Source organism: Pecten maximus, chromosome 6 (genome assembly GCF_902652985.1).
Source record: "Pecten maximus chromosome 6, xPecMax1.1, whole genome shotgun sequence".
NCBI lineage: Eukaryota > Metazoa > Mollusca > Bivalvia > Pectinida > Pectinidae > Pecten > Pecten maximus.
In genome coordinates, this window is record NC_047020.1 from 13,714,266 (window position 1) to 13,771,610 (window position 57,345).

Here is a 57,345-nt window from a genome sequence, read left to right on the forward strand (position 1 = left end):
CGTCCTGTTCCTTCAAATAGGTAACTAAAGCCCTCAAACTTTACATCCTGTCCCTTCAAATAGGTAACTTAAGTCCTCAAACTCTACGTCCTGTCCCTTCAATAGGTAACTAAAGCCCTCAAACTTTACATCCTGTTCCCTCAAATAGGTAACTGAGGTCCTCAAACTATACATCCTGTCCCTTCAAATAGGTAACTGAAGTCCTCAAACTATACATCCTGTCCCTTCAAATAGGTAACTGAAGTCCTCAAACTCTACGTCCTGTCCCTTCAAATAGGTAACTAAAGTCCCCAAACTCTACGTCCTGTCCCTTCAAATAGGTAACTAAAGTCCTCAAACTCTACGTCCTGTCCCTTCTCGACTTAATATTCATAGAACAACTTTGCGGATCGATTGTTAGATTTCATAGCCTTCTCTGTGTCAATCTTCGTCAACTCGGGTCGTCTACCTTCACCATCCTAAGTCGAATTGCCGAGACGCTTTTCAATGTACCTGACTTTATGTCAGACGGGAGATCAATATTTTCATCAGGCGTAAGGGAGACAACCGTTGTAAACGTTTTTAATTAAAACACAGGAAGGTAGTCGTTTGAGGATATTTTGGAAGGGCATCTTAGATCTTAATTTCGAAGCATACAAGAACCGCCATATTGCTCCATAAGATATTTTACTGACCTCATGTAGTCTCATAGGGAGCACAACGTGAAATATCCATATTAATCACATCAAAATTACAGACACACTGGCAAATTTCACATTTGTTTAAAGGACTCGCACAACTTACTTTTATTTTATTGAATCAGTAATTCAGCTGGTGTCTGATGAACAAAGTCCCGGAAGGTTTGTTTCTTAGGTTTGTAGCTGTTTTTCTGAGTTAATGACATATTGAATGGGTACCTTCTATATACGAGAATAAAGGGTAGGTTCTTGAGATTTGGAAAATCAAAAATATACTGTCTTATTAAAAAAGAATGACGTAAGATTTCGGGTGAAAAAAGGCGTGAATTCACCTGGTTGGAGTTCTCAGTGCTTTGTAAATGTCAGGGTTACTGTCTTTTGAGTACACGTTTGCTCTTTTTTGCCATCAAACATATACAATAACATCATTAATCAGGTAACGAAATTTTTCACAAACTTTGGCATAAATTTCACATCATTTGAACTTCAAATGAGCGAATGAGGGGATTGAGTCACTAGTAATAACAGTTATAAAATAGTAAGATATTAAGTTGTGCGAGTCACTAGTAAAAACAGTAGTACAATAGTAAGATATTAAGTTGTGCGAGTCACTGGTAATAACAGAAGTACAATAGTAAGATATTTAGTTGTGCGAGTCACTAGTAATAACAGTAGTAAAACAAAAACAAAAAAGAATGTAGTAATTACAGTAGTAAAATAGTAAAATATTTAGTTGTGTGAGCCCTGAAGTGTCTCAGTGCCTCGTCTGAGCGACATATCAAGTTAACCACAAAGTGTCGAAAAGTTCACCTTAACAACCACACAGAGAACCGAACGATAATCGTGCGAACATTTGCGGTATACCTAGCAAATTAAATTGGAATATTACATAATCATTAAACAGGTAATTCCAAGGGACGTAACCTATACAGAAACTGTATACATCCTTTACGACTAATACAGGACTAATATCACTTTACAGGGCATAGATGTATATATATATCTATATCATAAATGGACAATGTTATACTTACATATCATCAAATCAAACATGCATGCAATAGAACATCGCGCTTGGTACGGGGCGAGCGCAAGTTAAATCTGCTTATCCAATGACGCCTCGGTTTTTCTTTGATCTTTTGTTGGCGATATATTGCATACTATGTGATATTTCAAATATCACATATGTGATATCTGAAATATCACATGGCATTTCTGATTGGTCCATGCCTCAGCCTTGAGGCGGGGCCAATTTCAAATGTAGGCGTGACAAATGAACAAAGACAGGAAATGCATTTCAAACAAAATTTAATGAAATACGAGTGCCGTTTAGAAATTTTCCGTCTTCTTTCTTCACCTTGTATGCACGTACAGCCCTGCTGCGATGTACCGTTTTGTCCATAATGAGTTGTTCATCAAAACCTGACCAAACAGAATATAAAACCCTGTTCATATTTTATTAAGTAAAATCTATTTTAACAGGTCAGTAAAAAAAAGCATACATTACATGATTACATATAAAATTTCAGTCATTTAAAAAAAAATGGTTATACAGATTACGCTAAATGTAACAATATACTTTCGTTGCACAAAAATCCTATCATAAACAAAATAGTGATGAAAATGACAACAAGACGAGTGGATAAAAATACCGATTAACCGATTCATTGATTTCTTTACACAATTTCACGGATTTTGAAAGGATTTTGTGACATTGTGAACGTCGAAATTTACGAAAAATATTTCATTTCACAATTTGTTCAAACGATATGATTTTAGACTTACCTGCTTGGTAAAGGGAAGTAGCGCAGGTCCTCTTTCCGGAATGGTTTATGTAATTTCCCTCGAATCCTGCAGCCTTTCACATGTTTTTCACATTACCATTCAGTGTATTTACACCAATTGGCTGAGTTAACTCCTTGGTATCAACTATTCCAATGTCAGTAGCTACCGTGTCACTATCTTCAAGTTCATACTCATACTTATCTACGGCCTGTGATAATGTTATATCGTCGAGGTCAGTGAACACATCGACATCAGTGATCAGTACCTGATCCTTCATGGTTGACAGTCTCACTAGAAATGAATGGGCTACTGTGACAGAAAACAAAACGTGTCAGAAATTGGCGGGAAACATATCACAGTGACAGGTTCTGCTCAATTTTATAGCTCCACCCCTAGGCACGTGGGTGACAAAACCTCGGCTGTCATTGGATAAAACAGATACAAAATGGGTACTCGTGACGTATCGCATATATCACACTCGTGCTACGCACTCGTGTGATATATCCGATACATCACTCGTACCCATTATGTATCTATTACTTATCCAATGACGCCTCGGTTTTTCTTTGATCTTTTGTTGGCGATATATTGCATACTATGTGATATTTCAAATATCACATATGTGATATCTGAAATATCACATGGCATTTCTGATTGGTCCATGCCTCAGCCTTGAGGCGGGGCCAATTTCAAATGTAGGCGTGACAAATGAACAAAGACAGGAAATGCATTTCAAACAAAATTTAATGAAATACGAGTGCCGTTTAGAAATTTTCCGTCTTCTTTCTTCACCTTGTATGCACGTACAGCCCTGCTGCGATGTACCGTTTTGTCCATAATGAGTTGTTCATCAAAACCTGACCAAACAGAATATAAAACCCTGTTCATATTTTATTAAGTAAAATCTATTTTAACAGGTCAGTAAAAAAAAGCATACATTACATGATTACATATAAAATTTCAGTCATTTAAAAAAAAATGGTTATACAGATTACGCTAAATGTAACAATATACTTTCGTTGCACAAAAATCCTATCATAAACAAAATAGTGATGAAAATGACAACAAGACGAGTGGATAAAAATACCGATTAACCGATTCATTGATTTCTTTACACAATTTCACGGATTTTGAAAGGATTTTGTGACATTGTGAACGTCGAAATTTACGAAAAATATTTCATTTCACAATTTGTTCAAACGATATGATTTTAGACTTACCTGCTTGGTAAAGGGAAGTAGCGCAGGTCCTCTTTCCGGAATGGTTTATGTAATTTCCCTCGAATCCTGCAGCCTTTCACATGTTTTTCACATTACCATTCAGTGTATTTACACCAATTGGCTGAGTTAACTCCTTGGTATCAACTATTCCAATGTCAGTAGCTACCGTGTCACTATCTTCAAGTTCATACTCATACTTATCTACGGCCTGTGATAATGTTATATCGTCGAGGTCAGTGAACACATCGACATCAGTGATCAGTACCTGATCCTTCATGGTTGACAGTCTCACTAGAAATGAATGGGCTACTGTGACAGAAAACAAAACGTGTCAGAAATTGGCGGGAAACATATCACAGTGACAGGTTCTGCTCAATTTTATAGCTCCACCCCTAGGCACGTGGGTGACAAAACCTCGGCTGTCATTGGATAAAACAGATACAAAATGGGTACTCGTGACGTATCGCATATATCACACTCGTGCTACGCACTCGTGTGATATATCCGATACATCACTCGTACCCATTATGTATCTATTACTTATCCAATGACGCCTCGGTTTTTCTTTGATCTTTTGTTGGCGATATATTGCATACTATGTGATATTTCAAATATCACATATGTGATATCTGAAATATCACATGGCATTTCTGATTGGTCCATGCCTCAGCCTTGAGGCGGGGCCAATTTCAAATGTAGGCGTGACAAATGAACAAAGACAGGAAATGCATTTCAAACAAAATTTAATGAAATACGAGTGCCGTTTAGAAATTTTCCGTCTTCTTTCTTCACCTTGTATGCACGTACAGCCCTGCTGCGATGTACCGTTTTGTCCATAATGAGTTGTTCATCAAAACCTGACCAAACAGAATATAAAACCCTGTTCATATTTTATTAAGTAAAATCTATTTTAACAGGTCAGTAAAAAAAAGCATACATTACATGATTACATATAAAATTTCAGTCATTTAAAAAAAAATGGTTATACAGATTACGCTAAATGTAACAATATACTTTCGTTGCACAAAAATCCTATCATAAACAAAATAGTGATGAAAATGACAACAAGACGAGTGGATAAAAATACCGATTAACCGATTCATTGATTTCTTTACACAATTTCACGGATTTTGAAAGGATTTTGTGACATTGTGAACGTCGAAATTTACGAAAAATATTTCATTTCACAATTTGTTCAAACGATATGATTTTAGACTTACCTGCTTGGTAAAGGGAAGTAGCGCAGGTCCTCTTTCCGGAATGGTTTATGTAATTTCCCTCGAATCCTGCAGCCTTTCACATGTTTTTCACATTACCATTCAGTGTATTTACACCAATTGGCTGAGTTAACTCCTTGGTATCAACTATTCCAATGTCAGTAGCTACCGTGTCACTATCTTCAAGTTCATACTCATACTTATCTACGGCCTGTGATAATGTTATATCGTCGAGGTCAGTGAACACATCGACATCAGTGATCAGTACCTGATCCTTCATGGTTGACAGTCTCACTAGAAATGAATGGGCTACTGTGACAGAAAACAAAACGTGTCAGAAATTGGCGGGAAACATATCACAGTGACAGGTTCTGCTCAATTTTATAGCTCCACCCCTAGGCACGTGGGTGACAAAACCTCGGCTGTCATTGGATAAAACAGATACAAAATGGGTACTCGTGACGTATCGCATATATCACACTCGTGCTACGCACTCGTGTGATATATCCGATACATCACTCGTACCCATTATGTATCTATTACATACAATGTACGATGTAGCTGTACTGTGTTGGGGTTACACATACACCCCAAATGGAGATATCTGTGATACACGTAAAACCAGAAATAATATAAAGACACTTAGCTAACGTTCGCTGTTATAAAATAAATCTAACAATAACATACAGTACATGTATATATTAAAAACAAGGTTAGTGACCATGTTATATAATCCAAGCCGGTGTTCACCTAAGCCAACTTTTCTGTCATCCGAGCTACGGTCATACGTAATATGAGCTTATTATCAGTATTGAAATGCAAAAGTGATTAATGCCTTTAATACTTAATTCGAATAGAAAATGAAAGAGATAGTGAAATGAAGTAAAAGGCCTTTATCACAGGGACTTCGGAATGTCTCGACTAGGGGACAGAATACAAGACCTTTGTCTCGACCAGGGGACAGAATGCAAGGCCTTTATTACAGGGACTTTGGTATACATGTCTCGACCAGGGGAGATAATACTCGGCTTTTATCACAGGGACTTTAGTATGTCTCGGTCAGTGGACTGATTCCAAGACCTTCGGCTCGACCAGGGGACAGAATACAAGGCCTTTATCACAGGGACATTGGTATGTATCCACCAGGGGAGATAATACAAGGCCTTTATCACAGGGACTTTGGTATGTCTCGACCAGGGGACAGTATCCAAGGCCTTTTTCACTATGACGTACGCTCAGCAAAGATACCAAATTTAGCTACATCTTACGAATCGTGCAACGGGTGCGGCAGATACAATTCTAACTCTCTATCTGTAGGGTATGACGCGTCCGTACGGTAAACACAAAGCAGATATATACCAAAAACATAACATCTATCATAAAGAAAGCATGCATAATGTCAAATTCACCCCTACCACACGGTTATATCGAAATGTTATTGAACACGAGTATATCGAACTGCTACATTTTGTATTTAACACAAGCATATCGAACTGTTATTGAACACAAGCATACCAAACTTTTTTATCGCATGCATAACGAACTGTTTTGAAAATTAGCATGTCGAACGGATATTGAACACGAGTATATCGAACTGTTATTGAACACAAGCATACTGGACTTTTGTTACCGCAAGCATAACGAACTGTTTTTGAAAATAAGCATGACGAACGGATATTGAACACGAGTATAAAGAAAACTTCAATAAGATGTTTATAATCAGTATATACAAGTACATTCTGTCTATTTCTAGACCTGCAAATATCCAACCAGATGCCAACTGAGAATGCGTCTGATAGCGTACACACAAAACCTAAAGCCTGCATTACTGTTCTAAACTGTTTTTGTAATCCATTGTTTTTTAATTCCTTAGGTCCATACATAGCTATAATTAACTCAAAGCTGGTCAGTAACTTAGTAATCTGTTTATCTCAATGACTAGAGCCGGCCTCGCATTCATTTGACCATATGATATGGATTCACACAATTGTTTTAACGCAATTTTATTGAACTATAAAACTATTTCTATGAAATGAATTGTATTTGTGTAAGCCTAGTGCATTTTCAGAGACTAAAGCTACAGAATGTAGTTTTTTTGCAAAAGCTTGACTCGTTAAGACAAATAAAAGTAAGATGATCGTTAAAAGGTCATTTATTGAATGGCTGATAAAACTCTTGCGAGCCTACGATATATCATTAACCAAAATGAAATAATGTTTGATGTCAGGGAAAACACAGTGTTTATTGATAATGTGTAGCAACAAAGATGGGTTACAAATTACGGCACCGATGATGAACATAAGATACATGATACAACACTTGTAGCACAGTGTTCATCATCTTCCTATCAAAAGGCTCAAAACCTGTAAACATACAATATATATATATATGGGGCACTGTTAGAATTACGTCTCTGCTCCATATTAACATTTCAAGTGAGTCGTATCCTGCAGACAAACCTTTGCAAGGATCCAGTGTTACTGGGATTATTACCGTTAATATTACTTATTTGACCCATATATATACATATATAGTTGTCTTTGCAGACAACCCTAAACCGCCGTTACTTTTCATGGTAATATTGAATGTGGTGTCATTATCATTAATAGGAAAAAAGAATGAAGAAAATTCCACAAAGTCACTGTTTAAAATTTTGAAACGTGTTTATCAACGACAATGAAAGCTGGAGGAAAGTTCTGATTTTAAAGAATATCATTGTCTGGTAAGTTATTACTTACACCGCTGTAATGGCAGATACATTGTTCAAGATGAACAGCTGGCACGTTCACAGATAATGGTCTAGGAAGGTAAAACGTGTAAATAAGGGTCTCATTGTCATTGTCAGCTGTATGAGCACAGATGTGTGAATAATATACGAACTGCAGGTGTAGACAACGGTGCAGGAAATATAAAATAATCTGCCATTCTCGTGAAATATATTTGATATTATATATTTAGAAGTACGATTGGAAAATTGTACATAAAACAATTACAAATCACGGAATGATTGGACCGTGCGTTTGAATAATGCATGAACAACATTCTGAGGTAAATAACTTTTTCTGCGCAAAATAAACGACGATTATTACAAAACATATTACAACTAACAAAACAATAATTACCGCAGACTCTATTGTTTATGTACCTATAAATAGCCATGGCTCCCGCTCGTGCGTGCTCACTTCCCCGTCTAGGGAACATGCAGATACTATAATGACAGGACACATTTAAAACAGACATACACGGAACATATACAGAAATACACGTGATTGTGACAATGACGTCTCGGATATGTCAGAGTGCCTGCTATGGAAGTATATCTGTAGCGCCTTTTCACCTTTAGCAAATTGTGACTTATTTGTTGGTGTAACCTAAAAAGGCACCCATTGCTATAATTTCATGTGCGACATTACATTACACACGAAGACAATTTGAAATCTACCTCCAAAGGATGTTCGTGTGAATACATTGTCACAGATGATGCTATAAATCTTATTTACAAAAGTACATTTCTTGTTTTCTATAGAGGAACTTTGGTACACATTAGTCTTTCTATGGTTCATGTTGTCTGAACAATATGACAGAGGAAATAGATTGAATCACAAATTTAACTTATGTATATATATGAGATGCATTTTATCTATTAATTCTGGCGAAATAATTATGCACTAAAATACAGCTATTTTCGTAACGAAATATAGAAAACATTAATCACGTCAGGCATACTTTGTCGGTACTGGTTGCTTTTGGTGCATTTTAACTTCCAAATACAATCGGATTAAATATAAGGTATAACAATTGGTATTTAAGACATGCAATTTTAACTTGAAATTAAATCAGATCAAAAGAATCCAATTATCATGAAATATTGTTTTCTGTGAGTTGAATATGATATATATATTACCGCCGGTTGAACTGGACGTCCCCGAGGTGTGACGTTACCCTATATACCACACTGCAATTCTTAAGAATGGTGACACCGATTTTGAAGATCAAGCTAAATAATATCCAAAATTACAAGATTTATTCAATTACGAAGTTTATTCACCCTTACTCTACATTTTAACACATGTTTCGGCTCTCTTTGTTTCCTAACTTCACTTCAGGTTTTTCATCATTTTGGCCCTAACATCACTGACAAATAAAATATAGCTTTATGATATAAAATTCACCGTTCGGCATGCACTGTCTAATATATTGTCTCCTATATACTTTCTTGTTTTCTCTCTCAAATATACTGTCTCACACATTGTCCCGTATAATGTCTCTCGTATACTGTCTCCCGTATACTGTCTCTCGTGTTCTGTCTCCCGTATACTGTCTCTCGTGTACTGTCTCCCGTATACTGTCTCTCGTATACTGTCTCTCATCATAAACTGTCTCCTATATACTGTCTCCCGTATACTGTCTCTCATGTACTGTCTTCCGTATACTGTCTCTCGTTACTGTCTCTCGGTTTCTGTCTCTCGTATACTGTCTCTCATCATAAACTCTCTCCTATATACTGTCACCCGTATACTGTCTCCCATGTACTGTATCCCGTATACTGTCTCCCATATACTATCTCTCGTATACTGTCTCCCATATACTGTCTCTCGTATACTGTCTCTCGTATACTGTCTCCCGTATACTGTCTCTCGTATACTGTCTTCCGTATACAGTCTCCCGTATACTATCCCCGTATACTGTCTCTCGTATACTGTCTCTCGTATACTGTCTCCCATATACCGTCTCTCGTATACTGTCTCTCGTATACTGTCTCCCGTATACTTTCTCCCGTATAATGTCTCTCGTATACTGTCTCCAATATACTGTCTTCCGTATACTTTCTCCCGTATAATGTCTCTCGTATACTGTCTCCAATATACTGTCTTCCGTATACTGTCTCTCGTATACTGTCTCCCGTATACTGTCTCTCGTATACTGTCTCCCGTATACTGTCTCTCGTATACTGTCTCCCATATACTGCCTCCCATATACTATCTCCCGTATACTGTCTCTCGTATACTGTCTCCCGTATACTGTCTCTCGTATACTGTCTCTCGTATACTATATCCCGTATACTGTCTCTCGTATACTGTCTCTCGAATACAACCTCCCATATACTGTCTCTTGTATACAACCTCCCATATACTGTCTCTCGTATACTGTCTCCCGTATACTGTTTTCCGTATACAGTCTCCCGTATACTGTCTCCCATATACTGTCTCTCGTATACTGTCTCCTATATACTGTCTCTCGTATACTGTCTCCCGTATACTGTCTCTCGTATACTGTCTCCCGTATACTGTCTCTCGTATACTGTCTCTCGTATACTACCTCTCGTATACTGTCTCTCGTATACTACCTCTCGTATACTGTCTCTCGTATACTGTCTCTCGTATACTGTCTCTCATATACTGTCTCCCATATACTGTCTCTCGTATACTGTCTCCCATATACTGTCTCCCACATACTGTCTCTCGTATACTGTCTCCCATATACTGTATCCCGTATACTGTCTCCCGAATACTGTCTCTCGTATACTATCTCCCGTATACTGTCTCCCGTATACTGTCTCTCATATACTGTCTCTCATATACTGTCTCCCATATACTATCCCTCGTATACTGTCTCCCATATACTGTCTCTCGTATACTGTCTCTCGTATACTGTCTCCCGTATACTGTCTCTCGTATACTGCCTCCCATATACTGCCTCCCATATACTGTCTCCCATATACTGTCTCCCGTATACTGTCTCCCATATTCTGTCTCCCACATACTGTCTCCCTTGTTTAAACTATGGTATATTCGCATGTCACCGAGAGCATAAGCCGTCACTTCTATATTTGGTATTGTTATGTTACCGTAGTTAACAAATACAACACAAGATTTGCACACATATTAACCTTTCGTGTCAAATGCATCACGCTTGTCCCACATGAAAGAATAAAGATTACCAAAGGCATGTTCATGCCTTAAGGTAGGTTTCATGATATGGATTTTGTAAACCGTATTAGTATTTGTTTAAAACCATGCCTCATTATGACACCATTGCATACTTACTATATATCCTTTTCCCTCCCAGAAGCCTGTTCCATTAAAGGAGTTTTTTTCCATAAAAAGATATAATTACTTAATAAGTTACGAGAGCATTTAGCAAGGTTAATGTGCATCATACCATTGCTTTTTGAAAAATTAACGCACATTGTTATAAATTTATTGTACCTACGACCAGACAAAAAAATGTGTTTTACAACGATATCCATTACTGTCACAAGCTATAATGGTTTGGCTTTCATGTTAAATTTCTTATGTCAAAATTAAAAAAAGGCCATATAATGAGGAGAAAATCACTTTATTTGTTTCAATATGATGACTCTACTCTTATCAGTTTTAAGTGACCTGATCAAAGAAAAATATCACTTGACATAGAAAAAAGAAAAAGTTGACACCTCAAAAATAAAAAAAAGTTTTGTTCAGAATAAAAAATTGACCACTGGATGACTTCAGAATGACACCGTATTCATCAAAACCACCGAAGCGTGAAGTCGGCCTAATTCGTTTCCGGAAATACCTCATAACTTAAAGTGTTGACTGGTCTTTAATACCAACATAATACCTTTTTAATCATGACGAATTCATTTAAAAAAAATCCTAAACCGAAGGAAATAATACAGAGATGAAATCGTGAGAATGTTTACATTTCCGAGTAACAACATCTTTGTTGGGTTTGGTGACCGGATCTTCCAAGAAATTATTGTCATAGGCCATGTGATCTAATAAACCGACCGCCACTGTAGGCCGACTAGTTCTTGTTTTCATACGAGGCTGATTGAATTGGAGAGCTTTAAAGTTGACTATGTGTTCCCTTTAGATAAAAAAGTTATTGACCATATCGATTGTGTATACCCTGTTTAAACCAAGGCCACTCCAGACTTGTCAACATGAACCGCTTACCTTGGTATTAAACTTACAACGTAACCAGCAGGAATAACTTACAGCAAAGCTACAAAATAATCGTGATGGCTTCAATTTCCCAATTGCTAATTTTCCATTTCTCGATAGTAACATCAATGCTTCTCCTACCTACGATGTTAACGTATCCAAGTTGATTCGATATACGGAGGGATGTTCCCAGTATCCTGACTTCCACGACAGATGTCGCCTATACTCCCAGCCCTACACCAATGGAGTGACATGAATCAGCAGTATAACACAATTTTATATTAATTATTCGGCATATAAAGAACCTATTTACTAATCCTGACTTGTATATGGCTTTATTACAACCCACTGATATCTTACAGAACTCCTCATCAATGTACCTGCCAGTAAACAGCCGATGTACTATAGCCTCATACTAGAAATCGTTACACATATCGGTCAATTCCGTCATCGCTCGGAATCCGTTTCGAGCCACGAAGAAATTGGAGAATTTTGCGGTTGCCTGGCTAATAAAACATTTGCGTCGTAGACAAGTCGATACTATTACCAGTTCTATGGAATTTTATTGTATTCGATCATAAGAACAAACGTGTTATTGTTATGGATAACTTACACTTTTGTACTTAAAAACGCCCTCAATTTATGCATTCATTAGGAAAGTTTTCGTTTGAGCAATACAGACTTATGTAAATTTATTTCATTCCCATGTTAATTGTGTATGTATTATATAAGTATTAAATACTAATTAATATATCCTACTAATACGTCCATTTGAATAATATTTATGCATCTCACGGACATTAATTAACCCGAAGGAGTTGAATATATCTTCATGTTATGGTGATTTAACTCTTCCTTGATTAACAACTTATTTATTTTGTTACGTAACCTATCATGAATGTAAATCGCACCAATTTCATTATGTTTATCTTTCCTGAAATTTAAATACTAATACAATTACTATCATGCGAATGACTGTAACAGTAACTAACGTCAAAGTCATGAAGATTGAGTTTGAGAGCGGGCGGGTAATATTCACCAATAGGCCAGAGAAAATTACATGCCTTCGTAAATTTATTCGAGACATGTTGTTCGGCATGACTTAAAAAAAAAAAAATATTTTGGACAACAAAACATGCAATTGCTAAACAAACAAATACGTATCAAAAACCACATTCACGTCAATTTTCCATCGGTGTGTTAAGATGTAAAATATACACCGATGTGCAGGCGCGCTTTCAATGTCAAACGTTCAATCAAAATAGACACAACGCAATTTTAAGTGACAGGTAGCACATTTTAATTTCATTTATGTTAATTAAATTTCAAATGGATATCTTCATTTGAATTCAAAATTAGACGAAGCACGCCTAGAAAAAAAGTACTGTCATAAAATGAAGGATGCTCCATTTCTTTTCTGTTTGGATAATTGGATAAATATGGTCGAGAATTGACAGTAATGATACAATTCACTCTCTAGCATTTATACTAATCTGTCTCTACATCATACACACAAAGTTGCTGTCAAACGTTACTAGATTCTAATATGGCTAGACCCGCTAGGACACGTATGGAAAGGAAGCTTCTAGTAATAAGAGTTATTTTATGTTTGAATTGTTGTGAATGGCTTTATCCGTATTCGAAACTTATTGGGCATGGGACAATTCGTTATTGAAGAAATATCGAAAAAAAAAAAAAAAAAAATGTCAGAGTTATTCTCCTGTGTGAAGATTACTAGTAAGTTTTTGCAGAAAGTAAATAAATGGTGTTGCAAAGATCGCTGATGTAAATTATCAGTTATTTATTTCCTGACCATATCGGTACCTTCATAACGTACTTGCAGCAGTAGATTTATCTTACACGATGTCAGATGTATACTTTCATTATATATGTATTATGTTGGACATGGTTAGTCTTATGAGGCAATATCGATGTAAACATTAGAATTAGGACTTTTAAAAAGCCCATTACAAATAGATTAAAACATTGGCCTGACGTGATCCATTGTTGAATGTCATCGTGAAAGCGCTCGGCATTTTCTGTTTTTATTCTCACGTCAAATCTTGTGACATGTTCTCGACATGACGTAAGGTTTCATTTCCTACGTCATTATATAAATTCTAAAAAAAAACATTTGGTTTCGGCATTTACGACGTTTAGACATGCTTCCTTAACTTGCCACCATGCAGCAGGTTACTTATTTGAAGCCAGATCAACGTGAACATGCCTGGATTTTTTTTTACTGAAGATGCTTTAACAAATCTTTCACATAATTTTACATTTACGATTGTACTGTAAATGTTGTTTATCATAAAACTAGAAAAGTGTCTTTAACCTCACCCTATTGCAGTCATACTTATATAGCAGACATATATGCATTGGTTATGTATGCAAGAATTGTCACGCACAGGGTGGTAATGTGTAGTGGGATGGACGGATATCCGGCTATAAAAGGCAACTGTGGACTTTTTCTTTCATTTTTGCTGCTGTTTGTGATTCTCATTATCAGTTAAACCTCAGAATATATTGTCTTACAGAGAATTGAAATCGTTACGTTGAGATATATTTCAATAATGAGTTCGTCTACGCCCTATACGTCCCGGATACGGCTACGGTTACGGATAAGACTCGCCTCAAGAACTCAGGTAAGGATATCATATTATTTTTGAAAAATGGAAAATATTTTTTTTTATAGTTTTGTAAGCTGTCCATATTAACCCACAAGAAAGATCGAAGTAAGCGGCTGGTGTGAGGAATATCTTTTATACATATTTGATATACCGAAAGGTAAAATTAAATCACTTTGTAGGGGTAAACTGTTGGCGAGAGTGATCTCGATTAAAAGTTACTACCCGTAAGTTTTTGGTAAAATAGTCTGAAAGCAAAACCAACCAAGATATTTTCAACCTAGAATCGATATATCAGTAATAATTTTTAATGAATTATACCACAATTAATTAACCAAATAATTTTTCAATTTTATTTTCAGTCGCCTTTCTTGGAAAAGAACCTTATCATAATAAGTGGAGAAGGCGATTAAAAATGGTAGCTTTTGTTTTCTTATTTTCTCTATTCTTTATTAGTTTTACGGTTTTAGGTATGGTTTAAATCTTATATTTTATTTCTAAGCTTCTAATCAAACCCGTACAGGAGCGGAGAATTGATACGAGGGCTGATTGATAAGTTGTGAGCCTAATATTGAAGGAGGTACTCAAGGATGTTCTTTTTAAGTTCTACATTTCTCTGACTATATAGGGCCGTGTACCCAAGGACTGGTCTCATTTGGTAAGTTTATATCGACGAGGTAGCACTCTGAATTACTAGTAAATAAGACAAGCAGCTTTTGCAAAATGGACAAATCGGTTAGGGTTAGGGTGAAATAGTCTGTCATTGCCATAGCTGCAATTCACGATTGTGGCTTTAAATTGATTGAGCATCCGCCTTATTCACCTGATCTCGCTCCATCAGTCTCTCAGCTATTTCCAAAACTTAAAACAGCTATCAGGCGCCCTAACCCTAACCCTAACCCTAACCCTAACACTAACATGCATTGAATGACTTTCTGTTAACAGCCAAGAAAAGGAGTTTTATAAAAGTGGCATTGAGGCCCTTAAACACCGCCGGCAAAAGTGTATAGATACTGAAGAATGATATGTTGAAAAATAATACAATATGTCTGGCGAAATTCAAATCCTTCAATATGAGGCTTAAAACTTATCAACCAGTCCTCGTTTGCCTGCTGTAGATATCTAACTGCATGTCCGAAGGCGACTAATTGTGCACCCTTCCCCTCCACCCGTGCAGGGTCTGGGGTGGCCTCTGTTCATTGCAGAACCCTAGATTTAGGTCCGTTGTATCCCACTGTAAGTTCATCGTAGAAGGCGATTTAAAGGAGTCCCATGCAGAATCAGAGATGTTCTTCTTTGTCCTCAATTTAGGGGCCATTAAAGAGATCATTTGAGTAATGGGGACATTTTCGTATATTTGTTTATTATCATTGACACATGTCCTCATATCACACTGGCTGTTGATAGGACGTTAATCCTCAAAAACCAAAACAACAAACACTTCTGTGAGACTGTAATTTAACTTTTGATTCTTTTATGCGCGATACGATGGCGGACATGAGCAACGGGTCGAGCAAGTCATGAATCGTTGGTTGTGTGTAACAAGCTGTTCTACATCCTTATAATTAACTTGTATTCTAAAAGACTGCGTAACTGAAGTATGGTTGGCTTGTAATATCCATGACGGTAAAAAATAACAATTATTAAGAATATTTTAATAATGCAACTGCGAATTAAATTCCTACAGCATTGTGTATCGCAATTGCGTTCCGCTCGCTTGTTTTTGGACTCATTCCGGAAAATAGTAACATCCGGTTACGTAAGATACCCGTATTGCTGTGGGGTCAATCACTTTTCGTCCGGGTGTCATCAGGGTAAGTGGCGTTGACTTTTAAAAATTATTTAGCAAACCGTCGCCCATCCTTTCCTAAATTTCATATCAGTTTGTCTGCTGGATATTATTTGCAACTATCATACATGTATTTTTATTTCCACATGTATTAATTTGATGTATTTTCGATGTATAGAACTTGGTTTACTTTGAGTCTCGTGTGCCGGTGTCATGTCGGAAGTCAGGTCGTTGCTTGAAGGAATTATTCCGTTTTGAGAGCACTCTCGGGCTGATCCTATACCGGTAAGGCGAGGGGTGGTTGTTAGAAACCTCGTAAGTAGAAAAGACGGATGGTTAGCAAATGTTGTATTCTGACCGGACATGCCACGTGCTTGAGACTCGGGGTAGAACAGATTTATTTCGTATATATTTTCATTTGTTATTAAACGATGGTTGGCATATGATTTAGGCTAGATGTTTATTTCTGTAAAACCCTCACTGTGTCTCTCGGGTATTATTTTGTCACTTTGTTATTTTTACACATGTTAATAAATTGTTGAACTTTATATGACGAGTCTCTTTTCCTTCTCACCAGTTTATAAAATTGCTTAATAACTCATTTGTATTTGGAATCTGCAAGCGAAAGCGGCAGTCGAACCCTGGGCAAAAACTTGGTAGCAGTACGACACACGTGGCACCCCTGCGGTACACGTGCTGCGCGTTACAATTGGAAAACAAGAAATATCTTTGAAAAAGATAAACGGCATACATGTAGTTTGAATGCTGGTGGTTATAATGGTGAAATGAATTAACGAACTAATGCGTTTCAGCAATGATAACGAATCAGTTTGAATAATTTTTGGTGATAATAAAACTGCATTTGAATCAGAAATATAATTTTATTAATGTGTCATTTGAAAAAATACATCCACTTATTCAGCTTACATAGAATCTTAACTTTGTTTCATTTTTAACTGCTTTTCTGCATTTTGCCTTTACCGCTTCATTGACCAATCATACACTCCATCTTGACCACTAACGCCACCTGTCGCGTCATATCCGGGGCCAAACAATATACCAAAGGTGATAGTACCCAAATCAGATTACTAAATAAGTACTTTGTCCACTTCGAAAATTCAGAAGACAGAGTAAATACATTTATGGTTGTATAAGAAAATAAAAAGAATATTGAAGGGTGTTTCAATTTTAAAACTCTCTGACGTCACCAATTAGCTTATACAGTTTTTCCGAATGTCAGTACGTAAAACATATCACGGACTATTTTTTTTCAATATTGTGCACTTCAAATGTCCTTTAGTGCTTGTATGAAGAAAATAATATTTACGGTCTAGATTTTTTGTCTTTCAAGCGAAGTCAAAACCATTTGCCTTGCACACGCAACGTAACAACTTTCAAATCACTTGAATCGACAGGATATAGGCAAAAATTTGTTATTATGCATTTTAAGACTACATAATTATAACTTATGTATGTAAACCCAAGTGTTGATTTACGAGGGATGATTGATATGTTGTGAGCCTCGTATTAAAGGCGGTACTAATAAAACATAAAAAGTCGTTTGTGAACGAATTTTGGTTTTTGTAAGAAAAAGCAATGAATGATAAACACGTTGATTAATTAATGCTTTGAAGGAATGTATTGCAAAGAATGGGCCGACTTCAAAATTATTTACACAAATTTGGTATTTCAGGTGTTGATAAAATACAGGGGCCGTTACGCACCTTGAAAACAATAGCAACAAAGTCATGGTATGTTTTAAAAAATACATATACGTTTTACAAAGGTGGGTTTAAAACAAATAGCATATTGAAGAAAGTACTTTCGTAATAGTTAAGTTCATAATGTTATTTCCTATTTTTAAATTATTGCATTTATTGCATATATGACTAAACTGTCGCATTTAAGATCGCCTCCTCCGAGGGACAGATGAGCTTATGCTATTGCGAGTCGTTCGTCGTACGCGTCCATCACCTTTCCTTAAAATCGCTACTAGTCATGAAGGACTGAGTCGATTTTGATAAAATTTGGTCGGACGTGTCCTTTGTTTAAGAAAAAACAATTTCGTATAAACCTTGTGTCTAGCCCTCGGGAGTTTGAGAGGCGCGGCCAATTAGTGGCAATATACTGCATGAAATGTTCGTGTGTACTTTCTTCGTGGTTTGGACTTTCGAATTATTTGGTGGGTACAAACTTTCTTAGTTAGCCCATGCAACAATACTAAAATAATAATACATACACACTATTAATTGTATTTATTTGCATGCTTCCATAGAGCCATGAAAAACAACGAACGTTTTCATGCAACCAACGGCCCATGCTATACAGTAGCAAATCCTCAATTTGTCGGAGAATGGGTAAGACAATAGCTCAACGCATTAGATTCACTATCGTATCGTTTGTGTCAGATAAAACATAATAATCTGATTCTCGTCTGTAAACACTTTTACATTTTATATTTGCAAAAAAGAAACAAGAAAATTAAGATATCCCTACTACACATGTTCGAGTTTTCTAAAGACGAAATACTGTCAAATCATGTTTCAGTATCAAATCTTTCGAATTCCCTGATATCGAGGAGGATGGGGATCCGTTTTGTTTTGTATGCGACTCCTAAATTTCGTAGGAATCCTTATAAACAACCTTTTAATTGTAATTCTGACTTGATCTGAACTTCGTATCACCTTTCTTAGGACAATTAAGTCAGACCTGCAGTTCGATTGGGTTACTGTTTACTCAGGATTTTTTAAAAACTCCGAAGATCTTTGATTGATATTGATCATCCAATCCATAAGAACGTTTTTTCCATCAATACCCTTTACACAACAATTTCCTCATTCCAAGCGTAAGAAACCAGCTCGTTCTGTTGTAATGAGAGCTTCCATTCCCTAAAAACGGCGATATGAGCTGTGAATTATACGGACGCATATTTCGTAAAATATGCGACGAGAAAATAAACTGAAGATTAAATCGTGATAATGATTCTGATAGAAAAAAAATGGTGACCAAATCTTACAAGACTATTGGCATAAACACTCCTGTCTATATACCGACACCCATGCATGCTTCCCCTACCTATATGTACGGTGTTTACAATGTTCAAGGACTTAGTCCAATTATCACGATTTCAATTACAAACGAAAACATAACAACACCAGATTATGAGAAATGTAGATTGATACAGACTATGGGGACGTCTTATTGACGACATGGTCTCATTCCGAACTATTCTATTCCCACTGTGTTCGATGCTTGTTGAAATATCTAGGGGTTCCATTGATACCAACGTAGCTTCTCATTTTGAGAATGTGATTGAACCCGGATTGGCTCAAATTTGTACTGCGGGTGTCGTTGATAAAGGAAAAGACGATATTCTGTGGGAACGCCTGGTCGCATTCTCCTTGTATTTTTTTCAGTGGACTCCAATCCATGCAAATTCAGATAAATGTTATAGTTTTCCTTCGTTTTCTCGATATTTCGTTAAAATTACGATTTAGTTTTTATGTCTATATTCTCTTTTCTTTCTGCAGGAATGAAATCATCCGTGGGTGAAAGGGAACTGAATTTGTATCAATTTGTAACAGTGCGTCTGGCCTTCAAGAGTCTGATAAATCCTTTGAAGTAATAATACTTCAGAACTGCTTAATATATTTTTATCAAATTTCGTTTAGAGGATTATTTGGTGCAGTAGTCGCGATGTTGAGTAGGCCCCAAAAAGGTGAAAAGTAATTAAAGTGTTTCCTTCTGCTGTACTGATAAATGTATCTGGATCAAATTTCGTCTTAAAGACCTGTTTTTTTCTTTTCTTTATTTTTTATTGTGTAGATGTTTTTTTTGATACAATATGTTTTATATATGAACCGGCAAATACTATACATGTTAAGAAAGATGTAATAAATATGTACATTAACTCTTTTGAACTATGTGAATTATTAAGGACATGTATATGTTACATGTTTATTTGATATATATGCCATATTTCGCCATTAATCACTGGATAGACCAATGTACTACTACACGACCATTCTGTCGGCTGTAAGGATATTACAAAATCGCCTGCATACACTTAAGTTGCAAGACAGGTAACTTTTCAGTAGTAGTTATAGAAAGGGACGACGCCCTGTCCAGCTTTATTATCAAAGTTTTCTAATTAAATGATTTTGTATGTTAGAAAAGAGATTGCTCACCTTGAAAATGTGACAAAAATGGTCAAAAGCTCAATGCTATCAATTTGAGGTGGTAAAACTTGCATAAAAAAGATACTGAAAAGGAACCCACGAAATTTAAATGTCTTTACCGTAATAAAAACAATGTAAAGAGTTGAGGTAAAGTAAAAGCCTATACGAAACAATTTTGATAACACACTTTTTACATAGTTGACAGCAACCTAGACATTTTAAAGAAATGTTGACATGTTCTAAGATTGTCAGTTCTGGTGTTAAACCAAGGGTGTCCAAATGTAAGATACCTAGGTGCGGTATATGGCCCATGTGTATTGGATATAGTACATATGTGTTTAAAATGGCTTATATTTTCACAGTAGAAATAAATAAGAAATGTTAATCAAAGTATGCGATACATGTATATGCTATGCTTTGTTCTAAATGTGGTAAGTTTTATATTAGTCAAACTAGTAATGAACTTAATGAACAGTAATGACATTGTCTTAATAGAAAAGAAAGAGGATAAAGTAATATGAATATTCAAACCCAGTCTCCACATGCCATAGCAAAATGCACTATATTATATAACTGTTATGTGAACGCATGTGCATTGTGATGACAAGTCATTTATGACTTCATTGAGTCGTCATTTAAAATAAATCTTACATGAAGAGTCCGGAAAAGGGTGAAAGCTGCTACTAAGTGGTCGTCCAAATTGGTTATTTTTTTCTATGCGTTTTGCTATATTTCTCTTCCAACGTTTACTTTCGATCCATTTTAAGCGGAATAATAAATGAACCATGTCAATATCAGTTTTGATGAGGACTATACTTCATTAATGAAAATGAAAACAGAGAGATCAGACATTCATTTTTTTCACCCAATCAATAATATTTCTTTTTCTTACTCCATTTAACGTTAAGAAATTGAAATATTTGAAATTGAGACAAATTTATATGTTCTAAAATATAACATAATGAATTCTTCGATATCATTAATGATACAAAGAAATACAGTTTAAATCATCGATCAGTATGTCAAAAATGCAAACCTTTCAGCCACCACATGTGGTAACCTGATAAAAGAAAGAATAGAATTTATGAAAGCTATTTGATTGTTGTCCCATCATATATGAAATATCTATGTGTTTTGAGTATTTAATTAAGATATTGTTTAAACTACAGAAAGAATAGAGCATAAAGAATGATTTGTTACGCTAGACAAGAAAAGAATATCATAATAACTAACGATAGGGAAATATTGAATGTCATTAACGAATACTTCGTGAAAAGCTGCAATAAGTAAAAAGAAAATGCGATATACTTCAAACAAACATATTAAGTAAGAAAACAATGATGTTTTATTATAAGTTGACGCTCCATCATCAAACTAATTATGGAAGACATAATAACTTTGTCATAACTTGTAGAGACCTACTCTATTATAGCGATGTTTGTGACAGCACAACTTATTCATAACTGCAGGTAACGTTAATTCTGAGGCTAATTTGTAAGCCAGTCTACATAAAGATTTATAAATGAACGACACTAGCACGAATTAGCTACGCGATTTAAATAAGTGGTTCACTTTGGTCTCGGGAAGAAATAGTAACTCGTTTGTATTAAGGTGAATGTATTAGCATGGAAATGAGCGTAACACTTTGTGATTGGTCATAGATGTGTTTTAAAGGACAGATTAACTGTCCCTACCTTCTGATATATAGGTAAATAAGTCTTTATTTTATTTGATGTTAAAAGCATTCGTAACTCACAAAAAAAAAAAACATCAGGATATGACTAGTATCTTTCAAAATGCTTATAATGTACAAAATTTGAAACATTTAAAGAATACTAAATTCTTCATTTCGTTCGTGTAAAGGATTGCTGGCACGAAGCGGGAATTCTTACGAAACAGCTACGCTGGTTACCGTAATTTGTAATTTACTTAAGCACGTGTATTTATTATGGCTGTGAGTTGTTGGCACACAGGCTACGAGGTGCGTCATTTACAGTTAGGCTTATGGACATTAATCTCCATATAACTATCTGGAGACAGTATGGCTCAATGACGAATAACACAACGACATCTACTAACCAGTGTGACCATTACCAATCTACCGTGTCACAGCAGGTCATCAATACCGTACGGTCAGTGTGTGAGACTATAGGTGTAAAGCAGAGTACACAAGATGTTCAAAACAGTCCCGGCATCGTGAAAGGTAAGTGTTTAATCAGATTCCTCGTCCTTTGTCACTCAACAGTCGCAGCTAGTGCTATATTTGTCAGAACACTTATCTAATATTTATAAACGTACATTTTATTTTTCTAGAATTAAAAATGTTCATTCCATGTTTCTATTTATAGTTTGATATAAAGTGTGACACATTTGTAGAAGTATATTACGTTCTAGGAATGAAAGAGTATAGAAATAGCTATTATTGTTAGAACCAGGTTATATGCGGAACATTTTTAAATGCGATCACATAGCCAAAACAACATAAATAATTAAATATCAATGTTATCAATATACCGAAGACATAAATAAGTTATATATTACATAATTACATATTGGATACAATGACAAACACGTGCAAGGAAAAATTAGCTAACCTGTATGCTCTTATCATATCAATTGATCACTCGCGTATTAGCTACTTGATATGAGATAATCGTATTTTATTACCAGTTTATGTACCTTATTTTAGTTAGGGTTTCAATTCCAGAATAAATTAACAAGATGCCCTTAACATTTTATTGTTCATCTTTACCTAACTAAACAATGAGAGGTGTGTATTTTGAGGTCCGTTGAACGTGTTATTGTGGGAACTCGGTGTACGGAGATACAAGATAGTTTCCGTTACTCTTACACACACGGCGTGTATCGTGTTGGAGTTTTATGTCAGTTGACATTCGGCCTCTTCTGTAATTATGTTGCATACTAAATATAACACTTTCTCACAAAATATACATATATATTACCGCTTTAAACAGTGGTATTATCTACAGTAAGTTATGAACCCCCATTTGAAACTACAGTGTACATGTAGTTTGGACGTGTATTTGTCTATTTGTAAATTGTTTTGAACTTCGATATTCATGGTTAAAACTTATTAACAAAACGTGATATTTTCTTCATTAACGAAATAAATTTGTTTCTAATAAAACTATTCGACATGAGTACAAATATCAGATAGCTAGATAAGATACTTAATCGTCTACGATTTTTTGCCAGAAAGATGTTTTTAATATTCTCTTTTCCCGCTATTCCCATTCCTTTAAGTGTTGCCATGCAGATAATTAGCGTCATGTTTAATGCCAGGTTCATGTACGAATGATTGATGATTGTCTGATATGTCAATAGTTAAAATAAATAGACTTGATTAATTATCTTTTCTTTTTTAAATAAGGTTACAAAAACATGTGATACATATCGTTAGAAAAACAACGAATTTTCAAGTTATATCGAAATTAAGATAGAAATATAGCAAGCCAAAAAAATATTCACCGATGTGAAATTGTCTAATATGTATGCTTTGAAATATTTTCAAATGAATGCTTTCACATAAAAATAATTTTGAAGATATTAATATAGGAAATTATCATTTTTTTATTACTAATTGATTTTGTTGGTTTTTGACATTTCAGAAACGAATCATGGATTATTTTTCGGTGATCTTTGTGCTGACTGCAATGATTTTGTGCTATTTGAACATGATAAATGCTCAAAGAAGGAATTCCTTTCAAACAAAAAACTTTCGAAGAATGCACAGTGATGGTTTTAATAGGAACTCTCAACCATCTACCTCAGAGGGACTTACACATAATAAAAGGAGTATGATGATTAGTGATCGCTCAAACGCTTTTAATTTTCGTCAGAATTCAAGACGTGATTTCGAACAAAAAATAATGAATAAGTTCCGGGACCGTCCAAATAGGAGGACGAATATTTCGAAATCGTCCTGTGGATCCAATACCGTCATCAGTTATGAAGATATCTCCGTCCTTTAGTATGCCTGTATTACCAAAGCCGGAAATACAAAAAGTACAAATCAACACGACACCTAGATATTCGCCACCTATGACTACACTAGAACCACAATTAAAAGTAGAATCTGCCGTTGTTTCTAAGCCTGATAAGGTGCCTGTGTGGATTCGTACACCAAATGGGAGGTCATCAAGACAATGGCAAAGAAACATGAATTACAGGAATTCAAATGGTAACGGACAAAATGGATCTGATCGCAGAACTGATGAATATATCTACATGATAAATGGGCACCCCGCAAGACAACAAGAAGATGCATCAAGCAACGGGCATTTTCAGGATCAGCGCCAAAGTGACACTTTGAATGGCAACTCAGGTCGTCAAATGTTTAAACCAAACAACAACATTGTAAACAGAAAGCAATCGTCGATCAATAATGTACCTTACAACAGCAATAATTTGAACAAAAACATGCAGTTTGAAAACAGCAACTATTATAAGAAAAACACTGTTCATCCACTGTTTCAACACACTATAAATAGCAGAAAGTTTGGAGGAATAGTAACCAGCGATGGCATGAGTAATCGTAACGGACAAACATTAAGTGAGCAAGGAGTACTCTCAAACGCTGATGTCTCATCTTTAAGCAACGGACAGTGGGGTAAGGGGGCACTGGCTTCGCCTGGTAACATGATGACACTCACTCCTAATGAAAATGGAATCGGTATGAATCGTTTACATACCACGACCACTAGCGAAACATATGTTAATTCCTTACCAAGTACGATGTCAATTCGACTACCACAAAATGGACACATTCTGCCAAGCGTCATGCCACAATTGAGTCCAACTCGTAGAAGTGAACCACCGCTCCAAAGTAGTCATTCGCGTCACCAAACAATAGTATCGAGTGTTATGGATTATGCCCCGATTCCTCAGACACAACATTTTGTGAATAACCCACTTGGCATAAAAAAAATACCCATTCCATCACCACGTCCAGCAGAAATATCAGTTCAACCGATAGAAGGCTTTCATATCAACTCAAAACATGTGAAGCAGAGCAATCCTCAGCCAACAAACATGAACGTAGGACTCCCCACACCGGGATTCAATCGTTCTCCAATTCCAAGTTATTATATTAACAACCAAGGAAATAATCCATCAGGAATTCCAGGATCTACTCAAAGTACGAAGATAGATACTAGCATTAACGTTTCAAACAAACAAATGGCCCATCCAGGACTTCCTATTGGTATGATGGTACCACCTATAGAATATACGGTACCGAAATCGACTCCAGGACGAAATTTTGGACCAATGCCAACCCCAACACAACAAACGGGACCAGGGCCGACCATAGGACAACAGATAGAGCTACAACCGCCACCATTACAACTTACAGGATCAGAGCCGATTAAAAGACAACGTTTAGGAACCCAACCACCATCGAGACATCACAGCGGACCAAGTCCATCCATTGGACCACAAATAGGGCCACACCCAACAACAGGACAACACATGGGACCAAGAACAACCAATGGACAATATATAAGGCATCATCCAACACCAGGACAGGGACCCAACCCAAAGCCACCAAATCTACATATGAGACCAATACCAACTCCAGGACAACGGATCCTACAACGACCAGACCCAACTCAAAGCATGCAGTCGATACAACCACCGGAACAAACAATGGGGGGCATGCTGCAATTATCAGAATCAAGGAAAACTCGTATAGCATCTTTACCATCACCATTATCACCAACAGGATTACAAGTAACTCCAATACATCCATCTATATTATTAGCAGGTAAGATAGGTGGAAAAACAATGCCGGAAAAACCACGACCGCCACTCCAACATCAGCTCACAGGACCACTAATGGGAGTGATGCCATCGTCAAAACCTCTGAGAGAGAAGATAAGTTGGCAAATGCAGTCACCGTTGCCTACAGGTAGACAACAGAGTAAGGTGTCATCGACATTATTAACAACTAGGAGACAAAGCTTGAGTCCAATGCGACCATCTGTATCACCACAGAGACGTCCAAATACAGGAACTAATATGAGATCAACGACTCGAAATTTAGTGGTGTATATCAATCCAAGTCAAGGTCCAATGCCTCGGGACTGGCTACAGACAAGTGCAACAAGTTTAATAGTTCCGTCGGTGCAACCAACTAAGAGCAACTCTGGTATGGTAAATGGGCAGGTAATATCACATAGTACCGATGAACCAATAACAATAATTGAAACAAAAAGTAATGACGTTGTAAAAACGTCAGGATATGATAATGTAGCAGACGTATCAAGTGACTATATATCAATGTCATGGAGGCGTCCGGAAAAACCTGGATTATCGCCCATAACAGACCAAGTTGGAAAAGGTCAAGTGACAATGTCAAAAATACGATTGGATGACGATAATGGCCATCATAGGAAAACAAGTCACAAAAATGAAACAGAAAATGGTGAATATTCTGGCAAAGGTGTAACGAAAATTACCAAAGAAAATAGAAATGGTGTGACATCTTCGATTTCTACAAGTGTAGTAAAAACATCCCCCTCTCAACCAGCACCTAGAGAGTTTGTGAAAGCGCGAGGTAGAATAGATAGTCATCGCAGGAGGATAAATACTCTACAAACAACACCGGTTTCTTTTAAGGAAAATGCGTCTTCCGCGAAAGGAACAGTTTCTAGCTTAGACATGTTTTTAATTCAGGCACCAAATAATTTTGGTACAGAATTGATACCTATCGAAAACGAGTCAATGGCAACATCGGAAAAAATAGCAAACATTCAGGGTAAGAGAACAGAAGAGAACAATGCACTTGAGCCAGTTATTACTTCTAAGACATCCGAGAAACAACCAATGAGAATATTTGACATTAACGCTTTCAGTATTATCAGATCTCAGTATTTACCTAAAGAGGAAGTGCAGAGGAAAACAGATATAACACCCGCTAAATCAACAACAACTTCTTCCTCGACCGTCTCATCTTCATCTACCTCACAAGAAAAACCTTCGATATCTGTGAGTAAGGCAGCGGGTTCTACAATAGACACGCTGACTTCAATCGCTTACAACACTGTTGCCAAAACGAAAACGTCAGACAAAGTTCAGGAACCTACAACTACATCACCGAAAACTACTACTCCTAAACATACCATTATTTTCAAGAATAGAAACATCATACCGCCAGCTTTACAGGAAATTATGAATGCTTTAAAGCGACCATATTTTCAAGCAGGAGTCCCAATTAACTTAAATCAAATCTATGCCGCAGAAACAGCTACAGAAACATCTCAGACAGTGAATAGAAAGGAGATTGTGATCGATACGGAAATAGGAAATGCTAAAGATGGACTTCAAAGCAATTCGGAAATAATAATAACAACTGAATCAACAACCCAAACAGAATCATCATCATCAGCAGCAACAACAACAACAACACAACCACCAACGACAACAACGACAACGGCAACAACACAACCACCATCAACAACAATAAAAACAACATCCCAACCACCACCTACGACAACAATAACTACAGCAACAATAGCAACGACAACATTTCCCTTAACATCATCAACGATGATGCCTACATCAGCGAAAGCGATACCGCCGACGCTGCCCGCAAAAACAATACCATTTAAAATAGCAGAAACAACAAGGACACACCCTGATATTCAATGGAAATCAAAAGATTTGAATAGTATTCCTTCAGCATCCTACCCTGTGAGTTCAGTTCCTGAGCAAACTACACAGCTGCCGTTCTTTGTAGACAATAATGTTAGAAAGGAATCGAGCATGAGTTCATTTATATCCTCTATACAGCCAACATCTAAAGCACATCAGAAAAGTACATTGAGTGATCATGTTAAACCCAGTGTATTTTTTGGTTTGTGGTCTCCAAAACCACAAAATCATTCACATACAGGAGAGACACAAAATATTCTACCAACTAGTTCGTCAACTACAGGAGGTCATACAAGTGACTCTGGAATTTCTTACTCGACATCATCACATGCAACACCTCTCGTCATTGCGGACAGTTTACCTAATTCTGCTGCCCCTTCTCCGACGTTGACATATACAGAAAGCAAGGTTACAGAAGACAAGGTATGTAACACATGTAGAGCGAAGGATAGAGGTCTGATCAATGCTAAAATATGCAATATATAATAGAAAGCATATATTTTACTAATCCAGTGTTACATATTTAGTCTTAAGAACAGTATGGCTCTACATCAACATACGTTTTACAAATATAATGGAGAAAAATACGATAACACATATGCAGAATCAGATGTATGTATATTGAACACACATACAAGTCTTACAAACCAAATATATGTAATAATTACTTAATCGACCTGTTATCCAGTGAATTCGCCAAAGTGACATTTTTTTTCTAAAAGTTATGTTATAAGTGTAATATACCCTTTAGCGTTTTTCATTAGTTGTGCCAGTCAGAAATCGATTGTGACGTCATAATATAGACAATGACGTTACCTTAAAGAAAAAAATGACTGCATCTGTTTAAATTATTTAAAATGCTCGCAAATACTCGGGAAAAAAACCCCCAATAAGGCTCATTTCATAAAAACTCCTAGATTAGTAACAAATTAAAGATTTCAGACAAAAATAGATAAGAATGTTAAAAAGCAGAAACGCTACAAGCTTTTCTAATATTCACATACATTCCATTTGGTAGAATTTTATTATATATACATGCTGTTCTAGTAGCAGAAACGTAAAACTTGTATAGAACCGATGACCTTTAATCCTAAAACGACATCTCTGACATCAATATGCATGTACCCTTAAATACTAGGAGTATCTTCATATTAAATGTTGTAAGCCAGAGATCACTCTCCAGGAAATAAATCATTCTAATCTCTTTTTGAATACCTCTATTTGTTTAAAGTTTCCAGAAGTGCCAATTCAGTACAATAAAATTGTCTTTGATTGTGTTTAAAACTGTATCATTTACTCTAATCCGGTTTTTTTAAAAGCTCATACCCTTTAATAAGATGAATAGGTAATATATAGTTATCTGATAGTGTGTGGTCCGACATCACTGTGTGACACGTCACATATTCGCGATGTTTCGGCGTCTTAAGGTTATTTGTGTTTATTATCGTGATATTTAGTATAGCTTTATCTCATTACTCAATATTGGGCGTCATATAACATAGAGTTCGTACAGGAGATTTTCCGTGAATAACTCCCACATTAGGCTCTCTCATGCCAATATTGTATTGTATTTACAGTTTTTATAGTATAATATACAGCGTCCATGCCTACTATCGTGACGAACATATTACCGTGACGTAAAATGGCGCAGATTATTGCGAGCATTTTATTGGCGTCTTTTTCAGCGATTGATGTTCTGCGTTCTGGTAAGTATTCACTCACAAAAAAATACAAGCTTCTGGTCACATTATTTAATATTGACCTTTTAATATTTCTTGCCATTTTACCTCACAGTATTAGGTTCGTCACGATGATAGCCATGGGCCCAGTACTACTTTCCACAAGATGGATAGTCCTCGAAATGCAGTCTTGAACCCCAGAAAATCCCATATTAAACCCATAGCTCTCTCTTTACCCTGCACATGTGATATGTCTGAAACATGTAAAAGTGTCTGTGTACTGGTTTCTGCTGCAATATACAACAATAAAATAAAGTTTGAATTAAGTTACACGTTTTCCTCAGACAGGAAATAGTTATAAAGCACTACAAGTTTGTTTTGAGAAAACACATAATTCCTTAAAATGCCATATTTATGCTAATAGTTATTATAAATATAAAATAATTCTAGATTTCATCTTTTATTCATGACAAATTTGGTTTTATAAATTAATGAGTTTTAATTCATCCGTCAACTTTGCACCGATTCGTTTAAGTGGTTGTGCATACACCAAATTTAGTTAGATAACTCTTTCGAAAACTTTTAAAGTATGGTTTTGATATAATTAGCCATATTCATAAATAATCCTAGAAATAAATAAAAATATTGGTCGTGACTGCACACTGCTAAGTAGACCATTGTATTTTATATGCATTGTTAAATGTACCGACCGTAATTCATTAGAAGTTTCTGTACATATCCGATCTAAATCGTCGTTACACTGATATAATGTTTATGTATTTATTATACTGAGTTTTGAATGATGAATAGCTGTACTTACAGTACAATCCATAATTTATTTACAAAGGGCCGTGGTTAAACGACCAGGTACAATAGTTCGTTCCTGTCCCGTCCCCAGATTTATCTGTGAAGTAGTATGTCATTTATATAACTGGACACGTCACTTCTCGCATAACTGACCAGTTGATAGCTGTGGTGCACTATATGTCATCGACTGACAAGCAAACCTGACATATATAGAAAGATAAGTATTTAGTTATGGACCATGTCACATGAAGTACCGTTTGATTAATTTATTCTCAGGTGCTCTTGCATGCTTTATACCGTACAATTTGCCACCTATATCCTGTCAACACACTCATGTTATTTAATGATATTAAGATAAACCTTAACATGTTGTTCGACTACATCGCTTAACTTTTATTGTTGTCTTTGGTGAACAGTCGCATTTGGTTCGAACATATGTGCTTAGACAGTGAATCGTTGTCGTCAATATATATATATAGAATAAAGTTGAAATGTCCATGTGACGGTAAATAATAATAAAATAAAAAGCCAAACACAGATCTGCTGTCTCCCTAGTACTAGGGAGACAGCAGATCTGTGTTTGGCTTTTTATTTTATTAGTACTAGGGAGACAGCAGATCTGTGTTTGGCTTTTTATTTTATTATTTATATATATATATATATATATATATGGGTCAAAGAAGTAATATGAACAGTATAATACATATACGTTATGCTAATATATAATCTGAGCATATCGTGCATGCATTAATCTTAATATGTGTACGTCCTGTATTATATGTTAAGTCTGTTTATACATTTACATGTATTTAATGTTTAGTCTGAATACAGGTGTAGTTAAGATATGAACAAACTTGTCATAAAGTATTTAGTTTAAAATGTGGGATGGGGAAATCAAAGAACAGTTTGATATAAACAATGTCTTTGTGGTATGTCTACATGCTATGTTAAAGCATTAGATATATTTATATCACGTGTAGCGATATTCTAAATGCAGAACTATATGTTAGTTGAAGAATCACGACTAATAATGAACGTTATGGTACAGAAGATTTTATTTCTATACTTTATCCATTTTTTTGTCTTACGCAGTTTCCTTCTTTTTTTCTTTTTATTCAGACAAAACAGACATGAATAAACCACTAAAGATTAGATATTGAAATGTGACGGATGGGAAATATCTATGTCATCTTACTATATACTTCGCACGACTGCTGACATCTAGCTGTAAGCAGGTCCTAAAACAGAGAGACTGTCATGATCGTTTACGTTGACGAACCAAACAAAAAACCTCTATTCTTACCTCGTCAGTAAAAAGCAAAGATACTGTACCGTATGACCGACTCTTATTGTATTTCCCTAAATGTCTTCCCATATATAACCAAGAAATGCCGACTGAATCGTGACGTAAAAGTTTCATACATATACCTGACACAATTATTATAGTCATAAATAATTTATTCCACGTGTTTATGTTATCTCAATATACGATAAATCAATGAAATAAGTACTTCTTTTATAATGAATTTGGATTTAAGATAAAACCGGATTTGATTTATTTTTAACTGGTTGTATTGTATTGCTACAAAGTGTAACTGATTTTCTGGCTATAGAGCTGTACAAAATATAGCTTTTCGTATTGGATTACAATGATGTCACACAATGGGAAGTAACTCTTCCTTGTCTTTTCTTTAAGAACGCATGTGTTTCCAATCGCTCGAGGGCCCTGTTTAATGTGATCTTTAGTGTACGTAGTAAATGATTTATGTGACCATCGATGAACATTTCCGAAGTATCAGTATCAACACACTTGATACTCATTTTGGAAGAGTATATTTCAAATAAAGGAATTAATTAATCCAACCCGTACTACAGAACTAAATAGCTTTATCTTCATATTGTCTTTTTACGTAAGATGATGACCACAATATACCTCTAATGTTGATAACGTTTCATCAACGACATGTTGTTTTACAAACATATACTCACACAAGGTATCATATAACATATATTATGTTCGCTTTTTGAATCGGTACGAATAAATTCACATTTTACATTAGTGGGCAAACTGTTGTGTATGCCATATAAAAGAAGGCGCTTTTGAGTTACTTAACTTGTGTTGTATAGTTTGAATAGTTTGAAATAAGGGTATAATGACATTATCTGTGCTACACTGTATGATATGATAAATGGTAGACATATAGATTTTCATGTGTTAATTGTAGATGGTAATAAATACCTTTAGACACTCACGGTTATGAGTTACAATATCTTACTATCGTAAAATAAATAAATACTTTAGATAAATAAATATTTTATTGAATGGCTAAGGATTTGAAATAGTATTATGATATATGTGTGTTAATAAAATTATCAGAATTCCTGTGGTTGATTTAAATATTGAGCGTATAACCCGAGACTAGGTTTCCGGGATATAAACAGTAATAAATAATACCATAATTGCGCTTTCGTTGATTTTAAAATGTGATATTAGCATTATATAGTTTCCTGTACTAAATACGATAATAATTAATAATTTAGGGTTCCTGTTTTATGCGGTGATAAACAAACCATATACGTCACAGCGGTATACATATACGTAGTTATTAGACCAGTTCTTTCTTTGGTAATGTATATGATTATGGGTTATAAACGATAATTAGCAGACTAATTATGGACCATTTGATATTCATGTATACGGTAATTATAGACAAAATCATGTCTGAATTGTTATATACAGTGACCAACAGTAAATGCATGAAGTTTAATTAGTTTTATACGGTAATAATTAGATTCATTATCATGCATTTGTTTTTGTTTATGCTAATGAGTAGACCTTTTTGTCACACTGGTTATATGTGGTAATTAATAGACGAATTAGTAATTGCGGATGTCGTCGATAAATCAGTAGGCGCTTACCTTACCGGAACACCTGGTCCTATTCTCTTTGTACTTTTTTAAGGATCGCCATGATGAAAAAAAAAATCATATTCCGAATTTGCTATATACGGTAATTTATATTTATTTTCCATTGCTTAAATACGGTTATTAATAGTTATATTTCATGGGTTGTATACGGTAATTAACAGTTGTGTTTAATTGATTATATACGGTAATTAACAGTTGTGTTTAATTGCTTATATACGGTAATCAATAGAATAATAATGTTTTATTGATTATAAATGGTGATTCATGTGATACCGTCATTTCTATATATGGTGATCAATATTTAATTAATTGCATTTTCTAGGTTATATACGGTAATAATTTACGTCTTATTTGTTTCCTCGCTGCTTCCTTATATATGATAATAAGCTTGACAGACAGTTTGTTCCCGGCCGTGATAGATACACAGGATAAGTGTTAGATGCCATGTCAAACAGGTACTTATACAGTGATAGAATAGAGGTCAGATGAAGATATGTTAAATATCAAACGTGCATTAATAAACATAAAGAATATCTTTGAAAAAAACGATAATCTCTTCTCATTTGTTTAAATTAGCAATTGATGGTGGTGACGTGTATGTAAATGTTGAAAGCAAGGAATAGGTCATCATAGCTAGTATCCTACTAAGGCATAACGATCTAATAAATAATGTTACCCTCTACTGCGGTTGAAGATATATACTACGAAACAGGAACATAATAAATCCCGCGAAAGACATAGACCTGCATTGTAGATACAGTAATGTTGGATAAAGGAAGTATTTTTCATAAGGTTGTTATGTTCATTGACATTTAATATACTAACAGGTTTATATTCGTTTAATACATTGTCGAATAGTAAGAAGCCTCACCTCTTTATGATTGTGTAGTGCTTTAGGTTAACTATATGTTCACACCTCTCTATCTGCATATAACAGTTCGACTTCCCTTGGCACACCCTACTATACCCTCAGTACAGTAAATAGTCATGTTTCCGTTGTTATCGTTTCATAGTTCCAATTTCCATGGGTGTTTTTTTTCAAAAGCACAACGGTTGTATGTATTTTCTTTTTATATTTATTTGGGGGGAAGGGGGAATTTTTTTTCGATGGAAACTCAAAGGGTAGAACCCATGGTAAAATATCATCGCTTGTAATACTCAATCATTCACCATAACCGATATTTGAGTGAAAATCAGTTGTGTCTGATTGCGAGGTCGGAGGTAGAGTAAGTTGGATGGTTTCACGAAATAATTCATTCATATTAAGGGATCTTAACAGCATATGTCAGAGATGTTCTTTACGCAACAATGAATGATATATTACTATATGTATAGTCTAATTCATATTCATATAATATTTTTTCCTTTAATATTTTTAGGGTACCGGGTACGAGATCGTGCCGGTAACAAACCTCATTAGCGACAACCTGCAAAAGAATATCACCAATTTAAGGAGGCAACTTGGCGACTTCTTCGTTCCGTCTTCAGTAAACCCATCAACGGAGTTGCCAGCAACTAATAAATATTCTACAAGCAAGACATCTGACCAATACCAAAATGAAGCAAACATTGCCACGCGTCCTAAGAACGACAGCAGTGGCCAGAAGCCAGTGGTTGCCCATACACCTTCTAATTACCCTAAAGAATCCGTATCAGTACAAAAGCCTAAGAGTGAGAATAGACTGAAAACTTTGTTTGGTCCACGGAAGTCACCATATCAGGGAATCGTTATAGATTCATCCTTTACAATGACCTTTCCCAAGGATTCTTCGACTCCAGCTCCTCTTCCGCTAGAAAATAAGGGTTCATATGGCGAATCAAATGATTTCATTAAACATTCCAACGTCAAAACGCAATCTTCATCACAATTCAATGTCCAACCACAACTGCAGGAATTTCCAACAAATGTTAGCGTCCAGAAACAAAAGAAGGAACCGTCATCAAATTCAAACGTCCAAAAACAAACGCAGGACTTTCAATCGAATTTCAAGGTCCGCACTTACACACCGCGTTCTCGATCAAGTTTTAATGTCCCGCAACCAGCTGAGATATCTAATGCGAATAAACCGAAGTCTCGTAATTCTATAACAACTTTATTTGAAGTTCCTTACTTGTTCAATTATATGAAAAGCCCATTTCCAAATGAAGATGCTGGTGTAAAACACAGATTTTTAAAGCCGAAAACTGTACAAGGCGCTAATAAACCATTCGAAACAGCAGGGAATTTACCCGTGCTTACCACTTTAGCTCCTAGTTCACCTAAAATTGTCAGTGTAGCAAGCGATATCAAACCGATTGTGACAACAAAAACAGATAACAAATATAATTCATCAACTGAAAAGGCACATTCAGATTCAAGAAGTGACAACCAATACAAAACTATCAACATGTCGACCTCAAACGGCAAACCAAAGCTAGATGATTCAAAACCAAGTAAAAGTAAAACCGTGAAGACCAATGCAGCACGGCGAGGAATTGCTATTAATGCAAACTTCATGGAACATTTACCGTTCTTTATCGGAGCTGTAGACTCCAAATTGTTCAGGGGAATGCAGTTCGTGAAAACAGAGAACAAGAGGCCTTCAAGCACTCGAGTATCTTCTAACCGAAAAAATCCACGAACTACCACAACGCCCATAGTAACAACTAGATCAGCAAGGTCTACATTATTACCAACAACAAAAACTTCACAAACTAAGATTGAATACGACTTGAAAGGTATGTCTACGTGTATATACTTAATATAATTTTCCATCTGACTTTGCATTGACCCAACGTTATAATCTTTAGTTGGAATGATTTATTTTTAAAGACATAAACAATCCTGTCACAACCAGGTTTAACTTTACCGATTCAAATACAAACGTTAAAATGTCCCGTCTATATTTGAAATCAAATATTGAAAATTATGAAATTTGTCGAATTGTGGGGTTATTGACCCCCTTATCTAGATTAAAAATTGTATTGAATGGACTCTGGTGCCATTATCCTGCTTGTCTTTTGTGAAGTAATTTCAACATATTTTTTTCATTCTCCATTCTACGCTTGAATCCTCCATGAATGATCTGTAAAAAGAATTGAATTATTCGGTATCTACTGATTATAAATTAATAGTGAAATGTGCTAATAACCTATTTCCTGTCTTTACACTTCAAAATATACAATATTATTCTGATTTAATAGTGTATGCACTCATCACATTATTGCTAATTTAATATTTCTGAAGTAGATAATAGTTCCGTATTTCTGAAAACAATAATAGTAAGATTCTGTATCGTCTCTCCAGTGTTGTGTATGCAGTTTCTGAGATGGAATTCTAACGACCTCATGTATATTCCGCATCCGGGGGAATGTTCCAAGATCATACAGTGTACACCAGAAGGAAATGAAATGCAGGCTGTGGCACGACACTGTCCTCTGGGGCTGTTCTGGGATCCTAATGCTCAAAGATGTAGCGACCCCGCTGACGTTACATGTTTTGATGGTAATTGACATTATTTTCTGATGTTTTTTTGTTGTTGTTCTAACTCTTTCTATACTGTATTTGTATATGATTAATATTTCGCTGATTGTAGTAGAAGCTTTCTGTAGCTAAAAAACATCACGCTCCGCCCACTTGATAATGATGTCAATGGCCACGGATTCTTGTTGACTAGTTATACTTATAAGTACTATTGTTTAAGCACATGCAATGCATACGGCTCACTGTCTTTCTTTGTTGTAAAATAGCGAACTGCAACAATGTTAAATATATGAATACATTTCTTGAAGATGAAAAATGAAACAATGCGGCAGTAACGGGTTTGTCATGATGAAAACAATTTTATATTTTCGCACATGTTTAACTGCAAACTGAACTGTGCTTACGTCATCAAAACAAAACGTCGACTGCTTAAATGAGTATGCAATATGCTCTCCGGCGGTACCCTTACTTTCACTGACACATGTCACTACTGGCCATGACGCACGATGTAAAACAAACTACTTGTCACGTAGATATGCTGCTCTACTTGTGGGATTCCGGATATCTCATCACTGGCTACTCATTAATCGGCGGCAAGCAATAAGAATTTTCATCCTCTAGATGCTGTGTCTTCCTTCTTTTTATATCTGAATATTTTTGTTTCGAAAGTGACGAGACCCCTTCATGACTGAATTTTTCCGAGACTGAAAGAGGCGCGAATTAGCCGTCTGTAACGTCACACAAGAAGTCATTGAAGGGAATTTGAACGTAGTGATTTGTCAAAAAATAGCCCGTTGTTAAATTATTGAATTGATAGAATTATAAATCGGTTTTTGTTTTTCCGTTGTAATTAAGAAACTAATTATAAGCATTTATACTCCTCTGACACTAAAAAAATATTGACATCATTGCTTCATTGTAGTTATCTTTTTTGTATTAGTGGAACAATTATCATTTCTTTGCTCTTTATTTCTTTATTTTAACAAATAGAAAGACTATCAGGATCAAAATTCTTTGACATCTCGTGAATATTTATATCAAGATAACAGTTTTAATGATAATGATAAAATCAGTATAAATGTTTGGTAGAAACAATAAAGGGAAAACATACATGATATTTTGTATTCTGCAAGATACCTGTCGAATAAGGACGATTTTTCCTCCTGTGGGAGGCAAAATATGGTTCAATATATTTCATATTATGCAATCGAATAATATTCTCGTGTGTATTAATAATAACGGTATCTTTTTACTTTGTAGATCCGTGTCAGAAGGGGTACTTTAATTACACAAGTCATGGGGGCTGTGGCACCTTCTACAAATGTTTCGCCGGCGTCTCAGCCCCCACGTGTTGCCCGAGCGGACATCGGTTTGTACAGTCAACCAGCGACTCCGGAGACTGTATCTGGGACACTACTTGTTCGGAAACATGTGAAACACTACAGTCGTCCAGTCTGAGGAAGACAGGTGCTGTACGCGTTTTTCCTAAGTGGCATTTTTATGTTCTTGATTGATGACGTTTTAATTTATGCATATTGCTTAATTTTATCCTGCAACTGTCACACATACTGGCCGATAACTACTGACGGATAAACGTATGGTTTATTCGTCAATACAATGCTTTATACGTCAATACGATTCACGTGAATTTCTTCCACATCTGACGGGACTTCTTTCAAATTGACCCTGAACTTTGACCTGAATTTGTAACGTTAACGTAAACAAACGCGAGTAAATGCTATGTCGTAATCGCCAAAACTGAATTTGCCTGTTTTATTTAGTAGAAAATGCATGATGTAAGTAAATACTGAATTCTTACAATTATAATATCAAAGCACTAGAAAGCATCTTGTTCAAAAACTTCGCGACGCCAATGTTCCACCAACAGACAGCGTGCAGATTAGCGGGCATAAACATGTGCACTCTATAGTAAACTACAGTTCCATCTCGGAAAGACAACAAAGAGCATATTCAAACATGTTGCTCACTAACCTTCACATAGGCGACGTAGGCGAATTCCCAGCTTAATTCAACTTTGTATGGCGCAACACTCCTCATAAATAATTTGAACATTTATACAAGCAAAAATAATAATCCATTTATTGTATACTTTCATATAGATATATCATTGACTTTCAGATATGGCCGAGCTCCAACACCAACAAAGTTGTCATAATAACGTTAGGCCTACGTCACAATGCTCGAGTTGTTGTCAAATCCAATTACGCCTTACACACAGTGATACACGTTTGTGTCAGATGTCTGCGAATTCTAAATCGTTTGATTGATTGTTGTTTTAAACACATTGCAAATTAAATGGGTCTTTGTCAGGAATAATTAGTATTTGTGAGACATTTCCTTGTTTAACTGAAACTGAACTCTGATTTACATAAAAAGCGTGGAACTATTTTTCAATGGCGCATTGAAAGTTTCGTGGTAGTAAATACACACACAAGTGGTATCAATGAATGGATATTTTCCTGCGCGATTTAGCCGTTCACGTCACTCGGGGGTCACTCGTACCCAAGAAAGGTAAATAAAATGGTAAATTGCATGTTTTGAATGGCATCAACTCGTAGAAAATTGTCGCAGGATAAACAGAATAAATGGTTAGTATCTTACAATATAAGGTTTATTTTTCTCGGAACGGAAAGACAAGATGGCTCGCAAATGGCTGCCCATTTCGTCTTTCCTAACCCTCGCCAAAAATAAATATTGTATTGTAAGATACTAACCATGTATTCTCTATACCATTCTGAATTCACATAAAAGAGATACTAAATGGTACATGCTAATGTTGTTTCTTTCATTTCACACAAATATAAATACGTAATAAGTCATTGATGTGTTTTATTTCAAAATACTTCTAGCAACGAAGATTTGGGGGAATTTTCAATGACGTAATGTAAACTATGTTGCACCGTAAATAAATGTATTTATACTGTATGTATTCATACTGTATGTATTTATACTGTATGTATTTAGGTGGATGTATTTATACTGTATGTATTTAGGTGGATGTATTTATACTGTATGTATTTAGGTGGATGTATTTATACTGTATGTATTTATACTGGTATGTATTTATACTGTATGTATTTATACTGTATGTATTTAGGTGGATGTCCAGCTTTAGAGGTCGAATCAAGAAAAGACGCATATTGGATACTTCAGCGGGGGTCGTTGATATTGAAAACCTGTCCAGAAGGCTCTGTATACAACCATTCCGAGTGCAAGTGTAGGAGTATTATCAAACCAACCAAACCTACAAGACCTAGGACGACAAAGAAATCCACGCCAAGTAAGGTCACATTGGCGAGCAATGTAAAGAAAGGTTGCCACCTCATAGCAGTTTCGATTGATTAATATCAATTAACGTAAATGCACATTAAATAACGAACACTAATTCATATTAATAAATACTTATTATCATGCTATGGATGATATATAAGCAAACAAGGTCAGTGAGGTACAAATTAATGTATTCCCAAATGCTTCAGAATTGTAGTTACTGGAAAGAATTGCCCTATTTAATGTGTCTGTCACCCTGGGGGTTATGCTCTTGCCACACCCCCGAAGTTATGTTTCTGTCACTCTTGGGGAAATGTTTTTGTCACGCTCGGGCCTATGTTTCTGTCAATCTTGGAGTTATGTTTCTGTCACACTCGGGGTTATGTTTCTGTCACACTCGGGGCTATGTTTCTGTCACACTCCGGGTTATGTTTCTGTCACACTCGGGGTTATGTTTCTGTCACACCCGGGGCTATGTTTCTGTCACACCCGGGGCTATGTTTCTGTCACTCTCGGGGCTATGTTTCTGTCACACTTGGGGCTATGTTTCTGTCACACTCGGGGTCATGTTTCTGTCACACTCGGGGTTATGTTTCTGTCACACTCGGGGTTATGTTTCTGTCACACTCGGGGTTATGTTTTTGTCACACTCGAGGCTATGTTTCTGTCACACTCGGGGCTATGTTTCTGTCACACTCCGGGTTATGTTTCTGTCACACTCGGGGTTATGTTTCTGTCACACTCGGGGTTATGCTTCTGTCACACTCGGGGTTATGTTTCTGTCACACTCGGGGTTATGTTTCTGTCACACTCGGGGTTATGTTTCTGTCACACTCGGGGCTATGTTTCTGTCACACTCGGGGCTATGTTTCTGTCACGCTTGGGGCTATGTTTCTGTCACACTCGGGGTTATGTTTCTTTCACACTCGGGGTTATGTTTCTGTCACACTCGGGGGTTATGCTTCTGTCACACTCGGAGGTTATGTTTCTGTCACACTCGGGGTTATGTTTCTGTCACACTCGGGGGTTATGTTTCTGTCACACTCGGGGTTTATGTTTCTGTCACACTCGGGCGTTATGCTTCTGTCACACTCGGGGGTTATGCTTCTGTCATACTCGGGGGTTATGTTTCTGTCACACTCGGGAGTATTTGATTCGTCACAGTCGGATGTATGCCTTGTCGAATCACATAAAAAAGGATATCACCCATATGATGGAGAGTTGTCTGCGGTATTCTCACGGTACGGGAGATGGTACTAAGACGAAAAGTCATAACAGACCCCCCTACTGTTCCATGGGATTTTCGCATAGAGTCCTATTTTCCTATTATACACTTATTGATGTAGTATGTTTACTTTATTTCTGTGCTAAATGTTTGTTATACATGTAAAAACAACAAAACTTTAAGACTTTTCCACAAGGGCTAACTATCTTCATATATAGGCTTCTTCATAAGTTTACACACATATATCTGAAACAAGTATATAATTTGTAAATGCTTGTCTCTGTGATTCACATAAAGATTTATCAGTCATTATCGACAGTAAAAATATGGGAAGATAATCGCGAACTCATTGTTTTGCAAACATTTTATTTATTTTAGTATCAAAATACGTTTAATAAAAGAACTGACATCTGTCGATCATTATCCCATTGTTCATATATTCGGGAAATAAATGTCCACAAATTGAAGATTTATGCTGTTTTTTTTTAATTATTTTCCCACTGGATTCTATCCACATAATTATGAAATAAAAGTAAACTAAAAACAGCACATGTAAAACATATCATTTTCAGTTCCGGTCCAATTCATTATAAAAAAATTCGTCAACATTTAATCATAGCTATATATCTTCAAAAGTTTTCATCTACATTTAGAATGCCGACCAGAGTTCAAACTGACTTTCGATGGAGGAATCGTACAGGATGTATCTAACGGTGGTCTGGCCTTCAGCCAGGTGAACGTGGCGGGTACCGATAACAACACTGCTGTGTTCAGGGAAAACGGCTACATCTCTCTGTGGGGATTCCAGAACAGGTACCTTGGCCGCACGTTCTCAATACAAATGAGAGTGCGTGCCGATAAAGGAAGCTGCAAATCAGGTAGGCGGAGCATCGTCAGTAACTGTGGACCTGACGGACCAACCAGCGTAGAAATTGCATGTGACAATGACAAGATAGCTTTCAAGGCCAATACTGATAGCACGAAAAAACCACTGGTTGTATGGAGAGATATTAAGGTGAGAATAATTGATATTTGAATCTAAATTAATATACGCTTCCTGAAGACGAAATTGAATAATTTCCATATAGATGTCCTATAAACGGGTTTGCATTTGTCATAATCTGAAGATCTGACAAGAATATCTTTGAAGTATTGCATTTATAAAACGAGTTCAATAATTGCATTAGAAATGGGTCTTTTGCGTTCAATAAATCATGTATTCAATGACCTCAGGAAATATGCTTACGAATGCATTTTCCATAGCGTGATGTAATATACAATATGACGTCCCAAGAGTGTTTCCACATATATTGTACGTCTACTATATCGTTTTTTTTTCTTTTTATAGAAATATTGCACGGTCACTATTACAATATTGACATGTGATTACATATTTTGATTACAGTGAAGTTATGATGTAAATCATGATTCAGTATTTTTTTTAAATTACGAAGTCCTTAATAGAAATGTTATTTTCTTTAGGATAACGAGTGGACTGACATCATATATACATACAAGAACAACAGATTCAGTGGCAGTGTAAATGAAAGACGGTTTTCCAAATCACTTACAGGTAATACCCTAAGGCAGGTGGGTATCCAACCCCATGGTGGTAATGTCGTAAAACCAACTGCTAAATACCAGTTTCAAATATACCAGCCAGTGGTGAGATAAACCATAATGTTATCATTCTACTTCCACGTAGTTTGTTATATCTATTAACCGTTTATGTAGATGGAAACTGTTAATATCAAACAATGATTGCGCTGCAAGGTCTAAAACATGTATATAGCACGTTTAGGTCTAAAACACCTACGGTTTAAAACGCATACCTATAGCATTTCAATGTCTAAAAGAGTACATATAGCACTTCTAGGTATAAAACACGTACATATAGCACTTCAATATTGTCTAAGACACATACCTACAGTATTTCAATATCTAAAAAAAAGTACATATAGCACTTCCAATATCACTTTCTGATAGCACTTTTTGTCTAAAGCATGTTTGTATCTAATCAATGCATACATTTCAAATTTAGGTTTCATTAATGTATTAACAACAGGTTATCTATGTATTGATTAGTCCCAAAAGTACTATTTCCACTTTTGAGATTCGTCATTATCATCCAAGAACGTATAGGTTAAAGATCACATATATACCGAGACCACTTACGATCTAAAAAGTCGTACTAATGATGCATTTCGGCAGAAAAATAGTAACTGGTATTACTATTGGCTCAATGACTATTTCATAGAGATATATGGTAGAAAATAGCTCTGTTAAAACTGATAATAAATATTCGTGTAATCTCTGTGAAAGATAATGACTCTAGAACCAACATCCATTTATTCATCTTCAATTTTCATTACATGGAATTTTCTTGATCAACTTCCTCTTCCCCTGAATCTATATCAAAACTCATTAATAAATAAATGAACCCTATTATATCCCATGACCATTTCTTCACTATTGCATAAAGAAATTCGTTGGTATAACCATTTATATCAAAATACATGACTGAATCGAGCAGAGTACACGAAGTTTGATTTCTGGTTCAGGGAGGTGTATTCTATTTATTGCTGCTATTTGCTACAATGCATTTTGTTGACATAGAAATGATTATTGGATATTGACATCCGATCTAGGACTAGAGTATATAACTCGCATTGTCCTGAAAATGTAAAATAGAAATTAACTTTCTACTTAATTTGTGATTTGATTAAAAGTTACATGAAGTTGACATGTTGAAATGTGCCGTCGGCAACAATTTGTTCGTGATGATCGGAGCAAATCGCTAAAACATATGCGAAAGGCTTATTTAGAAATTATACGTTCTACAGAGCTCATTAATCAAACCTTTTATGGCAAATTTGAGTGGCATGTATACGGATCACTATTTATAGCGTCCTGGCTGTAGCTACACAAAGTGGTGGAGCACAGGTGGGCGGATATACGCGGTCTACTGGTTATAGCGCAAGATTTCAAAATCACGTTGTTTAACACATAATTAGTATACATATATTTCAGTAGGACATTAAAATTACACAAAATTAATGATGAGTTTTCAGAGTGCAAATGTCAGGAAGCTATGATCGAAACCTATCAGTAGGCATTCATCATTATCAGTCATGTAGAATATAGCATTGTGCATTTCAAATGAACATACAAATGTTATTAATTCATATTGACAGGTAATCTGGAATCCAGAAATAATCCACTTATTATTGGAAAGTGTCCAAAATCACCCGGATTCGTTGGAGAAATAGATCAGGTAAGTTGATATAATAATAATAATATGTACTGACCTCTGTATGTTTGCTGAATTTCGCAATGTTGCTGTTTTCTTGAGGTTTTAACGGTTAATTATTGTGCCTTTTTTGTATCAATTACTGTCTCCTCATTGGTTAGGTGTCTCCTCATTTCCTGTTGGTGTTGTGTCTCCTCATTTCCTGTTGGTTTGGTATCTCATCATTTCCTTAGTTGGGTGTCTCATCATTTCCTTGGTTGGGTATCCTTATTTTCTGTTGGTTTCTTGTCCCCTCGTTTCTGTTGGTTTTGAGTCTCTTTGTTTCCTGTTGGTTTAGTGTCTCCTCATTACCTGTTAGTTTAGTTTCTCCTCATTTGCTGTTGGTTTGGTGTCTCCTCATTTCCTGTTGGTTTGATATCCTTATTTCCTGTTGGTTTGATATCCTAGCTAGGCTAAGAACTAAGTATATATAATATTGTGTTGAATCAATACTAAGGAGGATATTGTATGTGAGTTTCTGATGACAAGACTTTTCCATTGGTACCATATTTGCGGTCCTTCTGACTTTGATCGCGACCTTTGACCTACAAAATATACCTTTCAACCCACAAGGTGAGCTGCGTTGTCTTGTTACATCTCTTGTTTTGTGTAATCTCAATGTTTTTCCCTTATTGCTTTTGTAAAAATGTCCTTGTGAAATGTAGTTTTACAAATTGATCTACATATACTGTGTGGAATATTCTGTTGTTCTAGTAGATTGAAAGGCAAAATGCACTTTTGTAAAACATAAGCTATATACATACATGTATACACCAAACATACAAATTGAACAAGATAGTTATATATACATATATATTCTACCAGCTGGTGAATATTACAGAAACCAGAAAACATTGTATATATCAAGTCGTTGCTCCAGTCCACACGTTATTATCTATGTTCCAAGCACTCGTTTACATGTGACCTTAACTGTTATAAGGACGTAACTAATCTATACCTCTGTTTAAATTACGGTTTGTTATAATGAGGACGTTAAACAAATTCCCTGTTTTAATTAGGTCTTTATATAGTGTTTACTCTGTCTGGTCTATTGTGTCGGCATTATTAATTATGTGTCACTTAATCTCGATTGTGATTCTATTTTAAGGTGATTGATGTAAAATATCAAAACCCCGGAAAAGTTATGCGACTATATGACTATACGTTATCCGACAATGCTTACATACCATCGAAATACGAAGTGTCTGTTGTAGGCAGGTGTAAATAGTAATGATAAATATTTCATAGATACTTTATTTTAGTTGCTTTGTTAGTTTGGTTAAATGTCCCGGAACATATTTTTGGATTTTCATTACTTTTTTTTTTTTATATGTTGTACTGCTGATGAGTCCTGTGTGACTTTCGGATGCATTGTCACCTTCACTTTTCTCATTTTAGCTTACGTAACCTGGATGTAACCGAGAATAACATGACAGGTGTTGTTTAAGAATCAGATAACGCCTACCCTCCCGGAACACTTTGTCCTTTTCTCCCTGTAAGGAATCTCCGTTAAATGTTTTGCTTTGTTCATATTTAGCCCTCGCATTATCGTTATATGTCCGTATTCTCTGTTTTAGTTGGAAATCTACACCCACTGTGTGCCATGACCTGGAGCTAGCAAGGTATTCCAATCGTCTCATCAAGTTACATCATTATTTTTTTCGTCATTCACTCTGTATATTATTTGTTTGTTTATTGACATTAAACATTTGATAAAATCAAAACCTCTCTGTTCTTTAACAAATGCTTTATTCCCTGTCTATACAAATCCCTAGGTAACCGCCTCCTTATCTAAAATTAATTAAAATCGCAAATACATTACTTGTCGTTCTAACGGTGAAGTGAAAATTCAAACCTTAATTTCCTAAGTCATTATTGTTGTGAGAATCGTTCAATAAATACATCGTGTCATAAATGAAACGTGTGATGTATAGGGCAACTACTTTCATTTTAATCTCTCAAAGTATACCCAGTTAGGAGAAAAGCACTTTTGCAATTGCATTACCCACGACGTAAACAGTCCTATGGTACGCTGTTGGGACATCAAAGTATTGCAGCTCCTTTCTCCTTGGAAAAAGAAACAATCCAAATCCACAGCGGCTTATTTAGAGTAATAAGGATGCGTAATAAATTTTCTATTTCAAGACACCTGTGCAATATTACCTTTGTGGGATGAAGTTTTGCAATCAATACGAAAATTATCTTATTTGAATATTTTTAGCACTTAAAAACATTGATATTGATAGTTTTCCTTCCTTTGCTTTTTATCTGAACAACTAGAATTGAAAAGTAGTACAACAATGGTTCGTCCCCAAAATAGGAAAATTAGAAAATGTTCATGAGTTAATATTACTAGACCTTTCGAAATGTTTTCTTTCTTTTTTCACTGTCGCGTTCTCGCTACCTCGCTCATGATCAGTCGGCCAAATGATTGCATGGTTGCGAGGGCCCCTAACTTTAGAGGTGAAAAAAAAACAAAGACAAGAAACGTTTATATAGACACCAGAACAAGTTTTGACAATTCCTTGGTACTCATTTTAGTAAACTTTGAATGTGTAAGGAAGTTTTTTTTTATATAAACTAGCAAAAACGACATCGTTTGATTTATTGTCTGAATACTCCACTAATCAGGACGGTTGATATATGCGTATCATTATAAGCCCACCTATGTGGTTTTTATGGCCTGACTTAGACTGATGAGCTATAAATCAACATCACATAACGGGAATAGTTTTGATCTATACTCCTAATGACAGTGTACGGGGACGCAATAGTTCATTTGACAATTAGGTAATTTAAGAAACAAATACTATCCTAAACATACATTGTACATATATATTTAACAGGACTTAATCAGCATATTTGAAGTAACCCCCAATAGCAATGTATGGCATCGTTTAAAGATATTATTTATTAAAGATTTGAATAATACACTTGTTACAATAGAGTGGTAGGAAAATATGTATAGCATGTCAAGCCCGACTTTCTCTGTCCCCAGCAGCAGTCGCTAGACATTTCGACGTCCAATAGATGTCTGGTGTGAAGAGTAGACATCTCCTAACGTCTGATCTAGGGGCTTGAATTAAACCTTGGCTGAGCATGCATAGTTCATGACAATGTAATGTACATTCTTGCATCAAAATGTAACATGATATGGAAATTTAACAAGATTGATTGCCAATTACATTTGCTCTTTACGAAAACCCATCAACTAGCAACATGCAGTGATGCATGATCCTATGAAGTGTCATAGAGATGGATCGACAATTAACAAATAAACAGGAATTATTCGAATCTTAATCCACTAAAGGAAACACAACTTTATATGTAATGATTATAAATTCTATAAAGTTGGGAAGATGTCGGTCAAAAACGAGACAGACGGGATCAAGTTGCTGAACACTAAAGGACATAGATCCTTACAGGAATTGTCAGATCAAACAGCTGATTAGACAAGTAAATCTTACCAAGTTGAATGAGACGGACGAACGAATAGACGATTATATTCACGTCTAATCATAATAAATTCCTTTCCACTTACAAAGTATTACTTTAAATCTTTCTCTAACTGAATCGTAGATATCAAATGATGAATTGAAAAAAAATTAGAGTATCGGTCTAAATATTGGAGGTTAGATTTTTTGCTTTCCTATTCCATTCTCTCAATCCAATAATGCCCAAAGGGCCTGTTTCCAAAATGGCCCCTTCTCTGATTCAAATTCCCTGTTGGTGGTGCATTGCCCATGCCGTTGTGGTCACAAATCTATAAAGTGTAAAGATTTAGGTCACTTGGTTTGTTTGTTATGGCTCCTCAAAGTTGTACCTTTCAGAAGCTGTCTAAGTGTTGATAAAATGTGCATGTTATGTAAAATATTAATGAAAATCTAATCAAATGCTGGTCACCGTAAAGAATACATTCATGGCATGATTGTGACAAAAAATCATGTTTCCATCGCGCCATTTGGCTGTTTTATGGAAGAAACAATCTCAAAAATGCCATTTTCGATGATAACATTTTAGACACAAAAACTGTGTTTTTTAGAGAATACACCCTTTTATGGGCGTTGGATGCAAACCAATTTTTATCCTATCAAACAGTACGTAATATGCTATTGATGAGAGGAAAAATCATCATAATGTAAATGGTGAAACATTTTCAAATCTTGGGTTGAATTAGCCTATGGTTGAAAAGCCGATTTTCGACTTTCTTTAGATAATTAACAAAAACACCAGAGTATTTGCTCGGTATGTTGAGAATATGTACACAGATATGAAAAAAAGTGAGAGAAACACTTTTTCATAAAAAAAAAAAAAAAATCCAAGATGGCTACTTCACAAGTCCCCGTGGTTGAAGACATTGGCTGACAAATAGACAGAACAACAAACAAAACGTGTTCCTTATGATTTTGGTTGGTTTTCGCATTTACGGGAGTGTTCATAGCTACGGGCGATTGTATAATATCTATAATTATAAGTTTGGTTAGTCACATGGTAACGGGGATCTTTCATATCGAGCCCCAAACATACTTTCGACATATGCACTCCGTTGCCGCATGGAAAACTATTTCAAGTTTTGTCGGAATTTCTTCACCTGTGGTTGTAATGGTCGAGGGTTTTCCAGCGCCCTGTAATAACCAAGGTAGTACAAGATACTGGATATGTGCGCACACATTCCCATCGTTCTCTCTCCAACTGGGCACTGGCAGTAGTAGTCCTTTATTGGGGCCTCACCATCGGGTGAAACGGTGGACCGTATCCAAACGTTATATTTCGTTTGGCTTTTGTGTCGAGAATGTATTTGACATCGGAGAAGGTCTGGTGAGTGCTGGTAAAGCCACACCTCATAGTCTCCGTCATCACTGAAATGTTCGGCGATGTAACCAGGAGCCAGAGATATCTGATACATTCCACACGTAATGGTTCTCAAGTAATCGAGATCGAGACGGGGAAACAGTACGGAAGATGCATCCATCTTGACAAACTCTGACCTTGCCCGTCTAGATAGATCCGGATCTGTCTTGACTCTCTCAGCTAAACCATTTGGTGTTGTCAAACGGTCCTTCATACGTTCAGCCATTAGCCTATCTTTGGCATCTCTCTCTGCAGATCTCTGGTAGATCGGTCCTCTAATACCATTCAGACAGACTGTGACGGTTCGAAGCAAAGCCTCGATGACATTGATAAAGCTGTTAGACACCAATCGCGTTCGGAAGAACGTCCAGTGTTTCAGACGACCATGATAGGATTCCACAATCCACCTCGATTTGGTGATAGTTCTGTCAAGATTTGCTTGGACGTCAGAATGTTGACTTTGACCGGGTTTCAGGTATGACGGCATGCTAGCATTGAGGTCAGAGGCTTCGAGAACTGGTAGGACATCTCTAAAACCTCGGTCAACGACAACATTGTCATCTGGTTGTAGCCAAGTAACTAGCTTGTCCATGACTTTGTTTGTAATTGTAGCATCATTTTCGCTGCCAGTGAATGGTCCTACTGTGTCCAGAATGTAGCCATCTGGTAAGGCGATGCTCATGAATTTGAGATAGTTTTTCTCTGGAGCTTGTGGTTGGAGCTTTTCTGGATATAAATATAGGTGCCATCTAATATGGCAGTGGCTTTATCTCCAAAAAATGCTTCTGAAAAGACAGTATTGTGCCCGAGCAACTGTTCTCTTGTCAAGTGATACGGACCTAGAAATTGTGGGACTATCGATGTGTTTAATGCCTGTACTATGGAGTGGAAAGTTTTGGACATACTTGACTTGGAAATTCCAAAAAGAGAAGAACACTGACTCCAGGAAATGTCAGTTTTCAGTTTTACCCAGAACAGTAATAGAGCATCGTGTGTAGTCTTGGTATATATACCAGATGAAAGATATGGGGAACAGTGCGAGTGGATTTCGAGGAACTGATCTTTGGACCAACCTGTCCAGGCAATGCCTGCCGAGTCATCAAGAGAAGAAAAGCTTATTGCAAACGCAGACTGGTTCTGTGAAAGGACGTGCGACACCTCTAGGAGGTCATTAATGATTTCGGACGATTTTGATGGTAACTGAGATTCCAAGGAACCTCTACCATCAAGGACAACCTCTGTAGACGGATCTAAGTCGTTACCAATAAGGTGAATGGAGCAGACGCGGATGAGGTGGGACACCACAGTTTGTGTGAATAGATCAGGTGATGTCTTGCACATTTTGGTAAGACTGATGATTTTGTTCCATTTATTGCAAAGGTAACAAGACAGAGACAGCATTTTTTGTGTGAAGACGATCCATTCAAAAGATCATGAAGGGTCAGCAACGGCAGGATATGGGACGGGGAGTCGTCTTCTTTCTCTATTTACTGGTTCTGCTCGGGTTCAGGTTCAGGCTGATTTTTTTTCCGAAGATACTTCATGTAGCACTTCTGGCAAATAAGTGCTTGTTCCTTTGCTGACATCAATCGTTGTTGCACCAGCGTATCTAGGAGCCATTTATATTGTGGACTATTTACATTGCGTGCATTTCTGTTCTTATTGCCACTACGTTTCTTGAAGTATAGTTGACAGCCTTCTCCAACACATTTACCCTCCATCTTGAACCAATAACGATTGGTTTATGAAGCGTCGATAAAGTAACAAAATAGCAAGCCACCAATGATGGCTGTAAACAGCTAATACTTAGTAGTTTGGTACAATTATGTGAAAATGTGTGATAAATAACGAACAACTAATTACACAAAATAACAAGACAATATAATAATCACATTCAATACCTCCAAGAAGCGCAGAATTGATTGATTACTTAGAACAAATAAAGTATTTCATATGGATAATCTATCTATTCGATGTGGCGTGGTCGGCAGGCACAAAGAAAGTGAGACAAGTCAGGGTCCCAACCCTGACAGAGCCACAACGCTTTGGAGATGGGACAATAAAACAAGGAAAGTGAGACAAGAATAGCTAGCGTCGAGTCAATGATTCCGTAAACGTATAGACAAAGACAAGAAGATACGGATAAATGTACAAGGCCACACGATCAGAAAATTCAAAAGAGGACAACTTGAGATAGAACAGTATTCATGTATCAGGGTGTCCTCAGTGTAAATCTTTATATCGATACTGTTTATTTAGTCGTTAGATATCATAAAACTGTCATGAAAATATCCGCTCTGATATTCAATATACAATTTTGTATATAATAAGCTATATAATAGGGTTTCAGACAAGGTTGTTACTCATTTCCCCTTTTCTTTCAATTTACAACCACATTCAGGCGGCGATATGAGAACGTTCCACCACATGGAATTAAACTTGTAGCTGATTTTTGGTACACATATGAAACAAGTAAAGCTCTATCCGATTTTGTGATGGAAATTTGCATCCAAAACTATATAACGGGAGAAAATTGCAATTTTATGGCATTTTTCTTCATAATTGTGTCTCTGCAAGTGCATTTTCATCCGAGAAAATTTTAGTTTTATGTTTTATGAATAAACACGATGTTTTGGAAATACTTATCAAAAAAATTAGACTATGTTGCGAATTACAATTTCGAGATAACCTTCTTTTATTTACGACCTTATGGCTTTGATGCTCAAAATGACAACTTTATAAAATATTTCACTGACATTATGAAATCTGGGTGTCGGAAAGGTGTAAAATTATTCTTCGGAAAAGAAAAAAACTGTAGTTGAGCTAGATAAGAAATTATACGGGGGCAGGCTCCTATGGAGAATTAACATTACTGGAAACAGGCCCTTTGGTTGGTGCTGTAGGAGTGATTCACTTAGGCGTAGGCTCGAACTAGGAGAGTCTTTTTAAAGGATGTATATTGAACTAAGAAAGTTGACTAATAAAAGCCTCAACACACTAAAGAAAGCATTAACCGACAGAAAACAAAGACGCCAACTAAGTGACTAAACTATGTAATTAGTTGTGAAAATGTAAGCATATCAACTAGTATGAGATGAAGGGACGCCAACGTCGAATGCAGTGGCTGCTTGCACATGCATCTAAACGGTTTTGTTTGGCTCATTGGAGACGCGTGTTGTTCACTGTCTCGCTTTGTGCTTTACATGTCTAATTTATGACAAGGTGGGCGATAGTCTGACGCTTGTGTAACGATATATTCGGAGGAGGGTCTGTTATGGTATGGCAAGGGAAATCTTAAGGCGTGAAAACACCTCTCGTGGTTAACAATGGTAATCTTACAGCAGTAAGATATCGGGATCAGGTCTTGAGACCACACGTTCTTCATCTTATCCATCAACGTAACCTTACGTTGCAGCAGGACAACGCGAGGCCCTATGTTGCTAGGGTTTGTCATGGCTGTCCAGATACGTCCCCAGTCGAGCATTTGTGGGACGAGCTAGAGGAGCGTTAGGAAGCGCGTCAACGTTCTATATACCATCGCTCAACTCACGCTGGCCCGTATTCAGGAGTGGAATAATATCCCTCAAGGGGCAATAAACATCTTATTTGGGTCAATGTTAAGGAGAGTGAGAGCAGCGACTGATGCCAGGGGTGGGCACGCACGCTACTGATTGGGATCAGGGAACGGCGTAAGGTACCCTTGTTTTGACAATATTCACTTAAACACCGTTTGTGATAGGACAACAAAAATCATTTTAATATAATCAGTAATGATAAAATAAGCGAGAAACCCACACCTTGAATACAGCATCAAAAAATCATGTAAAATAATTTCAAAAATAAACTTGCGTTTCATTTAAACGTGGAAGTTATACATGAATTCTCAGTACAGGGGAATTGCTAAGAGAGAGGGGGTATATTTGCATTATACACTCTATGTTCAGAAACGAAATGAGACATTCCGTTATAATTTAAACATATGTAATTGTGTTAAGGGTCATCTATATAGCAGAATAATGTTGAATTTCAAACACGAATAAATATCTTAAAATTTGCACAAAAATAGTCATGTAATATACCAAAATGTTTGTGTGGACATGTAGTGTCTTAAAATCACAAATAATTTGATGTAGATGCTAATAATTTCTTCTATTGAGTTACTTTGTGGTAAGTTGTAGCATGGAATAATTCTAAGTCACAAAAATAACCAAACCTGAAAAATAGCCCAGGGAACTAGCATTTGTTTGACCGGATTTGACTTTATGTAAGTATAAACACATATTTTGTTTTGACCTTGAAATGCAAATGGCGGCTGTGGATAAAATTACACAAACATGGCATAAAGGGAGGCATTTCAGCCATTAAAAATGCTCCTATATCATCTTTTAAGACATCTGATTATAGTAAGAATGAACTTTTTAAGACAAATTGTCAAACTGATGAGTTTTGGGCCTTTTTCAGAAATATATATCTTTTACCCCAAACTCAACGGATGAACATTTTCCCCTAAAAACAGTCTTCCTGCCATGTCTAGAGTTCTCTATAGTATCTAATATGAGCATTTTTGACGTTTGAAATACCTTTTTATATGCCATAATTGTGTGATATTATTCACAACCGCCATTTGCATTTCAAGATCTAAATAAAAGCAGTGTTAATACATATCATAAAGTCCAATCTAGTCAAACCAATGCTCCTATTTTGTGCTTTAGACCCTTGTTAGCAAAACGCCATGACTGTTTTGCACAATAAATGCGATACAAATGAGTTAATTATGTCCGCCTGAAACATGCATTTTTTTCGTGTTTTGTTGAAATTTACGAACTACTGAACAAATTAAATGTCAACAGCAAGGCCCACAGTTTGACATGATACATATCAAAATTTTATCAAGTTACTTCTATTAAATTGCACCCTAGTAAGGATGTATAGCCTTGCAAAATATCAACTGTTTTGGCTGGATTTGCTGTTTAGATGCCCCTTAATGTAGCAAACGAACTGGTCATTAGTTACTTCATCATTACAAAGGTCATCACCACAATACTGTTTACATTAATTGAGAAATAGCAAAATGTAATCACAATGAATACCACTTTTCTCACAATAAAAATAATAAAACATCATATACGAGATGATTAGCCTTGATTTTACATCCTATTAACTAAACCTGTAATGGGATTTAATGTAGTTTTGCACATTTCTAAAAATTGTAGTTTTTTTTTCTACTGGCCTACTCTTATTTCCTGGGAGCAGCAATTTTATATTTATATAAAGATCCGCATTTACTTCAGAGTATAGTTCCGCCATATTGACATATCTCAAAGAATAAGATTTGTCTGGTAAAATCTGGATTACCATTCGTTTCAAACAAAGCATTTAATTTCCTGAGAGCATGCATCTTTTTCATTACAAAATTAAGAATATAATTGACATGATCTGACCATTTCCAACTTTATCATCAACATCCTAGTGCTTCTCGGTATAATCTGAAAAATCGCCACCAAAGATAAGGTCCAGTTTACATATAACTTTATGGCATTTGAAATAAACAAACCCTATTTTACCAGGGTTAAAACTTAGAACTAACCACTGTGATTTAACACCGTTTCAAAGAGTAAAACAGTAGTATTTATATTAAAAACGTAAAATCCAAGATTAGTTGTGGTGCCCTGCTTTGATAATACTAAAGAACGAAAGTTAGTCAGCAATGAATGATATTTCAACCAACTGAAAGGTATTCCAGTAATTCCATTAGATGACAAGCTACAGGTAGGCAAGCACTATATCTGTACAACAGGGTAAACCTTCTATATGAAGTTTACACGCACGGTTCGTTTGATCTCTTCATCACTACACACACAGTTCGTGGTGAAAATAAGACTAACTACACGGGTCACTCGTAGTAACAAATCCTCAGTTGATAGTCAGTTTCTTTCCATCCGTCCTCTGAGGCCGAGCAGTGAGCTCGTTTTAATGTTGAGTTGGTAGCATAATCGCCTAGCATCGAATTTAAGTTGTTAAAGAACTTCCAACGCAGACGTATTTCTAGATTAATTAACCCCGTATCAACTGCAACAGGTCTTATTGTTTTCTTTGGCGCACATCATCCAAGTTCAAGATCTCTCCTACATGCTTTTTGTCTGTGAGACTCCTGTACATTGGTGTCGTAGCACAGTGAGTCAGTGTTATCCGGTGTAGCTGGGTCTCTATAAGAAGGATGCCATACACGTTGTTCATCATCAACCCTGTTGTAGTCACTGGTAGCGAAAGTAGATGCTTGAGTAGTTTCTTCAGGTAGATTACTAGCCTCTTTAGTTGACCGCCTGTTGGAAGACATGCCACTTAATACCACAAATAGGTACAATGATTAAATGTAGCCTGGCAGTTTACGTCGATGTGTTTTCTGCGTACTCGTGTGGAACCGCCAAATCTGAGAAGTGTGTTGTCAAAACAAATAGGTTGTTCTCGCCACTGAAAGTGATGTATCCGACTGTTTCTCCATTACACATTCCTCAGTTTTCCTCTTTGTTTGTCGATAAGCAAGCACAACATAATTACATGTACATCCTTCGCTCTGGCATCCATAATCTCCGCTCTTCCCTCAAGTCTCCGCTGGGCATTAACAATCCTTATGCATCTCCTCAAGTGCAGTCTGACGCAAAATTCGTGGTCTTTCTATAGGGCTCAGCTCGAGCAAATCCCCCTTCATAGTTGGGCAAGAGTTTTCCCGCCATCTCCATTTTCAGTTTTTATTTACACTTTAGTATATAGCTGCAATTCTTCTACCATATCCAGCCATATCTGACAGACTTCCCATGTATTACCTAGCCCAACCTGATATTAACACACGTCCGATTTGATTGCCCAGTCACGGGCAATCAAATGTCTCTGTCTGTTAGGTGGCATAACAAGTTTACATTACCCAAAGGTTCGGGTAACACACAAACCTTAAGGACTCACCCCCGTTTATACTTTTAAACCACGTGGTTCAATGCTATTTGATTGGCTAACAATTGAAGGTCGCTTTACGATGTCCAGGAAATGATACGCTCAAGAAGTAGTTTTTTTGGCATATTTTTGAAAATATGAATAAAATTCTTTCAATTTATTAATTTGAAAAGAATAAACTTGATATTATTTCTTATGATTTGTAATAAATTGTAATATTTCTATACATTTCCGAAATTGTCAGTTTTACAAATTAATTAGCGGCATTTCATTTTAGGTCATATCCTTACAACACACATGATATTGTGAAAAGACCACACGTTGACACAAAACAGGTCAATTAATTTTACCCTCAGAATAACTTTTCTATTGTGGTAGAAACAGGTCATACAAACTCGTGATTGTTGTAGATGGTATTTCTTTCACTCTCGTTATCTATTTTTCAAAAGTTACAAAAACAAAAACAAAAACAAAAAACAAAAAACAAAACAAAAAACACTCTCTTAAGCTCGTGTTTTTGTAACTTTCGAAAAAAAAAATAACTCGAGTGAAAGAAATACCATATACAACAACTACTCGTTATGTTACCTCTATATATACATAACACATAATTACTATAAATCTCATGAATATTGCCACCGGGAGTGTTGGGCTTTCCGTGTTGTTTCTATCCTCAGTGATGCAGCCACTTTTTCGTGATGGCTTCGGCAATTATTGTTCCATACACGAAGATAGTTCATTTTGTGTTTTCTCTTGGTACTTTTAAAG

The 57,345-nt window shown here is 36.1% G+C and overlaps 1 protein-coding gene and 3 long non-coding RNA genes across 4 annotated transcripts; 1 reads left to right on the forward strand and 3 right to left on the reverse strand.

The window, feature by feature from the left end:
* Positions 1 to 1,968: 1,968 nt before the first annotated feature.
* On the reverse strand, positions 1,969 to 2,744 carry LOC117330001. Its single transcript, XR_004533295.1, has 2 exons — positions 2,463 to 2,744; positions 1,969 to 2,099 (listed from the first exon to the last, which is right to left on the reverse strand). It is a non-coding gene; the product is annotated as an uncharacterized LOC117330001 (long non-coding RNA).
* A 444-nt stretch (positions 2,745 to 3,188) lies between these two features.
* LOC117330003 lies at positions 3,189 to 3,964 on the reverse strand. Its single transcript, XR_004533296.1, has 2 exons — positions 3,683 to 3,964; positions 3,189 to 3,319 (listed from the first exon to the last, which is right to left on the reverse strand). It is a non-coding gene; the product is annotated as an uncharacterized LOC117330003 (long non-coding RNA).
* A 444-nt stretch (positions 3,965 to 4,408) lies between these two features.
* LOC117330004 lies at positions 4,409 to 5,168 on the reverse strand. The gene is made up of 2 exons (XR_004533297.1): positions 4,903 to 5,168; positions 4,409 to 4,539 (listed from the first exon to the last, which is right to left on the reverse strand). It is a non-coding gene; the product is annotated as an uncharacterized LOC117330004 (long non-coding RNA).
* A 17,330-nt stretch (positions 5,169 to 22,498) lies between these two features.
* Positions 22,499 to 46,502, forward strand: LOC117329024 (mucin-3A-like). Its single transcript, XM_033886710.1, has 10 exons — positions 22,499 to 22,625; positions 24,052 to 28,519; positions 34,890 to 36,228; positions 36,797 to 36,994; positions 38,234 to 38,440; positions 40,092 to 40,274; positions 42,143 to 42,504; positions 42,972 to 43,062; positions 44,684 to 44,763; positions 46,356 to 46,502. Exons 2-10 carry the CDS (start codon positions 24,392 to 24,394, stop codon positions 46,383 to 46,385), a joined length of 6,618 nt encoding a protein of 2,205 aa, XP_033742601.1. The 5' UTR covers positions 22,499 to 22,625; positions 24,052 to 24,391; the 3' UTR covers positions 46,386 to 46,502.
* Positions 46,503 to 57,345: the final 10,843 nt, after the last annotated feature.

What these genes read in the sequence shown, in the direction of transcription:
- LOC117329024 (XM_033886710.1), top strand. Translation starts at nt 24,392, where the DNA reads ATGAAGATATCTCCGTCCTTTAGTATGCCTGTATTACCAAAGCCGGAA. An exon ending in GTTTTCCAAATCACTTACAG is followed by an intron (nt 43,063 to 44,683) that starts GTAATACCCTAA and finishes TCATATTGACAG; the next exon opens with GTAATCTGGAATCCAGAAAT. An exon ending in TCGTTGGAGAAATAGATCAG is followed by an intron (nt 44,764 to 46,355) that starts GTAAGTTGATAT and finishes TCTCTGTTTTAG; the next exon opens with TTGGAAATCTACACCCACTG.